The sequence below is a fragment of the Salmo salar genome, chromosome 27, assembly GCF_965601325.2.
Source record: "Salmo salar chromosome 27, fSalSal1, whole genome shotgun sequence".
Lineage (NCBI taxonomy): Eukaryota > Metazoa > Chordata > Actinopteri > Salmoniformes > Salmonidae > Salmo > Salmo salar.
Genome location: NC_138317.1, coordinates 2,411,456 through 2,483,544, shown reverse-complemented (window position 1 = coordinate 2,483,544; position 72,089 = coordinate 2,411,456). Strand labels below are relative to the sequence as shown.

The following is a 72,089-nucleotide window of genomic DNA, read 5'->3' as shown; positions in this document are numbered from 1 at the left end:
CCAAACACAAGGGACAAAACACAGCTTGCGCAAAACACACGCTCCACTGAAAATGTACAACAAACAGCGTGTCACCACGCACAGCATTAAATGAAACAATCCTGCACAAAGAGCAGGCGGGCCTACTGGCTAATAAAGCCCGCTAATCAGCCCAACTCAGAATAGGTGCACCTAATAACGAAAAGGGGAAAACAAAAAGGAATCAGTGGCAGCTAGTAGGCCGGTGACGACGACCGCCGAGCGCCACCCGAGCAGGAGGGGGGGCCACCTTCGGTAGGAGTCGTGACAGTATTCTATCGAAAATCTTTGTATTTGTTAAAGCAGCTACCGTTATAGGTCAGGTCACACAGGGACATGCAGGAAGGGTGTAGCGTAAAAAGAGATGAGGGTGAGGAGAGACTGAGAGGAGGGAACAGGGTAGGGCAAAGTGGAGGATGGAATCAAGGGGAGTGTCACAAGCCATGTGTTGTTCTATATACGCTCCTTCACTTTCCACCCCCTCTGCACCTGAACGATTCTCCGATTGTACACACAGTTAAGACATACAGGACACTCAGGAGAAGCTGAATAAATTCTTAGACTGAATCTTAAAAGATTACATTGACAATAATAGGGTAGAAAGCAGGGAACTTATGAAAGCCATTTTTAAAATGCTTTGGGGTGAAAAACCCCCCAATTTGGAACAGTAATCCACATGGGATATAGTTGTGCTACTGTTAATGATTATTTCCAAGGTTATTTCCAAGGTTATACTGTACAGTTCTTTACTACTTCCTTGTCGCCTGTGTTCCTATAAATATGTGACCAGTGACCCATGCCCTCTAGTGTACAAAGTTGAATATACGAAGACAGACTATAGACAACACAACAAGTAGGCCAAAATGGCTCTTACAAACACACATAGTCCTACAAGCCTATACTGATGGTTTGTAATATTTGTATGATTATTTCATCGTCAAATTTGGCTTGATAATGATTGACAAGAAATTGACATGTTAGCACAAATACAGTATAGCAGCAGCTGGGTTCCTCTTCTTTTTTAGTGGCAACCATCAAAACTCTACTTACATACAGGATTGCATATAGAAATGGCTGGGCTTATAAGAACACTTATTTCACTACACGCATCAACCATTGTTTGAAGAGCATGCATCCTCTTGCTGCTGTGCCACAGGTGATATTCCGACAAACTCTGTATGCCATGGGCTCTCCAACAATGTTCCTGCAGCTACCCAGTGCTTAATTTGGGGAAACAAGTGAAATCTGTTTGGGTAACATGTTTTCACAATGAAACATATTCCATAAAACTGTTGACAACCCCTCTCTCTGCGCGCACGAGAAAGTAATGAAGGAAAGGATGAGATGGAAACGCATGGTGGAGAGATACTCTGCAGCTAAAGGTAATATGTCAGCCTATTAATTATGAAAACATAAAAAATGCACTATTACTAGGCTATTCAAAACCAAATACAAACTCACTATAATTGTAGGCTAATAACTCTGCCCTGCACAATCAATGAACCAACAGCATCACCTAGGCCTACGCATTCTCTCCCACACTCGACAATTGAGGAGTGGAAAAACATTGCTTCGAACATCATAGCGAGTTCAGTTTACTTAAGTGGCCTGCGCAGTCCCAAGACCTCAGCCCAATAGAGCATCTTTGGGATGAGATGGAACGGGCTGTAAGCAGCATGAATGTACCGCTGTCCAATCTGCAGCAACTGCGTGATGTAATCGTGTCAGCATGGACCAACATCCCTGTGGATGCCCTGTTGAATGCCCTGAAGAATTCAGGATGTTCTGGAGACAAAAGGGGTACGACCCGGTACTAGATCGGCAAGACGGAGCTGCTCTTCCTCCCGGGGAAGGACTGCCCGTTCCATGATCTCGCCATCACGGTTGACAACTCCATTGTGTCCTCCTCCCAGAGTGCTAAGAACCTTGGCGTGATCCTAGACAACACCCTGTCATTCTCCACTAACATCAAGGCGGTGACCCGATCCTGTAGGTTCATGCTCTACAACATTCGCAGAGTACGACCCTGCCTCACACAGGAAGCGACGCAGGTCCTAATCCAGGCACTTGTCATCTCCCGTCTGGATTACTGCAACTCGCTGTTGGCTGGGCTCCCTGCCTGTGCCATTAAACCCCTACAACTCATCCAGAACGCCGCAGCCCGTCTGGTGTTCAACCTTCCCAAGTTCTCTCACGTCACCCCGCTCCTCCACTCTCTCCACTGGCTTCCAGTTGAAGCTCGCATCCGCTACAAGACCATGGTGATTGCCTACGGAGCTGTGAAGGGAACGGCACCTCCATACCTTCAGGCTCTGATCAGGCCCTACACCCAAACAAGGGCACTGTGTTCATCCACCTCTGGCCTGCTGGCCCCCCTACCTCTGAGGAAGCACAGTTCCCGCTCAGCCCAGTCAAAACTGTTCGCTGCTCTGGCACCCCAATGGTGGAACAAGCTCCCTCACGACGCCAGGACAGCGGAGTCAATCACCACCTTCCGGAGACACCTGAAACCCCACCTCTTTAAGGAATACCTAGGATAGGATAAAGTAATCCTTCTAACTCCCCCCCCCCCTTAAAAGATTTAGATGCACTATTGTAAAGTGGTTGTTCCACTGGATATCATAAGGTGAATGCACCAATTTGTAAGTTGCTCTGGATAAGAGCGTCTGCTAAATGACTTAAATGTAATGTAATGTAAATGTAGATGGGTGTATCTAATAGCTGAGTGTATATACAGTACAGTAGAATTCCATTTATTCCTATGGAGGACTGGTCCTTCTGTGGAGTACCAATATTCAGAGCCTATATTCAGAACCAATATTCAGGGCCACCACATAACATCAGCAATCTAGTGTTTATATACAGTGCATTCGGAAAGTATTCAGACCCTTTGACTTTTTCCACATTTTGTTATATAACAGACTTATTCTAAAAATGGATTAAAAAAAAATCTCTCATCAATTTACACACAATAACCCCATAATGACAAAGTGTAAACAGGTTTTTATAAAATGTTACACAAGTATTCAGACCCCTTTGCTATGAGACTCGAAATTGAGCTCAGGTGCATCCTGTTTCCATTGATCATCCTTGAGGTGTTTCTACAACTTAATTAAAGCCCACCTGGGGTAAATTACATTGATTGGCCATGATTTGGAAAGGCCCACACCTGTCTATATAAGATCCCATAGTTTACAGTGTATGTCAGAGCAAAGACCAAGCCATGAGGTCTAAGGGATTGTCCGTAGAGCTCCGAGACAGTATTGTGTCGAGATACAGATCTGGGGGAAGGTCCCAAACAATTTCTGCAGCATTGAAGGTCCCCAAGAACACAGTGGCCTCCGCCATTCTTAATTGGAAGAAGTTTGGAAGCACCAAGACTCTTCCTAGAGCTGGCCGCCCGGCCAAACTGAGCAATCGGGGGAGAAGGGCCTTGGTCAGGGAGGTGACCAAGAACCCAATGGTCACTCTGACAGAGCTCCAGAGTTCCTCTGTGGAGATGGGAGAACCTTCCAGATGGACAACCACCTTTGCAGCACCCCACCAATCAGGCCTTTATGGTAGAGTGGCCAGACGTCAGCCACTTATTAGTAAAAGGCACATGACAGCCCGCTTGGAGTTTGCCAAAAGGCACCTAATGGACTCTCAGACCATGAGAAACAAGATTCTCTGGTCTGATGAAACAAAGATTGGGACACTTTGGCCTGAATGCCAAGCGTCACGTCTGGAGGAAACCTGGCACCATCCCTATGGTAAAGCATGGTGGTGGCAGCATCATGCTGTGGGGATGTTTTTCAGCGGCAGTGACTGGGAGACTAGTCAGGATGGAGGGAAATATGAATGGAGCAAAGTACAGAGAGATCCTTGATGAAAACCTGCTCCAGAGCACTTAGGACCTCAGACTGGGGCGAAAGTTCACCTTCCAACAGGACAACGACCCTAAGCACACAGCCAAGACAATGCAGGCGTGGCTTCGGGACAAGTCTTTGAATGTCCGTGAAAGGCCCAGCCAGAGCCCAGACTATGCATCAAGGTTTCCCATCCAACCTGACAGAGCTTGAGAGGATCTGTAGAGGAGAATGGGAGAAACTCCCCAAGATTGTAGCTTCATACCCAAGAAGATTCAAGGCTGTAATCCCTGCAAAGGTTCAACAAAGTACTGAGTAAAGGGTCTGAATACCAATGTAAATGTGATATTTCATTTTATTTTATTTTTTGCAACCAAAAACAACAAACGTTTTTGCTTCGTCATTATGCGTATTGTGTGTAGATTGATGATGGGAACAAAACGATTTAATCAATTTTAGAATAAGGCTGTAACATAACAAAATGTCGAAAAAGTCAAGGGGTCTGAATACTCTTCGAATGCACTGTAGATCACTGGCTAGGCCTACTACAGTGTTATTTTGTATTGTGTTTCTACAGCAGTAGCAATTTGTTATGTAAAATATCTGATTCATTGAATTGCAATAAATTCTTATTGAGGCCACTCTTCACTAAGAGTTATGGTTTATTGCGCATGCTGCGACTACTGCAGTCCTTCTCACCCCCGCCCCTTTATATTATAGTAGGCTATAGCAGAGACCCCTGAATCGGCAGAATTTTCGAGGCTATTGCGATTCTGTAAAGGAAGGGTGGGAGACATCTGGGCGCTCGGGGGTCACATTAGCGCAGCATTTGGAACGGTGTGTGGAACATGGTCGTTTACATTTCATTTCCTTAAATTTCAATTTCTCTCTTCCATTTGGATTCATTTTTCTATTGTAAAACGGCTATAGCCTTACGCGCGTGCATCCAGTTTCAATAATCTTATTGCGCAAACCCGATGACACATTAGGGTTTATTCCATCTATATACGCTGATCAGCCAGGAGTTATGAATTTCTATTTTGCAGTATTTGCCTTCATGGCACCGTGCATTTTTGTTATAGTAACGGTAGGGGTATCATGTATAATTCATCGAAGGAGGCAGAGTCGGCTTTGAAAACGCTCACTTCTATGATGGACGCTCTGGGTCGTATTAGTGTAAGTAATTATATACTTTCTGTGGTCTGTGTTAACATGTTTTGTTGTTTTCCCGTTGTAGTCTATTCTAGTCTAAGACATTTTATATGCTACATTTGATGCATACAGGCAGTAACAGATTGCCACCATTTTTGTTCAGGTGTCTGATTTGCCCGCATTTTCCACCTGTCAGACCACACTTATTACATCATAATTTGGTCTATACCCTCACAACATTCAAGCACAGTAACTCATGCCATTCCAACATTTAACACGGCTCAATGTAACACATTGATATATATTTTTTTTATATGGGCTATTTCTATTTATATGGGCTATTGGCTATTTCTAGAAAATATATATGCTCTCTTCCTCCTCAACCTACCCCTCATCACCCTATTCTTCTACTTTGAATGTGGTAATTAATTCGTTATGTTAGCCTAAATAGTATTAAACCTAGACATTAAGGAAACAGATATGTATGTTTTAAATAACACTGTAGCCAATACAAAATTGGAATCAGATTGCTTGCTGTCTTGTGATGTTTGAGAACAGAATGTAGTACACCCATGTCGTATTGTGAATGCTTACGACTTCCCATTAGGCTACCATTTAAAATGTCCATTAGATTCTCCTGCATTTTTTTTTATATCAAGCTGCGTCCAAATATGTTGAAGCCTTCCAAATGTATTGAACCACTTGGGTAGGGCTATCATAGGCTTAACGAATTTTGGTGCACATTTCTGAGACAAAACTATAAGGTGCTTTATAATGGCTTGTGTAAAAACATGTAAACCCTATTGCTTTCCAACTGCAACATTATACAAACTGGAAACAAAAAGAGAAACCATGCAAATAAAATGCCACACACTTTGTGGAGCTCCTGGGATAAGCAGGGACCAGGGATGCTCATTACCATGGAGATGGGATTCAGGCCAGGCCCATGGAGGCCTTTTGCTGCAGAGGGGGAGATAAGGCCAAAAAAAGAATGGCTATGGGTACGAATTCTCTGGAACCCTGCACATGTGCGAGATTCTCTACTTTACACTAAAGGAAAGATTCACCTATTTTTAATGTTATATTTTTTTGGTGCATCTCTCTGAGCGATGTTCTATCAGTTCCCCGAGTCATTTCATGCTTTCATGTGTATCTGAGCTCTTAGACACGCTGTTCACATTTGGCAAAACGCATCATACCGACATGCAAAACATTTTGGGACTGTATCAACAGTTGATTAATGAAACAAATACCAAAATATAGTTTGAGTGGAATTGTCCTTTAAGCCTTGTGCACACCAACTGCTGTAAACTGTATGTGTTCTGGCGGAAGTCCATTCATTTCAATGGGAGGCAATCTGCACTGCTGCGACTCGTCTGCTGGACTAGGTTGCGGTGCGTGCAGTGTGTCGCATGTGTTGGATTCTTTTCAACTTGTGTGTTGCTTTGCCGTGCCGTATCAGAAACAAAAGTAGATGAACCACAGAAGGTGCTGTGTCGCGAGATTTTTCTCTGAAATTTCTGAGAACATGACTTTAAATAGAACCACGATGAAACCTCCAGGAAACATTATGCTGAAGTACTGAAATTCCCCTCTCAGAAACATACAGTATGGTTTTCTGAACATTATGTGCCAGCTGGGTATCCTGTACCCATCACAGAACATTGTGGGAAGGTTGTAAGCAAAATAACCATAGGACAACCACACACTCACCTAGGTCTAAGACATTTTCTAGCTGGGTTATATCCTTTTCTTTATGTCATAAAAATTGCCCAGGCTTTTTATTTCTGCTGTACAGAGGCTACATGATCATGTCAATACATTTGGTTGAGGGTTCAGAAGAGGGTGAGTAAAGAGAAAAATGTGAAGGGAGGGGAGAGTGAGCAGCAGTTATATATAAAAACAGAGTTGCTGCGGATCTTACTTTTCCAGACCTTCGCTCCCATCAACCAAGGCGCCAAAGCCTCTGTACATGTGCCGGACCCCTCACTCCACGCACAGTCTCAATCCACTCCACTTGTAGAGAACAGGATACCGAATGGTGCTCGCTTAATAAAGTTAGATCAAAGCTGAATCAATGGCCGTGTTCGAGAGCATATCAAAACGACTGCAGGAGACTGCCGACTGACTCATGACTCATTATTATTTGTAGATCAGTCAGTCACAATTTACCCATGATACATTGCGGTTTTGATCCTTTCGAACACGGACAATGTCTGCATGATCACATTTTGTTTGTTACGTTACAGCCTTATTCTAAAATGTATTAAGTGTTTTTGTCATGCCGTGTGTGTAGGTGGCAGGGAATTCAGGCGCAGGAGAATCAAACTTGGTATGAATGGAGTAGTTTAATAACATAAAACAAAACCTCCAAAACCAAAGTACATAATATAATAAACATGGGTACAAGAACCCGTCGCGCACCAATCGAATATCACGAGCATAACAACAAACAATCTCTGACAAGGACATGAGGGGAAACAGACATTTTTGTAAAAGTATTACAAATAAAACACTGATATCACATTTACATAAGTATTCAGACCCTTTACTCAGTACTTCGTTGAAGCACCTTTGGCAGCGATTACAGCATCAAGTCTTCTTGGGTATGATGCTACAAGCTTGGCACACCTGTATTTGAGATCCTCTCAAGCTCTGTCAGGGTGGATGGGGAGCGTTGCTGCACAGCTATTTTCAGGTCTCTCCAGAGATGTTCAATTGGGCTCTGGCTGGGCCACTCAAGGACATTCAAAGACTTGTCCCGAAGCCACTCCTGTGTTGTCTTGGCTGTGTGCTTAGGGTTGTTGCCCTGTTGGAAGGTGAACCTTCACCCCAGTCTGAGGTCCTAAGTGCTCTGGAGCAGGTTTTCATCAAGGATATTGCTGGTCTTCGCTCTGTTAATCTTTGCCTTGATCCTGACTAGTCTCCCAGTCCCTACCGCTGACAAACATCCCCAAAACATGATGCTGCCACCACCATGCTTCACCGTAGGGATGGTGCCAGGTTTCTTCCAGACGTGACGCTTGGCATTCAGGCCAAAGTGTCCCAATCTTTGTTTCATCACACCAGAGAATCTTGTTTCTCATGGTCTGAGAGTCTTCAGGTGCCTTTTGGCAAACTTCAAGAGGGCTGTCATGTGCCTTTTACTGAGGAGTGGCTTCCATCTGGACACTCTACCATAAAGGCCTGATTGGTGGGGTGCTGCAGAGGTGGTTGTCCTTTTGGAAGGTTCTCCCATCTCCACAGAGAAACTCTAGAGCTCTGTCAGATGGACCATCTGGTTCTTGGTCACCTCCCTGACCAAGGCCCTTCTTCGATTACTCAGTTTGGCCTGGCGCCCAGCTCTAGGAACAGCCTTGGTGGTTTGAATCTTCTTCCATTTAAGAATGATGGAGGCCACTGTGTTCTTGGGGACCTTCAATGCTGCATAATTGTTTTGGTTCCCTTCCCCAGATCTGTGCCTCGACACAATTCTGTCTCAGAGCTCCACGGATAATTCCTTCGACCTCATGGCTTGGTTTTTGCTCTGACATGCACTGTCGACTGTGGGACTTTATATAGACAGGTGTGTGCCTTTCCAAATCATGTCCAATCAAGTGAATTTACCACAGGTGGACTCCAATCAATTTGTAGAAACATCTCAAGGATGATCAATGGAAACAGGATGCACCTGAGATCAATTTCGAGTCTCATAGCAAGGGGTCTGAACAAGGTATTTCTGTTCATTATTTTTAATACATTCGCTAGATTTTCAAAAAAACTGTTTTTGCTTTGTCATTATGGTGTATTGTGTGTAGATTGCTGAGGGTTATAATTTAAAAGTAGCCTTCCCTGTAGCTCAGTTGGTAGAGCATGGTGTTTGCAACGCCAGGGTTGTGGGTTCGATTCCCACGGGGGGCCAGCACAGAAAAAAAAAAAATGTATGAAATGAAATGTATGCATTCACTACTGTAAGTCGCTCTGGATAAGAGCGTCTGCTAAATGACAAAAAAAATAAATATATATTTTAGAATAAAGCTGTAACGTAACAAAATGTGGAAAAGTCAAGGGGTCTGAATACTTTCTGAAGACACTGTATTCTATATAACAGAACCGGATAAAATAGCATATTATAACGTTACTGTAAGAGAAAAACACCACCTAATTTCTTTCTAATTACATTTTTAGGATGATGTTCGCATTTAGGATGATCGCATTTTTCTCTCATGTGGCCAAAACACAGCAGCGTGCAAGGTGCAACTAGGCATAATATGTTCTTTGATTGAAACTAAACACAGCCTGGATCCAGGGACCCACAGCCTGGATCCACAGCAATGTCTTAAAAATAATGTCTGCGTAAAATAACACATGCGCTGCACCGAATGTGATTAGGATCTTTAGCTCTGGGTTAAGAGGTTTCCAAGTGGGCGGAATGGGGCCTTACCTTTGGATCTGTAGCCTCAGCCAAGAAACACCAGGGTACCAGAAGATTGCACAGCGTGGTAGGCTACACTAGTAACCTAGTTATCAAAAAAGAAAACAATGACTGAATTCACTGTTTTGATGCACTAGGCTATATCAATAGGAATTAAAAGGGAGTCTTTGGGAGTGTTCGAAGGGGCACCTTTCATAGTGTGTTGCATTATAGGGCAAAACATTTCCAATTTGCGACTGCATGAACTTTTACAAAAACCATGTGATCAAAGGTCATGAAGTATTGAATGCAGTTGACTGAAAAGTTTGCAGTTGCTCATCACCAACTTCATCCTGCAGCCCTCACCTGCATTGTGGGAGGCTCTATTGTCAACCAATCATTAAGGTGTTTTTGTTTTACCAGATGTGACTGAAACAGGAACCAACATTGCCGCAATTCATGTATACATTAGATATGTACAATTGAATGTGGTATTTGAGGCTCTCTCTCACCAAATGATAGCACAATGTACTGTACACACATATATACTGCTAAAAAAAATAAAGGGAACACTTAAACAACACATCCTAGATCTGAATGAAAGAAATAATCTTATTAAATACTTTTTTCTTTACATAGTTGAATGTGCTGACAACAAAATCACACAAAAATAATCAATGGAAATCCAATTTATCAACCCATGGAGGTCTGGAGTTGGAGTCACACTCAAAATTAAACTGGAAAACCACACTACAGGCTGATCCAACTTTGATGTAATGTCCTTAAAACAAGTCAAAATTAGGCTCAGCAGTGTGTGGCCTCTACGTGCCTGTATGACCTCCCTACAACGCCTGGGCATGCTCCTGATGAGGTGGCGGATGGTCTCCTGAGGGACCTCCTCCCAGACCTGGACTAAAGCATCCGCCAACTCCTGGACAGTCTGTGGTGCAACGTGGCGTTGGTGGATGGAGCGAGACATGATGTCCCAGATGTGCTCAATTGGATTTAGGTCTGGGGAACGGGCGGGCCAGTCCATAGCATCAATGCCTTCCTCTTGCAGGAACTGCTGACATACTCCAGCCACATGAGGTCTAGCATTGTCTTGCATTAGGAGGAACCCAGGGCCAACCGCACCAGTATATGGTCCCACAAGGGGTCTGAGGATCTCATCTCGGTACCTAATGGCAGTCAGGCTACCTCTGGCGAGCACATGGAGGGCTGTGCGGCCCCCCAAAGAAATGCCACCCCACACCATGACTGACCCACCGCCAAACCGGTCATGCTGGAGGATGTTGCAGGCAGCAGAACGTTCTCCACGGCATCTCCAGACTCTGTCACGTCTGTTACGTGCTCAGTGTGAACCTGCTTTCATCTGTGAAGAGCACAGGGCGCCAGTGGCGAATTTGACAATCTTGGTGTTCTCTGGCAAATGCCAAACGTCCTGCACGGTGTTGGGCTGTAAGCAACTGAGAAGTGGTCTGTGGTTACCACCTGCAGAACCACTCCTTTATTGGGGGTGTCTTGCTAATTGCCTATAATTTCCACCTGTTGTCTATTCCATTTGCACAACAGCATGTGAAATTTATTGTCAATCAGTGTTGCTTTCTAAGTGGACAGTTTGATTTCACAGAAGTGTGATTGACTTGGAGTTACATTGTGTTGTTTAAGTGTTCCCTTTATTTTTTTGAGCAGTGTATTTAGAGTTTGTGAGTGTGTGATATGGGGGTTGGAGATATGTTTATTTTGACATTACAACGAAAAACGTTTATAAACAATGGCAACACTACCATGTTGCAGTGAGCCCTGCTGTTGGAATACCACATCAGTGTCCAACTTTCGGCTGCCGCAGATTAACCTCCCCCGACTTCACTCCTCGACTTTTGTCTACAGTTGTCACGACTTCCACTGAAGGTGGCTCCTGTCCCTGTTCGGGCGGTGCTCGGCGGTTATCGTCACCGGCCTACTAGCTGCCACCGATCCATTTTTCCTTTTCATTTGTGTCTGTCTGTTTTGTTTACACCTGTGTCCTATTAGTTAATTTCGGTGGGTTTATTTACCTCCGCTGCCTGCTATTCTTTGTGCGGGATTATTTTGCTGTGTAACGGCTGTCTATGGAAGAAGTGGACCAAAATGCGGCGGAGTTAGGGTTCGTCATATTTAATTAAACGAACACTATGCATTTCACAAAAACAACAAAAACTGACAGCCAACACAGTCCTGTCAGGTGCAACCACAATGACAAGAACAATTACCCACGAAACACAAAGGAAACGTAGGCAACTTATGTGTGACTCCCAATCAACCACAACCCTCTACAGCTGTGCCTGATTGGAAGTCACACGGCCAAAATCAATGAAACAATAAAACAAACACTCCCTTATGCCACGTCCTGACCCAACTACACCCTCTACTGGTCAGGACGTGACATGCTGTTGTTGCTCTGCTAGGGGTGCGTGTTTGCGCCACAGGGTTTTTTTTCCCTCACGGTCGTGTTGTACCGTTTTGTAGTGTATTTAGGAGCAGAGGTTTCTCCTCCGTGTGTTATATTTATTTCCCTGTGTGTGGCGACTTCGTTGGGTGTGTTTCCCCACCTGTTGTTGTCGTGTTTGGGACATTCAATAAACGATTGTGCTACTGGAATTCCTTGCTCTCCTGCTCCTGACTCCTGCACGTACCTCTTCTTAGGAGGCACCTGACAACAGTCGGTTGCTTTCACCTTACTACTGAATGTGCCATTAAAATAATTTGCATCTCACAAATCCTGAGCAGGGAGTTGAAGACCAATCAAATTAGATTCCATCACTCTAGCAAAGAGTGCGCCATCATCCCTTCATTCTACGTTCATAACAGTTTTGTTCTTTACTACACTTTTATGACTTGTATAATGTGTAAAAAAAATATCCCAATGGTTCATGCATTCAAAACAAGACTTGCAATGTCAGTTACCTGTGTGATATCATCGGTCTGACTAAACTGTTATCAATTTAAAATGTATATTCTGCGTGTGGTAAGCTCTTACTTACATACGTATGTACGTATATACAGATGTTGTATCTTAACTTGATCACTTGAATTTTCCTTCTGCATCAGGAAATTGAAATGAGCCTCCTGAGTCCCTGAAAATATGCAGCTCTCTTTCTCTCCATGCGGGAGCAGTCGAGCCATTGGGATCAGGACTTGCTGTCAAAATCATTTTCTTTCTCGCTCTCCTAAGTTCTATAATTGCAACAATCAAATGTACAACAATTTATATGAAATTCAGCCATACACATCAGCAACCGTTGTTTTATATAGTTTAATAACGCAAGATAGATATTGGTCTCCACTAGTGTACACTAAAGTCAACATTTTGTTAAATTGTTGCCTGGGGTGGTCTAGCGGTTACGGCCACTGCCTTCAGCATGCACATATAGGCCTACGTGTCAGTGTGGCACAAAACTCAATTCCCCCGATTGACTTGGTTTATTTACACATTTCAAACAGTCCAGGGATATTATACCCCCTGACCATACATACCAAACTCTGACCATACCAGACACTTTTGGATAACATAAATAGGGAACAAATAAAATAATAACAATAGGCTACATCAACATTAGTTTCCATTCATACAAAGTGTCGGGTAAATTGCCACAGTAGATTTGCCGTGGTAAATGAGGAAATTTTTGATTTATATTGTAAGCAATGCTTGTCAAATATACTGAACAAAAATATAAACGCAACATGCAACAATTTCATTGATTTTACTGAGTTACAGTTCATATGAGGAAATCAGTCAATTGAAATAAATAAATGAGGCACTTATCTATGGATTTCACATGACTGGGAATACAGATATGCATCTGTATGGTTACACATACCTTAAAAAAATGGGCCTCAGGATCTCATCCCGGTATTTTTGTGCATTCAAATTGCCATCGATAAAATGCAATTGTGTTCGTTGTCTGTAGCTTATGCCTGCCCATACCATAACCCCATGGGACACTCTGTTCACAACGTTGACATCAGCAAACCACTTGCCCACACGACGCCATACATGTGGTCTGCGGTTGTGATGCCAAATTCTCTAACATGACGTTGGAGGTGGCTTATGGTAGAAAAATGAACTTTCAATTCTCTGGTAACAGCTCTGGTAGACATTCCTGCAGTCAGCATGCCAATTGCACGCTCCCTCAAAACATGAGACATCTTAGGCATTGTGTTGTGTGACAAAACTGCACATTTTAGAGTGGCCTTTTATTGTCCCCAGCACAAGGCGCATCTGTGTAATGATCATGCTGTTTAATCAGCTTCTTGATATGCCACAGCTGTCAGGTGGATGGATTATCTTGGCAAATGAGAAATGCTCACTAACAGAGATGTGAACAAATTTGTTCACAAAATTTCATTGTAGATAAAATCACCCTTAATCTGTAAAAAAGGACTAAGTTGTTCCGAAACAATACCAACCAGAGGGCTAACATACAGTATCTTGAAAGACTTAGGTTGCAAGCAGGACTAACGTTAAGGTAACATAGTGTTAGGTTCTAATTCTCAGAGTAAAAAACTCAATGGACACTATGAAAGCTTAACCAAGTTTATTCTTCCCAGAGGGCCAATACAGCTGCAGTAGACAATGACATTTCACACAAGCACTGATATTTAACCCTTCCTTCTAGGCTGAGTCTCCTCCTACACATCTGAACAGCCAATGCATCTCTGTTGCTAGACAGAACCATAGTGATATCTGTTCTTCCTCACTTTATCTGACCTGACCTCTACCCCAAAGTGCTCACTCCTCCCCAACTCACAGCTGTCATGGAGCCTGGTACCAGACTGTGTCTCTTCTCCTCCCAGAGGATCCCTCCCATAGGATCCCTGATGGCTAACAATAGCATATCCTGAAATAATGTAAATGTGATACATTACCCTCTCTCCCTCAATGACATGAATAAGTATATTTCATATTCTCAGAATCCAACAATATAAATAATATTTTAGGGTGCGGTAATGAGGTGACCAATAATGGTTGCAACTGAGATCAGCTGTGCAGGTGAATTTAGCGTTATTCATGGTTTAATGAGACATCAGATGGCGATAATCTAGTGCCATCAATGGTTGCAAAAGGCCTGTTGTTATTTGATTATATTCCAATAGCCTACACCCATTAGCCTATGCATTGTAACATAATGAAAGGTGTGAAAACCGATAATAGGCTGTTAGTGTTTCCGTGGCTGAGTTGGTGAGCTGCTATTGGCCATCAGTTGATTGACAGATGTAGGTCTACTATAAAACGATAAACTTTCCTCCAATGTGGATGCTCGCCCACGTTTTATACTTAGGATACAGTTCCTTCAGAATGTATTCATTCCTCTGGACTTATTCCACATTCTCTTGTGTTACAGCCTGAATTCAAAATGGATTGAATGCAAAAATTAAATCTCACCAATCTACACACAATACCCCATAATGACCAAGTGAAAACAGGTTTTTTGAAAATGTTTCACATTTATTCTAAATAAAAATCAGAAATACCTTATTTACATACAGTACCAATCAAAAGTTTGGACACACTTACTCATTCCAGGGTTTTTAATTATTTTTTACTATTTTCTACATTGTAGAATAATAGTGACGACATCAAAACTACTTTAGGGCCTTATTGCAAACAGGATGCATGTTTTGGAATATGTTTATTCTGTACAGGCTTCCTTCTTTTCACTTTGTCATATAGGTTAGTATTGTGGGGTAACTACAATGTTGTTGATCCATCCTCAGTTTTCTCCTATCGCAGCCATTAAACCATTTTAAAGTCACCATTGGCCTCATGGTGAAATCCCTGAGCGGTTTCCTTCCTCTCCGGCAACTAAGTTAGGAAGGATGATTGGATCTTTGTGTGAGTTATTATGTGACTTGTTAAGCCAATTATCCTCCTGAAGTTATTTAGGCTTGCCATAACAAAGGGGTTAAATACGTATTGACTCAAGACATGTCAGCTTTTCAGTTTTAATGAATTTGTAAAAATGTGTACAAATGTAATTCCACTTTGACGTTATGGAGTATTGTGTGTAAGCCACTTGTATTTTTTCAACAACATTATAATTGATTGGTGGCGCAGTCTACTAAGACAGTTGGTAATCCTGCATGGGGCAAATATATATAAAAAAAAGTAAAATCCTTTATTTACAATGTTCATCCGTGCCCACACAAAAGTGAAAGCATATCTTTGAGAGGGGTCACCCTGGTAGTAGTTGTAGGTTTTTATACAGTACCCAAGAAGACCAATCTGTGAGTTCATTTGACCATTGGAAAAAAAGCTGCATAAATACTGAAATGCGTGTTGGATTGAACTGAGCCCCTAATCTTAATTTTCAAGGTGATGATTGCACTTTTCTTTCCTTCTTTCCAACACAATTTCGCAATAAATGTGAGTTTAGTAATAATAATAATCGCATCACGGGGGATTCGAATTTACACAGCAAGTGGCAATAGATGTGACACTCACAAATAAACCACCCACAAATAATCCCCCTCCTGAACCAACATTTGCACTTGATCTCCCCCTTCTAGCTCTGACTTTGCTGATGGCTACTTTATTGAGGAAAAGTATACTTACTATGCCTGTGATACAGTATGTGGTTGTACCAACTAGCTATCTTAAGATGAATGTACTAACTGTAAGTTGCTCTGGATAAGAGCGTCTCCTAAATTACTAAAATGTCAAACGTAAATGTGAGGGGTCTCGGCGCCTTACCACTGTGAGTTAACTGTCCAGAACTGTATTTGCTTGCGATGCACATCATTTTATTATCCAAGTGGCTCTTTTCAGCTCGTTTCATCTTGTTCTTGATACCTTAGCTGTGTTCAAATACACATACTAACATACTGTATACCACATACTTAATGAGGATATAGTACATACTATATACTATTAGTTCATTTTAGTATACTGTAAATGAACGGTATCCTTTCAGTTGAGCATACTAACGCTACGCCTGTCTGCCAGAAGTTGATGCTGTTGCTATGCAACCTCTTGCTAACTTGTTAGCATAACAAATTACTAGCTAGACATTTTACAACTTCGGTGTGTTTGTAAATTCAATCTGGAGTTCCAGAGTGCGCTCTGGGCGTTCGTAAATTTAGAGCGTTGTCAGATTGTCCGTTCGTAAATTCATAGCCTTTCCCTCTCGGAGCATTCAGAGCGCACACTGGACTCTCTGGCCGAGGAGTAGGGTTGATCCTATCGTTCTGACCATCACAACGGCAGTCAAGCACACAACAAGCTAACTGGCTAGCGACATCGAGACACAAATGAGAGACCACTTCACTCTGAACATTTTACTCGCCCTAGCAGAGCTGGTTAGGCTGTTTTCATGTTATCCAGAGCGTTGGTGACTGTGCTTCTGGCAACAATTTAATAATGATTTTTTGCCAATGTTTATTGACACCGGCCATATACAACGGGTGTTGAGCATTCGTAAATTCATCAGTTATTCTGCGCTCTGGCACAGTCAGGCAAGAGTACTCTGAAATAAGAGTAAATAGCCAGAGTGAATTTATGTCCATTGAGAACGCACCATGACTATACCACTTAGCTAAGAATGACGTGATTTATCAAGTCAATAAACATTGGGTAGTTAGTTAGATATCATATAGTTAATATACTGGCAATTAGTAGCCAACTAACATTAGGTAGCTAGCTAGCAATGCACCCCGTATTATCGGCATATTAAACAGTGTTTAAAAAATATATTATCTTCAACAGTGTTATCTTGTGATCAAGCCATCAATGTTTTGTAATTATTGGTGTCGTAAAAATGTTACCTAACGGGTTAGCAATTAGCATGTTTGACATTTCAGTGGAAATACTACTACTATCAGCGGTAAGCGGTGTAGAAAAAAAAAATCCTGTATTATCGGCATACGGTTCCCAGTTAATGGCCACCTTAATATTTTGTTTAATTGCAAGATATATCTGTTTAATTTTGTTAAAAAAGAGAGACCAACCTTGTATCCGAAGTGTTTACTAGAAGTTGACTAGTTCCCCCTCCGATGTTGGGGGAAAATGAGTTAACATACCAGTAGTTAAAGCAATGAATTTGTATCCACTCTCGTCGGACTTCGGCTGCATATTTTCCGCCATTTATTCAAACGTTGTGAAGCCACGCCCATTTTCTGAAGAATTGCATTATTGGCCCTAAAAGCACGGAAATAGTGTCCACTGCTTGTTTACCTCGTATTTTGGCGAATGTAGCACGACATCTGAGAACTTTTGGCATACTAACTATCTATACTATGACCAATTAGCATACTACATACTTAATTTACGTCACAAATAGTATGGTTAGTATGAGTATACAAACACAGCTCATGTCTTTTTGAGGTGTTTTGACTGATTTCATGTCAATGCTAATATGGCAAAAATGTTGCCCCATAGTTGCTAAAAAAAACTAACCGTCTATGCTTTAGTGAGAAAGTGTTAGGATCAGGTGCAACTACATGTACCCACCTCCAAAATGAATATTTATGAGCAATTCCCCCCATCCACAACTTCTCACCTGAATGCATTTTTTTTAACATTTGAAGCGGTTGGGCAATTGCGGTTGAGACTTACCCTTTAACCTTTGAGTTGTTTCTGTTTTAACACTGTAACCACACAGGATTAACGCGTCAAAAATGCGTGAGTCAAAGGGCAATGGGCCGGATTCGAACCCATGCTGAGTCTGGCATATGTGTGCTGGGGTCAGTGGCTATAATAATTTATTCTGCCTATTGCTTTCCTTCAACATACAGTACCAGTCAAAAGTTTGGACACAACTACTTATTCAAGGGTTTTTCCTTATTTTGACTATTTTCTACATTGTAGAATAATAGTGAAGACATCAAAACTATGAAATAACACATATGGAATCATGTAGCAACCAAAAAAGTGTTAAAATTGTAACGAGGGTCGTATAAAGGGGACCAAGGTGCGGCGTGTAGAGTGCTCATACTTTGCTTTAATGAAAAACCTTGAACAAAAAACAACAAAACGACAGCCAACAGTTTCGTCATGTATACTCACAAAATGGAAAACAACTACCCACAAAAACCCAGGAAGAAAAACCCCTACTTAAGAGGCAACGAGGACCAGCTGCCTCCAATTGGAGATCAACCCCAAACAACCCCAACATAGAAATAGAAAAACTATAACTAAACATAGAAATAGAAAACATAGAAAAACACAAAACACCCCTGTCACGCCCTGACCTACTCTACTATAGAAAATGACATCTTACTAGGGTCAGGACATGACAAAACTAATCAAAATATATTTTAGATTCTTCAAAGTACCCACCCTTTGTCTTGATGACAGCTTTGCACACTCTTGGCATTCTCTCAACCAGCTTCACTTGAAATGCTTTTCCAACAGTCTTGAAGGAGTTCCGACATATTCTGAGCACTGGCTGTTGGCTGTTTCTTCTTCACTCTGTAGTCCAATGATTGGTTCAGACGCGCGGAGGAGACCTGGGAAGCCGCCCATGGTCACCCCCAGCAGGCCGCGCTGCGCCAAAAGACCAGTGAGGCCCTGGTGTTCGCACCGGGGAACAGGGTCTGGCTCTCGATCCGAAACCTGCCCTTCCGCCTGCCCTGACGGAAGCTGGGCCCGCGGTTTGTGGGGCCATTCAAAGTCCTGAGGAGAGTGAACGAGGTATGTTACAGGTTACAGCTTCCCCCCGATTACCATATTAACCCCTCGTTCCATGTGTCTCTCCTCAGGCCGGTGGTGGCTGGTCCGCTCCAGGAGTCTGAGGTACGGGAGGTTCCTCCGCCCCCTCTGGACATCGAGGGGGCCCCGGCGTACTACGTCCGTTCCATCCTGGACTCGAGGCGTCGGGCGAGGGGCCTTTAGTACCTCATGGAGTGGGAGGGGTATGGTCCGGAGGAGAGGTGCTGGGTTCCGGTGGCTGATGTATTGGACCCTGATGCTGCGTGAGTTCCACCATCGCTGGCCGGATCGCCCTGCGCCTCGTCCTCCGGGTCGTCCCCGAGGCTGGTGTCGACGCACCGCTGGAGCCGCGCGTTGAAGTCGGCTTCTCTCCTTGTTCGGACGGCGTTTGGCGGTCGACGTCACCGGCTTTCTAGCCATCGCCGCTCCATTTTTCATGTATCCATTTGTTTTGTCTTGTTCCCTGCACACCTGGTTTTCATTCCCCAATCAATCTACATGTATTTATTCCTCTGTTCCCCATCATGTCTTTGTGTAAGATTGTTTGTGTTACGTGTTTGTTGTTGATGCGCCAGACTGGTTTGTTTTTTCCGTGGTATTTCACAAAGATGTTTATTGTTAAACATAATTCTTGTGACTGTTTTGCGCGTTTTGCACTTTTGCCTCAATAAAGTGTGCGCCTGTTCACAAATCTCTGCTCTCCTGCACCTGACTTCACTACCAGTACACACACACTTGACAATTGTGGAGGCCAGGTCATCTGATGCAGCACTCCATCACTCTCCTTCTTGGTCAAATAGCCCTTACACAACCTGGAGGTGTGTTGGGTCATTGTCCTGTTTAAAAACAAATGATAGCCCCACTAAGTGCAAACCAGATGGGATGGTGTATCACTGCAGAATGCTGTGGTAGCCATGCTGGTTAACTGTGCCTTGAATTCTAAAACAATCACAGACAGTGTCACCAAAAAAGCACCCCCACACCATCACACCTTCTCCTCCATGCTTCACGGTGGGAAGTACACATGCGGAGACTCTGCGTGAGCGGTTGAAACCAACAATCTCAAATTGGGACTCATTAGACCAAAGGACACATTTCCACCAGTCTAATGTCCACTGCTTGTGTTTCTTGGCCCAAGCATGTCTCTTCTTCTTATTGGTGTGCTTTAGTAGTGGTTTATTTGTAGCAATTCAACCATGAAGGCCTGATTCACGCAGTCTCCTCTAAACAGTTGATGTTGAGATGTGTCTGTTACTTGAACTCTGTGAAGCATTTATTTGGGCTGCAATTTCTGAGGTTGGTAACGCTAATGAACTTATCCTCTGCAGCAGAGGTAACTCTGGGTATTTCTTTCCTGTAGCGGTCCTCATGATAGCCAGTCTCATCATATCGGTTGATGGTTTTTGCAACTGCACTTGAAGAAACTTTCAAAGTTCTTGAAATTTTCCACACTGACTGACCTTCATGTCTTAAAGTAATGCTGGACTGTCGTTTCTGTTTGCATATTTGAGCTGTTCTTGCCATAATATGGACTTGGTCTTTTACCAAATAGGGCTATCTTCTGTATACCACCCCTACCTTGTCACAACACAACTAATTGGCTCAAGTGCATTAAGAAGGAAAGAAATTCCACAAATTAACTTTTAACAAGGCACACCTGTTAATTGAAATGCATTCCAGGTGACTACCTCATGAAGCAGGTTGAGAGAATGCCAAGAGTGTGCAAAGCTGTCATCAAGGCAATGGGTGGCTACTTTTTTGGTTACTACATGATTCCATATGTGTTATTTCATAGTTTTGATGTCTTCACTATTATTCTACAATATAGAAAATAGTCAATATAAAGAACAACCCTTGAATGAGTTGGTGTGCCCAAACTTTTGACTGGTCTTGGTACTGTAACAATTGATTTTCCGTAACTAAAAATACATATACCCCCTACAAATATGTAAATGTATTATAATACACATAAGAATTCACACGAGACGCGTTGTAGCCTGCACATAGCCTACATAAGGTAGCCTACAATGTTGGTACGATATTGCATCATATACAAACACTGCTTCCTGCTGCCACCTGGCGGCGATTCAAAATATTTTTTTAGATATTCAAATCCTCCTGCTGCAGGATTATTTTCATCCTTTGACCAAAGTGGTCAAATTAAGATCCGACATCTGTACGTACATACTTATTTACTCATTTCTATGCAGAACATAAGGCATTCCAAATGTAAGCTACTTGCCTAGTAGCCTACTTATAATAGTTTCCACCCCCAGGATCACCATCAGTCACAGACACCAGACCTCTGGAAGCCTCCCTGGGACCTCTGGAAGCCTCCCTGGGAGCTCTCATCATGACAATCCACAAGCACGCTGGCAGTGAAGATGCCAAGACCCTCATTAAGAAAGAGCTAACCAACCTCATCAAGGCTAAGCTGCCAAATATTGCTGGGGTGAGTCATTGCAACACCTTGGGACAGTTTCCCGGACACCGATTAAGCCTATAGTCCTGGACTAAAAAGCACTTTCAAAAATGAAGATCCATTGAGCATGCTTTTTTTTATGTCCAGGACTAGCCTTAATATGTGCCTGGGAAACCGCTCCCTTATGAGATAGAAAATGCTATTCTAATGCTATTTTTTATTGTTAAAGATGCAGTCCGGGATCTTAAGCACTTACAAATTTGTAACATATTTTACGAATTGGAATTCGCAGGACGTAACATATCATATGAAATGGATGACGTAGTACACAATTTTGCAACATTTTCAGGGACCCGTTTTTGCTCTTGAGCACCACTTTCAAAACTACTGATTGAAATTATACAAAAGCTCTGGAGCATCACTTTAAATGTGTCATGATTTTAAGAAAAAAATCCACTTGAAATGAAGTTTTATTGATCTTTGACTGATTCTATATTGCAGTCCTAGCCATTCGGTGTGAATGACAATTAAATACAGAAATCCTAATATATTGTGTCTTTCTTGTGATCCTATATTACATTGACATAAGCAGAAGGGTGGTCCTGAAGTGGGGCACCTGATGACAATGCTGGACCAGAACGCTGACGACTCCATGAACTTCAAGAAGTACATCACCTTGAATGGATCCCTTACATGTGCAACTCTGCCCTAGTGGGAAAATGCCAGCTTCCATCTGCTTTGTACAGTGTATTACATTACACTCGTGCACCCCCCTCCTGCAAATCAAAATGCGTCTGGATTTACCGGTAATATTCTCAACTCCAGAGCATAAAAAAAAACTCCCATAGGCCTATTTCCTGTGGGATCAGGCGCATGCTTTCTCTCTAAAATGCTATGTTTTAATAGGCCCACCAAGAACCCATGTTATCTATATCTATTATAAAACAGTAGGCCTGTAGGCTAGGGCTGGTCCTGCATGTCCGATGCGCAAAATGCACATCCAAATTGGGAGTGAGAATGTAATTTTCACTTCTCCAGTGTGGGCTGACTAATCTACCAGCTCACGTTTGTTGCCTATGTTGTAGGCCTAGTGCTAGTTTGACTCATTGTGTACAGTACTTTGCTTTATTTGACAGCATTATTTTAAAGGATTTGAGGGGTAGTTTAAGAGTTGGGAAAAACAGGGCAATGAGTCATTAGATCAGCCATTGAAGATTTTATGCACAGGGAATAGGCTGCTATAAGCCCATAGCACTTTTGATAGTATACCTTGGATACTGTGGATTGCTGCATGTTGCATACATGATGTGTATAAACCCTGGATGACTGACAGGGGGCACTGTATTGAAGTCACCTCACAGCCATCTTGGCATCTCTGCAATGTAAAACATATTTTTAAAGATATAGAAATGCATTTATTAATGTCTACATTCGTTTTTTGACACATTTATTATATTACAGACACAATAATGCACACTTTTAAATTATATTATGTGAGCTAAACATATATATATATATATATATATATATATTATATTATATATTATATATATATATATATATATATTTTAAAAAATCCTTGAAGTATATATTTTTGGAGAGTTGTTCCTGTTCCCAACAACAAAGATACTTAAATAGCCGTGGGAAGTAGGGGTGCTGAGGGTGCTGCAGCCACCCTTGATAGATTACAATAAAGAAAGTATTAATAAAAAATACATATATGTTTTTTTAAGAAAATAAAAAAATTGTGCACTAGGCCTTTATTACTCCTGTATGAGAGGAGCAGAGAAAAGAAGTCCTTATCAGCAGAGCCTGCCTCCGTTCTTTCACCATTCATTGTTCCCATAGGGGGATTTTACAACCACTTCAAACAAGGTCTGTGTTTCATGTAGGCTTTCCCTGGCGTGACATTTTGATAACCGTGTAAATCTCTCTCGGACAAGGTGACTTTTATCAATATATTCCGCTCTATTTACCCCCAGATTCTAAAATGCTAATTAGCCTCAAAGGCGACATATGAAAACCTACAAATCCATGCAAGCTCCTGCGCGTCATCTTTAGCTGACACCTTTGCTGTCAGCTAGCTAACTACTAGCTACTGTGTTAGAGCTAGGCCGTAACAAAACCCTTCCAACACTCCTGCTCTTCAGGACTTCCTGCAATGACTGAAACAGACCAAAGCCGGAGAATAGTATAAACAGCTTACCTAGTTGAGAGGTGATAAGACTCAGGCATACCCATTGGTTCTGGAATAGAGAAGGTTTGCAATTTGGCATCAATTACATGACAGTAATTCTACCTAAAAAACAAACGTGTGAATACCAATTACCTTTCATATTGGTAGTTACAGTCTTGTCCCATCGCTGCAACTCACGTACGGACTCGGGAGAGGCGAATGTCGAGAGCCATGCCCCCCCCCCCGCCAAGCTGCTTCTTGACACAACGCACGCATAACCCGGAAACCAGCTGCACTAATGTTTCAGAGGAAACACAGTACACCTGGCAACTGTGTCAGCGTGCATGCGCCCGGCCCACCACTGGAGTCGCTAGAGCACGATGGGACAAGGACATCCCGGATGGCCAAACCCTCCCCTAACCCAGACGATGCTGGCCCAATTGTACGTCGCCTCATGGGTCTCCCGGTCGTGGCCTGGTATCGAACCAGGATCTGTAGTAAGGCAGCTAGCACTGTGATGCAGTGCCTTAGACCGCTGCGTCACTCAGGAGGCCACAATTCCAATTAATTTAAACCCCATTATAACAAGTAGGACTAAATAAGGTTACATAACCTTATTTAGTCCTACTTGTTATACAAATTGCAGTCTAGTAGCTATACTAATAATTTGCTGTCCAGAGTGTAACAGCAAACAGATCAATGTCTTCCCGAAGTAAAGTAAGTAGAAAGTTGACTCAAGAGATGCTAATTGGTCAAAACTCTCAAAAAGCCAGACCAATATAATACAGCTAGCTAGCTAGGGTAACTACAAGTCAAGTGGTAGGTTACTGGGAATAGGCTTCCCACCCCTCACCCACAGACACAAACAAACATGATCAAGAATGCCTAGCTTCATCATCAAAGTTAGCTAGCTAGTTAACTAGCAAGCTAGACTGTTGGTTTATAAAAGCCAAAGAAAGCAAACGTTGTTTTTAGGAATTTCTCATGCATTTAAATATCAAGACAAATAGATGGCTAATGTAGCCAGTCTACATTTGGCCACCCAAGTGGCGCAGTGGTCTAAGGCATTGCATCTCAGCTATTGGCGTCACTATAGACAACCTGGTTTGAATCCAGACTGTATCACAACCGGACATGATTGGGAGTCCCATAGAACGGCGCACAATTGAACCAGCGTCGTCTGAGTTTGGCCGGTGTAGGCCATCATTGTAAATAAGAATTTGTTCTTAACTGACTTGCCTAGTTAAATAAAGGTGAAATTAAAAATGCTAACTAGCTAACCATTAGTTAGCTAACCATTAGCTAGCTAGCTAGCCTACAACTCAACATCTTACAGGAACAAGCTCACTGGCCAAGCACACGCACGTTCGTGGATGCAAGGTCCGATCACTTCTGACACCAATGAAATGAAACAGACAGGGAGCAGGTCTCGAGCCCTCAACATTCTGGCCCGAATTCCAGCACGCCATCGACTGTGCCCCAAAAGCATGCTCGAGCGGCAGAGTCGATATCTACCCTTATAAACCTAGAGTTGTTACAGTATTGATAAAAGTAGACTTGTCCGAGAGTGATTTACAGTTATCAAAAATACAGTTATCAATCAAAGTGTTTCTAAAATCCCCCATGGGAAAAAGTAATGGTGGACAAACGATTGGAACCGTTTCCATGTTTGACCACTAGGTTTTATGGGTATTATGACTCATACTGTGATACTTTATACTTTATAGCATCAGAAATCCAGGGTTTATATACATAAATGGTTGCATATTAAGGGTGTGTTCGTAAATTCCCTCTGGAGTGTCAGAGTGCGCTCGGAGTGTGCTCTGGGCGTTCATAAATTCAGAGTGTTGTCAGATTGTCCATTTGTAAATTCAGAGCTGATCCGAGTGTTCTGACCTCGCCCATTTTACTCGCCCTAGCAGAGCTGGTTAGGATGTTTTCATGTTATCTAGAGCGTTGGTGATGATAACTGTGATGCTGGCAACAATTTAATTACGTTTTTTTGCCGACGTTTACTGATATCGGTCATATTCAACGGGTGTTGCACGTTCATAAATGCATCTGTTATTGCTCTGGCACACTCAGACGAGTGCTCAGAAATCGGAGTAAATAACCAGAGTGAATTTACGAACTCACCCTAATATTACTATTGGGATGTATAATTGCTATGGTAATTTGGAATATCCAGTCAATGAGCATTATGGGTAATGTAGTCATTATACAGAATCTACATTGCAAGTGCTTACAAGTGCTTACATCATTGACATTGTAACAGCATGGTATCCCAGGGAAAAAAACTGGAAAATAAACAAAAATACAAAATACAGGAGGACATGTTTCTTTTAAGCCTAAAATTAAGAAATGAATCGTAAAATCAACTGCAGTTTAGAGGCTTAAGGTATAGATGCCACATAAATAAATGCCTGTTTAATTTGAATTTGTTTGTCTGGGTGTTTTCTTTGTGAATAAGGTTTTTGTTTTGTAGAATGAGGAATTTATAAGGAATAAACGTTTGTGTCAATAACATATGTACCAGTACGCTAAGTAATATGTAATAATAACATTATGCGGTGACACCATTTCCTTGTACTATAAGGATATTTGAGATCAAATTGTATTCACATGGTTGCACTGGTTATGCTAGTAAATTAATGAAACTGTTTCCTATAAAAGTATAGCCTAACCAGATGTGTGGCTTTCTGAAATTCAGTCAAAATCAGCAAAAGCATGGTAGGCTATCTGTCCTGTCCCAGTATGGCGTCTGTGAGCGCACAGGCAGCGCCATTGAAATACAACGTTGCAAACTCTCTAGGCCTACATCTCTATGGGGACAACGGGAAATAATGGGGAAGTGGCTAGACTCTCGTTTTATGATTATCAGTGAAATTAACGAATGTATAAAATATGAATTACTATGTATAGCTTTGTAAGACTATAAATGTCTAATCACCCAGGTTTGGAGTAGTTAGAAGGTCTGTTCCCCTGCTTTTGAGTGGAGCTGGCGACTATACCGGGAGACTTCCAGCAATTGTGCTAAAATAACGGGTTGGCTGGATAACGATATGCTAACTTCAATAATCTCCAAACTGCAGGCAGACACATAAAAATGGTAGGCCTATACATGCGTTCGTCTGACTCTGGGTAAGTAGATAAACGACTTAAACAAATATAGTAGGCGACAGTATGAAGTTTGGCATAAACTGCTTCTCCAATACAACTGATACGCGTGTACCGAACGGCGGGGAAGGGAAGAGAAAGGCAAACACCCTGGTGCATGCCTGGTTTGAGAGGCATGGTGCATGCCTGGTTTGAGAGGCAAACACCCTCGCGCTAATAGGGTTAATGCACTCGGTCGGAATTGTAACATGGCTCATATAGTGGAGGATTGCTACAAAATGTTTTATCTTTGTTGTTAATAAATTGACAAAATACCCAACAACGTTTGTAAAGCGTTTTTTGGCACGCGTTGATGAATATCTGCAATCCCACTTGACAGTGGCGAACCCACTGTTTTTTTTCTCCCATTGAACAGCAGTCATTTCTTTTGTAGCCTAAAATATCAACGTACAGTGGGGGGGGAAAGTATTTGATCCCCTGCTGATTTTGTACGTTTGCCCACTTACAAAGAAATGATCAGTCTATAATTTTAATGGTAGGTTTATTTGAACAGTGAGAGACAGAATAACAACAAAAAAATCCAGAAAAACCCATGTCAAAAATGTTATAAAATGATTTGCATTTTAATGAGGGAAATAAGTATTTGACCCCTCTGCAAAACATGACTTAGTACTTGGTGGCAAAACCCTTGTTGGCAATCACAGAGGTCAGACGTTTCTTGTAGTTGGCCACCAGGGTTGCACACATCTCAGGAGGGATTTTGTCCCACTCCTCTTTGCAGATCTTCTCCAAGTCATTAATGTTTCGAGGCTGATGTTTGGCAACTCGAACCTTCAGCTCCCTCCACAGATTTTCTATGGGATTAAGGTCTGGAGACTGGCTAGGCCACTCCAGGACCTTAATGTGCTTCTTCTTGAGCCACTCCTTTGTTTGCCTTGGCCGTGTGTTTTGGGTCATTGTCATGCTGGAATACCCATCCACGACCCATTTTCAATGCCCTGGCTGAGGGAAGGAGGTTCTCACCCGAGATTTGACAGTACATGGCCCTGTCAAATGATGCGGTGAAGTTGTCCTGTCCTTAGCAGAAAAACACCCCCAAAGCATAATGTTTCCACCTCCATGTTTGACGGTGGAGATGGTGTTCTTGGGGTCATAGGCAGCATTCCTCCTCCTCCAAACACGGCGAGTTGAGTTGATGCCAAAGAGCTCCATTTTGGTCTCATCTGACCACAAAACTTTCACCAGTTGTCCTCTGAATCATTCAGATGTTCATTGGCAAACTTTAGACGGGCATGTATATGTATTCTTGAGCAGGGGGACCTTGCGGGCGCTGCAGGATTTCAGTCCTTCACAGCGTAGTGTGTTACCAATTGTTTTCTTGGTGACTATGGTCCCAGCTGTCTTGAGATCATTGACAAGATCCTCCCGTGTAGTTCTGGGCTGATTCCTCACCGTTCTCATGATCATTGCAACCCCACGAGGTGAGGAGCCCCAGGCCGAGGGATATTGACAGTTCTTTTGTGTTTCTTCCATTTGCGAATAATCGCACCAACTGTTGTCACCTTCTCACCAAGCTGCTTGGCGATGGTCTTGTACCCCATTCCAGCCTTGTGTAGGTCTACAATCTTGTCCCTGACATCCTTGGAGCGCTCTTTGGTCTTGGCCATGGTGGAGAGTTTGGAATCTGATTGATTGATTGCTTCTGTGGACAGCTGTCTTTTTTTACAGGTAACAAGCTGCGGTTAGGAGCACTCCCTTTAAGAGTGTGCTCCTAATCTCAGCTCGTTACCTGTATAAAAGACACCTGGGAGCTTGCCTACGGAGCTGTGAGGGGAACGGCACCTCCGTACCTTCAGGCTCTGATCAGGCCCTACACCCAAACAAGGGCACTGCGTTCATCCACCTCTGGCCTGCTGGCCCCCCTACCGCTGCGGAAGCACAGTTCCCGCTCAGCCCAGTCAAAACTGTTCGCTGCTCTGGCACCCCAATGGTGGAACAAGCTCCCTCACGACGCCAGGACAGCGGAGTCAATCACCACCTTCCGGAGACACCTGAAACGCCACCTCTTTAAGGAATACCTGGGATAGGATACAGTAATCCTTCTAACCCCCCCCCCCCCCCAAAAAAGATATAGATGTACTATTGTAAAGTGGTTGTTCCACTGGATATCATAAGGTGAATGCACCAATTTGTAAGTCGCTCTGGATAAGAGCGTCTGCTAAATGACGTAAATGTAAATGTAAATGATTGAGAAGGGGTCAAATACTTATTTCCCTCATTAAAATGCAAATCAATTTATAACATTTTTGACATGCGTTTTCCTGGATATTTTTGTTGTTATTCTGTCTCTCACTGTTCAAATAAACCTACCATTAAAATTATAGACTGGTCCTTTCTTTATCAGTGGGCAAACGTACAAAATCAGCAGGGGATCAAATACTTTTTCCCCCCGCTGTAATTGAGGCCACTTTAACAGGGTTTATTAGGCTACACATGCTCCGACTATGTAGTCCGTTTTACCCCCGCCCCATCATATTACAGTGTAACCAGCCAGCAACAGCAGAGACAGAAACCCCTGAATCGTGGCAGATTTGCCAAAGTTGATGCGATTCGGTAAAGGAAGGGTGGGAGAGGTCTGGGCGGGGAGGATCCCCCCAAGCGCATAATCTGGCAGCACTTGGAACAGTGCATTTTTATGATCGGATGATCGTTATACCTACATTTAATTTCGTTACAAATTTATTTTCTCTTCCATTTGTCTTCATTTTTCTATTGGGTTGCAGGCCTATAATGTAGCCTATAGCCTTGCTTGCGTTCAGTTCCAACCTTACTGCGCAAAACAGATGCCATATTAGGACAAGGCCTACTCCAGCTAAGTAAACGGATCTTCCAGGATTTATGAATATCTATTTTGCAATATTTGCCTTCATGGCACCTGTTGTTATTGTTATGATAACGGTAGGGGTATCATGTGTAATTCACCGAAGGAGGCACAGTCGGATTGAACGCTCGCTTCAATGATGGACGCTCTGGTTCGTGAGTAGCCTGTGTCTGTGGTCGTGTCAGTGTGTGTTTTGTCTGTGTTTACATGTTTTGTTGTTTCCCGTTGTAGTTATAGCCTCTGACATTTTATAGGCTAACGATGATGCATGCAGACAAATCTCCCCCTCACCCCTCCTTATGGCGGGGCAGAAATCCCCCCCCCCCCTTTCAGTTTCTACCCTCTCCGGGAGCATCGCTCCGATAACCATGGAAGAAACCTTCCTATCATGGCGGCTAGATTCCAGGTGAAGGTAAGAAAGGCGCTGTTCTGGAAAACAAGCTGGTGAGAGACAGACGTCGCATTGCACAGCAATTTGCGCTGTAATAGGCTATTTGGACAAATTGCTGGTCTACATCAGTGTATTTCAGCGTAGCATGCACTGTAAAAAAAATATATATTGTTGTTTTTAAGGTAACTTACTGTCTGCCATTTACCTGTACTGTTAAAGCAAAGTTTAGACCTATTTAGAATTTATGGTATGCTAACATACTGTACTTATTTTTTTCCCCCAGTAACTTACAGGTGACAGTAAGATAGGGGAGACCGGGGTAACTGGCTGACAGTAAGTTAGGGGAGACCGGGGTAACTGGCTGACAGTAAGTTAGGGGAGACCGGGGTAACTGGCTGACAGTAAGTTAGGGGAGACCGGGGTAACTGGCTGACAGTAAGTTAGGGGAGACCGGGGTAACTGGCTGACAGTAAGTTAGGGGAGACCGGGGTAACTGGCTGCCAGTAAGTTAGGGGTGACCGGGGTAACTGGCTGACAGTAAGTTAGGGGTGACCGGGGATGGATGTAACATGGGTTGATTGTAACACTCAATATCTTCAATCAGGAACAAACTAGAATCACGACTCACTGTGCACATGCTGTTTATTCCTCAACCCTCATGTGAAGAAGTAAGACCCTGTGATAGATTTTATTATCACAAATCTGTTTTGAGGTAAGAAAGTACTTTTTTTGACCAATTATTTTTTGCAGATGGTATCACCTGCTTTGTAATTCGATTCATATATTTTTTATGTAAGTCAGCAATGCTAGAGTTTTAATATGTAGCTAAAATTGAAGATAGCTAAAGATTGCAAGGGTCATGGTTAGTTGTAACAAGCCTAAGGAGGCCTGGGTGCAGTCGGAGGAATATAAATGATGGGCCCACCAAGCCTGTACCCCAAGACTACCATACCACTGTCCCAACTGTGACTCTGATTGAATGAACATGTACAACATTCACTCACACACACACACACACACACACACACACACACACACACACACACACACACACACACACACACACACGCGCTCTGTCTTTCTCAAACTCACTCATTCACTCACCCTCACACATACGCACACACACACACACATTTTTTTGTTAAAAAGGGCCAGTTAATGGAGCATAAAAATAATACACATTTTATGATTTGTATTATTATTTTATTATTTCTGCCACACAAAATGTTAAACATGGCAATGTGGTTCTCATGTTCTCAAAAAAGGCCTTCAATATTTCTTAGCATGTCATGATTTATGCAATTTTTCAAACTGTTACATTTTACCCTAAGCCCTGTTACCACTGTCCTGGGAGGTGGGGTAAATTGTAACACTTCACTCCTTGCATTTGAGACAAAGTCACACCTTGTCTGTTTGATTTAGAGAGATATTACCTACACTAATTTGTAGCAGACAGATGTAAGTTGTTCGTATCTCATTTTGAATATAGTAGCTCAAACAATCTCAGAAAAATTAACAAAATGCAAAAAGTGTTATAACCATCCCTTGTCTACCCTACCTAAAAATAACATGATTTTTTTTACAGTGTGGATATTCCTTGTTTAATCGGCCGCTTAGACTGAAGCGTAGAATATTACATTGATCAATAGGGAAGAATGCAGGAATTTATAAAATAAATAATTAAAAAATACTTTTGAAAACAGCACATTATTCTTCATGCATGTGTCATTTTGAACACTCATCTACATAGGGTACAGCTGTGTGACTGTTAATGATTCTTTCCTAAAGATGTACTGTTCATAATTATTTGGTTCTTTACTAGACCAACACTACTTTTTCAGAAAAATATTTGAAATAGCGCCAACATTAATTTACATGCATTGAAAACACGAGTTGAAATGTCAGTTACCTGTGTGATATCATAGGTCTGAGTAAACTGTTATCAATTTAGCATGTATATTCTGCATGTAGTAAGCGCTTACTTACATGATGTACTTTACTTACTTACTTTCCTATGCAGAACATAAGGCATTCCAAATGTAAGCTGCTTGCCTAGTAGCCTACTTATAATAGTTTCCACCCCCAGGATCACCATCAGTCACAGACACCATGGCACAGCCCACACCCCTGGAAGCATCCCTGGGAGCCCTCATCATGGCATTCCACAAGCACGCTGGCAGTGAAGATGCCAAGACCCTCAGCAAGAAAGAGCTAATCAACCTCATCAAGGAGGAGCTGCCCAACATAACTGGGGTGAGTCAATGCAACAACTCGGGCCAGTTTCCTGGACCCCCATTAAGCTTATCATCCTGGACTAAAAAGCACTTTCAATTAAGATTGTCCATTGAGCATGCTTTAAAAAAAATATGTAATCTGCAGTGAGGAAACAGCAATGTGGTATAAAAAAATTCAAATACAGTACATATTCTGTTCTATCGTGCCGACCTGGTCTCAGAGCATTTCGTAATATACTGTACGTAAGACCGATAAGCTCCATTTAGTATGATATGTTACATTTGGTATGGTTACATAAGACAGATGGTTACTTAAGGCAAAAATCAAAGGAGGGTGCATTGGTGGGCGTATAACGCAAATGTCTAGCAACCCAAAGGTTGCGAGTTTGAGTCTCATCACAGACAACTTTAGCATTTTAGATAATTACATTTACATTTAAGTCATTTAGCAGACGCTCTTATCCAGAGCGACTTACAAATTGGTGCATTCACCCTATGATATCCAGTGGAACAACCACTTTACAATAGTGCATCTAAATCTTTTAAGGGGGGGGGGGGTTAGAAGGATTACTTTATGCTATCCTAGGTATTCCTTGAAGAGGTGGCGTTTCAGGTGTCTCCGGAAGGTGGTGATTGACTCCACTGTCCTGGCGTCGTGAGGGAGCTTGTTCCACCATTGGGGTGCCAGAGCAGCGAACAGTTTTGACTGGGCTGAGCGGGAACTGTGCTTCCTCAGAGGTAGGGAGGCGAGCAGGCCAGAGGTGGATGAACACAGTGCCCTTGTTTGGGTGTAGGGCCTGATCACAGCCTGAAGGTACGGAGGTGCCGTTCCCCTCACAGCTCCGTAGGCAAGCACCATGGTCTTGTAGCGGATGCGAGCTTCAACTGGAAGCCAGTGGAGAGAGCGGAGGAGCGGGTTGACGTGAGAGAACTTGAACACCAGACGGGCTGCGGCATTCTGGATGAGTTGTAGGGGTTTAATGGCACAGGCAGGGAGCCCAGCCAACAGCGAGTTGCAGTAATCCAGACGGGAGATGACAAGTGCCTGGATTAGGACCTGCGCCGCTTCCTGTGTGAGGCAGGGTCGTACTCTGCGAATGTTGTAGAGCATGAACCTACAGGATCGGGTCACCACCTTGATGTTAGTGGAGAACGACAGGGTGTTGTTCAGGGTCACGCCAAGGTTCTTAGCACTCTGGGAGGAGGACACAATGGAGTTGTCAACCGTGATGGCGAGATCATGGAACTGGCAGTCCTTCCCCGGGAGGAAGAGCAGCTCCGTCTTGCTGAGGTTCAGCTTGAGGTGGTGATCCGTCATCCACACTGATATGTCTGCCAGACATGCAGAGATGCGATTCGCCACCTGGTTATCAGAAGGGGGAAAGGAGAAGATGAATTGTGTGTCGTCTGCATAGCAATGATAGGAGAGACCATGTGAGGATATGACAGAGCCAAGTGACTTGGTGTATAGCGAGAATAGGAGAGGGCCTAGAACAGAGCCCTGGGGGACACCAGTGGTGAGAGCACGTGGTGCGGAGACAGATTCTCGCCACGCCACCTGGTAGGAGCGACCTGTCAGGTAGGACGCAATCCAAGCGTGGGCCGCGCCGGAGATGCCCAACTCGGAGAGGGTGGAGAGGAGGATCTGATGGTTCACAGTATCAAAGGCAGCAGATAGGTCTAGAAGGATGAGAGCAGAGGAGAGAGAGTTAGCTTTAGCAGTGCGGAGAGCCTCCGTGACGCAGAGAAGAGCAGTCTCAGTTGAATGACCAGTCTTGAAACCTGACTGATTTGGATCAAGAAGGTCATTCTGAGAAAGATAGCAGGAGAGCTGGCCAAGGACGGCACGTTCAAGAGTTTTGGAGAGAAAATAAAGAAGGGATACTGGTCTGTAGTTGTTGACATCGGAGGGATCGAGTGTAGGTTTTTTCAGAAGGGGTGCAACTCTCGCTCTCTTGAAGACGTAGCCAGCGGTCAAGGATGAGTTGATGAGCGAGGTGAGGTTAGGGAGAAGGTCTCCGGAAATGGTCTGGAGAAGACAGGAGGGGATAGGGTCAAGCGGGCAGGTTGTTGGGCGGCCGGCCGTCACAAGACGTGAGATTTCATCTGGGGAGAGAGGGGAGAAAGAGGTCAAAGCACAGGGTAGGGCAGTGTGAGCAGGACCAGCGGTGTCGTTTGACTTAGCAAACGAGGATCGGATGTCGTCGACCTTCTTTTCAAAATGGTTGACGAAGTCATCCGCAGAGAGGGAGGAGGGGGGGGGGGGGAGGAGGATTCAGGAGGGAGGAGAAGGTGGCAAAGAGCTTCCTAGGGTTAGAGGCAGATGCTTGGAATTTAGAGTGGTAGAATGTGGCTTTAGCAGCAGAGACAGAAGAGGAAAATGTAGAGAGGAGGGAGTGAAAGGATGCCAGGTCCGCAGGGAGGCGAGTTTTCCTCCATTTCCGCTCGGCTGCCCGGAGCCCTGTTCTGTGAGCTCGCAATGAGTCGTCGAGCCACGGAGCAGGAGGGGAGGACCGAGCCGGCCTGGAGGATAGGGGACATAGAGAGTCAAAGGATGCAGAAAGGGAGGAGAGGAGTGTTGAGGAGGCAGAATCAGGAGATAGGTTGGAGAAGGTTTGAGCAGAGGGAAGAGATGATAGGATGGAAGAGGAGAGAGTAGCGGGAGAGAGAGCGAAGGTTGGGACGGCGCAATACCATCCGAGTAGGGGCAGAGTGAGAAGTGTTGGATGAGAGCGAGACATCCAGCGAAAAATCATATCGCCATTAGCATAACAAAATTTACAAAAGAAAAATCGTAAAAAAAAATTCTTCAAATTATATCGTTTTATAGATACACCTCTCCTGAATCGAACCACGTTGTCCGATTTCAAAAAGGCTTTACAGCAAAAGCAAAACATTAGATGATGTTAGAGGAGTATATCGTAAAAGTAGCCACATAGCCATTTTCCGACCAACCACATGCATCACAAATAACCAAAAAACAGCTAAATGCAGCACTAACCTTTTACAAACTTCATCAGATGACACTCCTAGGACATCATGTTACACAATACATGCATTCTTTTGTTCGATAAAGTTCATATTTATATATTAAAACAGCATTTTACATCGGCGCGTAACGTTGACTAACTATTTTCCCTCAAATGCATCCGGTGAAACAGTGCTACAATTTACTAAATTACTATTCGAAAACATTTTTAAAATGTAATATTGTCATTCTAAGATTTATAGATGAATATCTCTTGAAAGCACCTGTAATGCCAGATTTAAAAATAACTTTACTGGGTAATCACACTTTGCGATAAAAGGGGATGCGATACTCAGAACAATAGGCTAGCAATAGCAATAGGCTAGCCATCTTGGAACAATCGCATATCACATCTAGTCTTGTATATGTAACAGATGTATAGCGTACTCTCCTTGCGTTGTGTTTTTTTTTCCTAATAAATCACATCAGCCAGCGGTCCCAGTTGAGCATCATTTATTCCTGCTGTTGTTAAATGAGAAACAGCACGGTAGTTGTGCAGGGCTTAATGGTACTGATGGCTGTCGATGACAAAAGCCCTTGCATCACATTTTCATACTGGGTCACAAAATACAAAAATACAATACAAAATATAACATGTGTAAATACCTGTTGTTAAATGAGAAACAGCACGGTAGTTGTGCAGGGCTTAATGGTACTGATGGCTGTCGATGACAAAAGCTGTAGCATGAAGACAACTGTGTTAGCAGTGGGCTTATGTGACCATTACAACGATGTATGCTAGCTAACACTTATCTACAGCAATCATATGCCAAAGCACATCCCAGAAAGCCCCTCAATCCCTAACAGGTACCATATACTCACACATGTATAAATCCGTAACGTACAGCAAACTTGAACACATTGTAAAATATAAAATATAAAACAGTATTCAGAACGTGACCTACCCCTTGCATCACATTTTCATACTGGGAAGACCTGACGTTCGCGATCTCCCCCTATCTGCAAGCGGGGCCAATCACAACACACCTTAGTGTCATCAGTTGAACCAACCAATACGAATGCTTGAACATTAAGTACACATTTCTTTAGAGGCAAGTGGAAACATAACCAACCCTGTTACATATACTATTGTCAATAATCCCTTACCTTTGATTATCTTCATCCTTAGGCACTTCCAGGAATCCCAGGTCCACAACAAATGTATTTTAGTTCGAAAAAGTTAATCCTTTACGTCCCAATAGTTTGTTCTTGTTAGCGCGTTCTGAAGGCTTCACCAAAAGTTCCGACGTGCGCGGGGCTACTCTTTCAACAAAATGCTTTTTTTTCTTATTTAGGTTCGTTCAAACATGTCAAACGTTGTATAACATAAATCTGTAGGGCCTTTTTCAACGAGAGCTCCAATAAGATTCGAGGGGGACGATTGCATTGTGTTTCAAAACGTTTCGAAAGGGGAGGGTAACCAGGGGCGCCGGCGTCATAATGGTGATGGCCCTCTCCGTATGACCACGTTCCACAGCGTGTCATTCTGTCAGTTTTCACAGTAGGAGACTCAAATCACTTTGTAAAGACTGGGGACATCTAGTGGAAGCAATAGGAAGTGCTCAAAGAACCATAGCTCACGGTGTGATTAATAGGCAACGTGATGAAGTTGAGTTCGCAATTCAGAATTCCACTTCCTGTTTCGATCTGTCTCGGGGTTTTGACTGCCATATGAGTTCTGTTATACTCACAGACACCATTCAAACAGTTTTAGAAACTTTAGGGTGTTTTCTATCCACAAGTATTAATTATATGCATATCCTAGCTTCTGAGTTTGAGTAGTAGGCCGTTTAAAATGGGCACGGATTTTTTTCAAAATGCGCTGTGGCGCCCCCTATCCTAGGCGACCGTCAAGAGGTTAACCCTATAACTTAATTCCTAAACTTAACCCCAACCTTAGCCCTAACCCCTAACCTTAACCCCTAGCCTAGCTAACGTTAGTGAGCTAGCTGAATTTAGACACATAGCCACCTAGCTGAAATTCGTAACATATCGTACATTTGCAAATTCGTAACATATTGTAAGTTTTGAAAATTCATAACATATTGTATGTTTTGCAATTTGTAACATATAATACGAATTGTAATTCGTAACATATCATACAAAATGAGTGATGACATCCACAAATGAATACATACCATATGAAACGAAAATGAAGTATTCCAGTTTTAAAGTCCAGGACTAGGCTTAATCTGTGTTTGTGAAACTGGTCCCTCATGAGACAGCAAATGCTATTCTAATGCTACTTTTATTGTCAAGTGTTGTGATTTTAATAAAAAATGCACTTGAAATAAAGTTTCATTGTGATTGACTGATTCTATATTGCATGGAGTCTCATTCATTTAGGACTAATGACAGCAAAGTAAAGAAATCGTCATGGATTGTGTCTTCCTTGTGTTCTAATCCCCTGTTCTCTTGACATGAGTGAAGTGTCAGCAATTCAGTGTGAATGACAACAAAATACAGACATACAGACATCCTAATGAATTGTGTCTTCCTTGTGATCCTATATTACATTGACATGAGCAGAAGGGTGGTCCTGACGTGGGTGAGCTGATGACAATGCTAGACCACGACGGTGATGGCGCTGTGGACTTCAAGGAGTACATCACCCTGATTGAATCCCTTGCCTGCATGTGCAACTGCTTCCTGGAAGGGAAACTGTATCTTCTATCTGCTTTCTACAGTGTATTGCATTAGGCCTACATGTCACATTAATAATGTCTCATATCTCATTGAGTAAATTGGATACACGCCTTCCTCGGTGTCCACACGCATGCCCCTATGCACACATAGACGCAAAGAGTTGCATACCTCTGCAACAATTATAAGACTGATCCTCAAATACATGCACCCAGATGGATTCTCTTGTCAGAAATTGGCTCAATTGGTAGTGCATGGCGCTTGCTACGCCAGGGTAGTGGGATTGATTCCTGGTACCATCCATACGTAAAATATATGCATGACTAAGTCGCTTTGGATAAAAGCATCTGCTAATTACATATATTATTATATGATAGGCTGTTAAGATCTAAGGAATGCTGCTAAACAGAGCATGTGAGATAGTTAACAGGGTGTGTAGGCTATATGTAGGCTTATGTATTTACTGTGTTATGCATGTACAGTAATTCAATCAGTCTGTTTGGAATTATTGATATGTTTTGTCTTTGTTGCTAATAAATGGGCAAAAGACCCAACCAAAGATCCACGTTTGTGAAGCGATTTGTTTTGCATGCGTTTATGAACATTTGCAATCTCAGCTGTGCTATAGATGTCCCAGCTGTGCTAACTCATGTTCTCACAAAAGGCCTTCAATATTGCTTTAGACACTAGTGTTCTTTTTTATTATGTTTATAAAGCAGTAGCATTTGTTTTAATGTAAAGTAGGCCTATTCATTCATTCTCACATTTTTTGGGGTGGTGACTTTTTGGTAACGGTTTATTACGCATGCTCCGACTGTAGTCCTTTTCACCCGCCCCTTTATTACAGTGCCTAGCAGAGACAGAAACCCCAGGATCGTGGCAGAATATCCGAGGCTGATGCGATTCGATAAAGGAAGGTTGAGAGATGTCTGGGCTGGGAGTAGTTTACGAAGCGAATAATCTTGCAGCATTTGGGATGGTGTGTGCATTTTCATGATCGTTTACATTTATTTCGTTTAAATAAAATGCCTCTCTCCCATTTGGCTTAATTTTTCTATTGTTAACGTTTTTTATGGGTTGTAGCTTCACGCGCCTGCGCCCAGTTCTTATAATCTTATTGTGGAAATGGTGAACCAGGAGTTATGAATATCTATTTTGCAATTTTCGCCTTCATGGCACCTGTTGTTATTGTTATGATAACGGTAGGGGTATCATGTGTAATTCACCGAAGGAGGCACAGTCGGATTGAACGCTCACTTCTTCAATGATGGACGCTCTGGTTCGTATTAGTATGACTAGCCTGTGTATGGTTGTGTCAGTGTATTGTTTGTGTTACATGTTTTGTTGTTTCCCCGTTGTAGTCTACTAATAGCCTAGGACATTTTATAGGCTAATGATGCAGACAGTAACCTAATGCCTAAACTACCAGAACCAGATTGCCACTATTTCTTTTCAGGTGTCTGATTCGCCCCAATTTGCACCTGTCGGACCACTCTTATTTCATAATAATTCCCAACATTTAACACGGCTCAATGTCACACATTAATATGTTAAAAAAGGTGATATAGGCCTATCTATAGCATACGAAAAAATATATATATTCCTATTCCACCCCATCCCTCTACCTGGTCATTAATTCGTTATGTTGGCTAATAGTCTTCAACCTAGACCAAAAGGAAACAGAAAGGCCTATTTGTGTTTTAAATAACATTGTAGCCTTTACCATACTTTCCCATTCAATTCACCTGTAAATATGTGGATGCCTACCAAATGTATTGAACCACTCATAGGCCAATTATAGGCGTTACCCATTTTGGTGCAATTTTTTTTTACAACTAGTCTATAAGGTGCGCTATAATGACCTGGTGATTTTTTTTTGTGGACAACAAAAATGCGTTAAGGATGTAGACCCTATGCTTATTCGAATGCAACACTTGACACGCTGGAAACAAACAAAGAAGCCGTGCAAATAAAATGCCACACGTTTTGTGCGAGCTTGTAGGATGTGCAGGTACCAGGGATGCTTGTTACCATGGAGACGGGATGCAGGCACGCGGTGCAGTCTTGTGGTGCATAGGGGGAGATTAAAAAAAACTAGGGTACCGAAGATCGCACAGCGCATAGGCTATTGTAGTTTTCAACAAAGAGAACAATGAAAGACTGACAATCACTATTTTTAAGCACTATATCAACAGGAATTAAAGGTACTCTTTAAAATAATTAGCATCTCACAAATCTCCCATGTCACACCTCCTTGTAGTTGGGCAGAAATCCCCCCCCTTTCAGTTTCTAGTATCACCTCTCCGGGAGCACCGCTCTGATTACCGCGGAAGAAACATTCCTATCATGGCGCCTAGATTCCAGCTGAAGGTAAGAATTGCGCTGTATCACAACGCGTGTTCTGGAAACCAAGCCGGTGACAGATATTGCATTGCGAAGCAATTTGGGCTTTTAAAATGGAATGCAGGTCCTATGTGGACAAATCATTTGTGGGCGTCAGTGGATTGTAGCCAGTGTAGCATAACCTGGCTAGCATATTGCTCGTATACTCGGCCGCTGTTTGAATAGAACAAGAAAGGTCAGGACGGAGTTGACATTGGTGAATGACATAGGGACAGTGTGACTCAAACCATATCGTGCTCGTAAATTATAAATTATCTTTCTTTGACCTTCAGATCTGCGTGTTTATTGAGGTGTGATGTGATGTGTGTGAAGGGCTTGGCTTCATATACATTATATAAAAAAGATAACTTTGGTGCATATTCACAACTCTGAGCACAAAAATCTAAACAGATCATCAAAATAGCTCATGTTTCAAAACTCGAATCAACATTTCTTATTGACCAATTACAACAAACGAATTCACAGTCACTTGTTCACTGCAACAAATCACTCTTTCAATTTGGATGCATATTCAATTTAATTATCTGCTTTTGAAAATGCAATATTCACTTTAAGCCTACATTTGATATGATATTCTTATCATTTGTTAACACTACAATTCATTATCACTCAATCAAACTGCTCAAAACTGTTAATTACTGAGCTAAACTGATGTAGTGCCTAGTTAACATATATAGTTCGATAACTGTACATTTCTATATTTTTACCTCATAAATGTATCCATTTGACATCAATTTATGTTGGAAGGGAAAACGAAATCATACTGTATATGGATGTGACTGTAAATACTACATCATCATTTTCCAGAAGCCAGTGTGCTTCAATAGGACAACGTGGAAAGAGTCACTCTTATGTGCTACCATTTGGAATTATAGTGTAGAGTACAATGCACTGTTGAAATACCTGGGTTGTATATAACAATATATTCCACTCATTTGAATTTCATCGATACACTCACTGTAAGCTGATTCATTTTGTTGAGCAGAGAGATAGGAGATACTGTATAGAAACACATAGAAAAGGTGATCTTGTAAAATGTTGCAAGGGGCAGAAATGACATACAACACCATGGTAAGTGACAATAAAACATATATTTAAAAAAAATATATATATATACCCCATATTTCTGATGATTTGTCCTACGTTTGTACTGTATAAGGATAATGAAACCATAAGACTGACCTATTTCCCAACATGCTCACAATGTGTATATTGTATTGTTTTGCTATTGGATTAAATAGTAGTTTAAATAACTAAATGGTGAACCTGTCATTATCTGATGCTTTGGTGATTTTGCATGAATGACTCGGGGGTGAAAGACATGTGCAACCCCAATGAATGCACAATCAAAAGTTATTTAAAAAGATAGGGGCCATTACAAGTGTTATCAGTTTAGAGTTTTGTACTTAGAGTTTTGAAAATATACCACTTACAATACATTCGGAAAGTATTCAGACCCCTTGACTTTTTCCACATTTTGTTACGTTACAGGCTTTTTCTAAAATAGATGAAATAAAAATGTTTTTCCTCATCAATCTACACACAATACCCTATAATGACAAAGAGACAACAGGTTTTTAGAATTTTTTGCAAATGTATTAAAAACAAACAGCAATACCTTATTTACATAAATATTCAGACCCTTTGCTATGAGACTCGAAATTGAGCTCAGGTGCATCCTGTTTCCATTGATCACCCTTGAAATGTTTCTGCAACTTGATTGGAGTCCATCTGTGGTAAATTCAATTGATTGGACATGATTTGGAAAGGCACACACCTGTCTAAATAAGGTCCCACAGTTGACAGTGCATGTTAGAGAAAAAAACCAAGCCATGAGGTCGAAGGAATTGTCCGTAGAGCTCCGAGACAGGCACAGATCTGGGGAATGGTACCAAAAAATCTCAGCAGCATTGAAGGTCCCCAAGAACACAGTGGCCTCCATCATTCTTAAATGGAAGAAGTTTGGAACCACCAAGAACCTGATGGTCCCTCTGACAGAGCTCCAGAGTTCCTCTGTGGAGATGGGGGAACCTCCCAGAAAGACAATAATCTCTGCAGCACACCACTAATCAAGCCTTTATGGTAGAGTGGCCAGACAGAAGCCACTCCTCAGTAAAAGCCACGACAGCCCCGTTGGAGTTTGCCAGAGGCACCTAAAGGACTCTCAAACCATAAGAAACAAGATTCTCTGGTGTGATGAAACCAAGATTGAACTCTTTGGCCTGAATGCCAAGCGTCACGTCTGGAGGAAACTGGCACCATCCCTATGGTGAAGCATGGTGATGGCAGCATCATGCTGTGGGGATGTTTTTCAGCGGCAGGGACTGGGAGACTAGTCCGGATTGAGGGAAAGATGAACGGAGCAAAGTACAGAGAGATCCTTGATGAAACCTGCTCCAGAGCACTCATGACCTCAGACTGGGGCGAAGGTTCACCTTCCAACAGGACAATGACCCTAAGCACACAGCCAAGACAACACGTGAGTGGATTCAGGACAAGTCTCTAAATGTCCTTGAGTGGCCCAGTCAGAGCCCAGACTTGAACCCGATCTAACATCTCTGGAGAGACCTGAAAATAGCTGTGCAGCGACGCTCCCCATCCAGCCTGACAGAGCTTGAGAGGATCTGCAGAGAAGAATGGGTGAAACTCCCCAAATGCAGGTGTGCAAAGCTTGTAGTGTCATACCCAAAAATACTTGAGTCTTTAATTGCTGCAAAAGGTGCTTTTAACAAAGTACTGATAAAGGATAGGAATACTTATGTAAATGTAATATTTGTAATACGTTTTTATTTTTAATAAATATGACAAAATGTCTAAAAACCTGTTTTGCTTTGTCATTATGGGGTATTGTGTGTAGATTGATGAGGGGGAAAAAAACGATTATTCAATTTTAGAATAAGGCTGTAACGTAACAAAACGCGGAAAAAGTCAAGGGGTCTGAATACTTTCTGAATGTACTGTATATCTGAAGAATGTGCCAAAGTGATTGAATAAAACTGTAATGTGGGAAAAGTATCACTTGATTTAGGCTGTGCTATAGTGTTGCTTAAAGCAGGAAGGTTGTCATCCTCCTCTCCCCCTGCATCAGGGCAATCAATAGAATGGATATTAGAATGGTTAGTTTAAGTGTTTTTCAATGTACTGATTAACTTGTGTGTGTGTGTGTGAGTGTGTCACTGTTAGTGTCAATGTGTGTGTGTGAGTCAGTTCCTGGAGCCTCAGGTTCAGAAAGCCACAAAGCTGAGTTTTGGATAGTCATAGAACCCTTTCCTGGAATGATGTCATTGTGCCACTGAAAAATCCCCTTAGTGAAAGACAGCTGGAGTAGAGTTTGCACTGTTTCCCCCCCACCCTCATTTTTATACCACGTCATAGGCTATTACCAGAGCTGCTATCAGTATTGTTGCATCCTGCAACAGTTAGGCTACTGATTCTGCTACAGTTAACAGGGTGATTTTATAAATTAATTAATTAATTCATTAATTCATTCATTTTCTTCACTTAGAGTAGGAATGCTGATCTAGGATCAGGTCCCCCCTGTCCATGTAATCTTACTCATTATGATCTGTTTTAGCCAGAGCGGGACAACTTCCGGTGAAACTGGAGGGCGCGCAATTCAAATAAATCATCATAAAAATTATGGATATTAAACATTTAGGTACATATCAGTGTCTTATATCGGTTGAAAGCCTAAATTCTTGTTAATCTAACTGCACTGTCCGACTTACAGTAGCTATTACAGCGAAAACATGCCATGCTATTGTTTGAGGACGGCGCCCCACATCAAAATATTTTTCCACCGGCACAGGTTTCATAAATTCACAAATAGCGATCAAATATTCACTTAATTTTTGAAAATCTTCCTCTGATTTGTCATCCAAAGGGTCCCAGCTATAACATGTAGTGTCATTTTGTTAGATAAAATCCTTCTTTATATCCCAAAAAGTCAGTTTAGTTGGCGCCATCGATTTGAGTAATCCACTCATTCAACATGCAGATAAAGGAATCCGAAAATCTACCCATAAACTTTGTTTCAACAAGTCAAAATACGTTTCTATTTACTCCTCAGATACCCAAAAATGTAATCAAACTATAATATTTCTTACGGAAAGAAGTATGTTCAATATGAAACCGATTTTAGCAGGTGCGTCCTGTCTTCATGGCGCTCGCAAACATGAATTTCCAAGACTGTGTCCCTGTACTAAAACTGATATTTCTTATTCGTTTTTGAAGTTACAAGCCTGAAACCTTGAACATAGACTGCTGACACCCTGTGGATGCCATAGGAATTGGCTTGGCTAATTTTGGCTTATTTCCAAAATGACCTTACACTTGCCATTCTAAGAGGACGGTCTCTCTCTCGAAAAAAGTTCTGGTTGGTTTTTCTTTGGATTTACTCCTACCATATCTATTGTGTTATATTGTCCTACATTATTTTAACATTTATACAAACTTCAACGTGTTTTCTTTCCAATGGTACCAATTATATGCATATCCTGGCTTCAGGACCTGAGCAACAGGCTTTGGGCACATCATTCAGGCGGAAATTGAGAAAAAAGGGGCCTAGCCCTAAGAAGTTTTTAACCCTAAACCTAACCCTAGCTCCTAACCCTAACCCTAAAATTAGACCTAGCTCCTAACCCTAACCCTTAACGTAATTCTAACCCTAACAATCATTTTAACATTAACCCTAAACCCCCTAGAAATAGCATTTGACCTCGTGGGGACTAATAAAATGTCCCCAGTTGGTCAAATTTTTGTTTGCTTACCATTCTTGTGGGGACTTCTGGTTAAACACGTCCACACACACACACACACACTCCGGACCAGGCATGTGCAGGAATTAAATAATTAATGTCTGGTCATCCTTCCTTATTGATATTTAACGAGTCTCCCACTGCTCTGACAGCCCATTGAGGACAGCTATTTATAAAGACCACTGTCATACTGTCACGTGTTAACACGTAGCTCGAGAAATCTCTGCCATCTCGCACACTACGCTGCATCCCAAATAGTGCACTATTTTTGAGCAGAGCCCATAGCATCTTGAGCACTGCAGTTTATTGTAGTTGGTGGTACAACTGTTTTATATGTTTCATTTCAATACCTCTTCTTCATGTCATTCCTCTATTTTGGTCCCGTGCTGTGTACTTACTTCGTTCTCTTTTCAAACACTATAAATTCAGCCCTCTACCCCCTCTTTTTTGTCTTGGTGGGTTCGTTTTAATTCAATTAATTAATTCCCTTGAATATCAAAGGAAAAGTGACCCATTTACATTCCATTTTAGTCATTTACCAGAGGCGATTTACAGCAGTGAGTGCACATATTCTCATCGGTTTTTTGTATTGGTCCCCAATGGGAATCAAACCCACAACCCTGGCATTGCAAGCACCATGCTCTACCAACCAAGCCACACAGGACCCCTACCTGTGTGATTCATTGACTCTCCACCTCTCCCTCCTCCCCAGTCTAACGTGAAGAGCATGGAGTGCGAGCTGCATTGCCCAGTGTGTAAGGAGATCGTCAAGCAGCCCGTGGTCCTGCCATGTCAGCACAGCGTCTGCCTGATGTGTGCCTCAGAGGTCCTGGTTCAAAATGGCTACCCTGCTCCGGAGCTGCCACCCGAGCCCAACTCTCCTGCCTCCACCCCCAACACCCGCTCTCCCCGCCAGGCACGCAGGCCCATGTCCAGCAAGGCTGACCATCGACCCATTGACCGCGTGCTACGTTCAGGTAATGTGTGTGTGTTTGTGTAAATGTGTGTTTGCACATGAGAGAGAGTGTGTGTATATGTGTGTGTATGTCTTTAGATTCAATGTCAAGTGACGATCAATAAGACTAGTCTGGGGATGCGATGGGAATACACACGTCCTTCTCTCTTTCTCTCTATTTCCTCCACTCTTTACCCATCCCTCTCTCCTCATCCCACTGACTGACTTCTCCCCCTCTGTCACCCTTTGTCCAGGATTTGGGACGTATCCGTCGCCGGGGCGACGGCGTAAGGAACCGCCCCCTGCGATGTTGTTTCCGTGCCCGCCCTGTGGGAGAGAGGTAGAGCTGGGAGAGAAGGGCCTGACTGACTGCCTGCGTAACCTCACCTTGGAGCGCATTGTAGAGAGGTAACACACACACACACACACACACACACTTATACACACTTACATTTATACACGCAAGTACACACACATGCACTATGCACAGGTCTTGGTCTTGTGAGCTGTTACGGAAAAGACATACATTTTATGTGATCCCATGTGAACTTATGTGAAGTTAAGGTAATAACATGTAAAGCAACATGTGATAACATGAAACTACACATGTGAAAACACGTGATCACATGTGAAGTGAACACAATTTCACATGATTTTCATGTGAAATTTCACATGAAATAATGTGATTTGCCACTTGTGAAATCGTGTTTTTTCTGTAAGGGAGGATGTAGGCCTGCCTTAGGGCTCGGCGGTGTAACGTATTTTGATGCACAGACTGGTTTTGGTTTTTACTTTACCTTCTATAATGGATATTGAATGTTTGGTTTGTTAAATGTGATACACCATGTGTAACATCCATTTTTATGGTCATCTCTCTCCATGCCGCTTTCCACACAGACCTAGCCCTGCCCCCTGTCATTCAAGGAGCGCATTTGTTGTTCCACGACCACGAGACACTTGCGTTCAGTGGTCAATGCAGCACATGCAACAATGATGACAACGATGCTGTTTTCACTTTGATTCTTAAAATAAATCCACAAGCGTTCTATAATTACACTATTTGTTTGTGTTTCTTATATCTGCAAATTTGTAGTTCGTCTTTCCTTAGCAAGTTGGGCCTAAATCGCGTTAGCCACTAATGCTAATTGCTAGTTAGCTGGCTAGCTAATACATGTACTGAGTCAGAACAAACGTAACTAGCTATACAGCCTGATAATACCAGGGAGGGTGCGATCTAAATCAGCATGTCGTTTGTGCAACAGCATCTTCTAAATCCAAGAGGAATATGCGAAGCATGAACATGTTAGCTACATAAAGTATCTAAGAGAAAACATTCAATGTAACCAAAGGTTATAGGGTCCCCTATGAAACACTGACCATCACTTTGGTTCCTACCCTGTCACAATAACTCCTCCCTTGTATTTTCATACATTGTCATGTCAAACAACACTGTATTCAAAGTGCCCACTATTATAGTCTAACTATAGAATTAGAATAATCATTCTATTTCCATTATTCCAACAGTTCACCCAAATGGTTTGCTCTAAATCGCAACTGCAACATTTTATTTAAAATTGTTTGCCTATATCGTGCAGCCCTACGTGGCAGTGTGGAAATGATGTCAAATGAGTGCAGGAAATGCAGAAATTGATGAAAATTATGAAAATGATTTTTGTTTCAAGTTTAATTGAACAGTATAAAACAATCAGAAGGGAGAAAGACCCATTGAAATCGCTTAGAATGTATGTGTTGCCATCTTATGGTCACACACCTCTCATAAAGCAAATGTAGAACTTTTATTATTCAAAAACATAAAATATCTTGATACTGTAGGATATTTTGGCCATATTGCCCAGCCTTACCCTGCCTGCAAAATCAGTGTCACCGTCGGCAAGGAATTTCCTCTTGGTCTGTTGAAGACGTTGGTTTCCCAGTCTCACCCGTGACACACACACACACACACACACACACACACAAATGTGTAGCATTTCAATTAGTTGCATCTTTAGCCCCTTGAACAGTGAGTGAGAGAATGTGTCCAAGTACGGCTTTCCAAATGGCACCCTGGTCAAAAATAGTATGGGTCCAGGTCAGAAGTAGTGCACTATATAGGGAATAGGGTGCCACTCTTGTTAATCAGCATGGAGCTGACCTAGAGAGGAAATTAGCAGAGCTCCCAGACTGCAACACACTGCAGCAACCTACTGTAGCAGAAAGACACTGCACTTCCACTGGACTACTGCAGTGTAACTGCTAAAAGCTTATTTTCCCCATGTAGAGTAACCTCTTTTATGTTATTTATCACCCGGTCTACCCATCCCCTCTCTCTCTGTCTTGGCCCTGTTCTCTCCTTCCATCATTCTTATTTTTGTCTCTCTTTCTTTCGCCTTTTCCAACCTCATCCACCCCCTTTCTACTACTATCTTGCCCTAATTCGCCCATGCTCTCTCTCGCTCTCGCTCTCTCTCTCCCCTACCCTCCTCCCTTTAATCATTCCCCTCTATCTTCCTCTCCCCCTCTCTTAGGTACAGACACACAGTGAGCCTAGGCAGTGTGGCTGTGATGTGTCAGTTTTGCAAGCCTCCCCAGTCCCTGGAGGCCACTAAGGGCTGCGCCGACTGCCAAGCCAGCTTCTGTAACGAGTGTTTCAAGCTCTACCACCCCTGGGGGACGCCACGTGCCCAGCACGAACATGTCCAGCCCACCCTCAACTTCAGGCCCAAGGTGAGGCCTGCCTCTCTCTCATCCCTCTCTCATCCCTATCTTCTCTCCTCTCTCACCCCTCTTGTCTCTCCTCCTCCAGGTTCTGTCGTGTCCTGAGCATGACCAGGAGCGTCTGCACTTCTACTGTAGGACGTGCCAGCGGTTGCTGTGCCCGCTCTGCAAGCTGCGCCGCGTCCACGCCGGGCACAAGGTGGCGCCAGTCACCCAGGCCTACCAGACACTCAAGGCAGGCATCTGGTTGTAGCATGGTTCCTGCATTGGCCTTATACTGTACAATATACTGAATAATGTATGTAATACCCTTTAGCTGCTTTGAATAAAAGTACCTAAATGGCAATATTGTTATAATCAGTGGCATTAGTGGATATCACACGCAATGGAGATTGGCCCTCAATGGTTGGTGGTTAGTCTAGTAGTACAGTGCATGACAGAAAAGGGGTAAGTCGCCATTGAACTGTGGGTTTAGATCATCCAGTGTGTAAGAGATGAACACAGTTAAAATGGAGGGTAATACAGAGCTACTGATGTGCATTAGGATTAAGTCTGGTCAGGGCATTAACTCTTTGTTTATTTGCGGTCACTGATTATTTGACAGGACAAGATTACCAAGGAGATGAACTACATTCTGTCCAACCAGGAGACAGTGCTGGGCCAGATCTCACAGCTGGAGAGTGCCACCACTCAGACAGAGGTGACTAAATAATACTGTAGTCTGCAGGGCTCCAGAAATGACCCACCAGAGGGGTATACCACAAAGCAGGATCAATGAGTTAGCCAGCTAACTTTGATAAACAACCAGAAATAACTTTTGATGAATTAAAAAAGTTTACCTTATATATGTGTTTTTGGATGTTGAGTCAATTAGACCAAGTTTTCTTTTGTAAATAACTTGCAAATTCATCATATGAGCTCCACTGTGCGGGCAATAATATATAATAATACTTAAGCAAGTTAGCTGGCTAATTTATTGATCCTACTGACCACACCACCATAGACAGCATTGTTTACAACAGTAGACATCATATGCTCATGTATACTGTATTCATAATACATAGCGCTATGGTCCTAATCTGTGCATTGCTGTCTGATACATAATCTCTGTGGTCCTCCTAACCTCCCTGTGTGTTGCTGTCTGACTGTTGAACAGCATAGCCAGAACACGATTCTAGAATAATATTGATTGAAGTACATTATATCTCTACGGTCCTACTCCTCCCTGTGTGTTGCTGTCTGTCCACAGGCGAATAGCGTAGCGGCACGGGAGCAGCTGTCTCAGAGCGTGAGAGACCTGACCGCCCTCCTCGCTGAGCGCCACGCCTCATTGTCTCAGGCCCTGGAGGGGGCACGGCAGAGGCGGGGCGAGGCGTTGGCGGGCCAGGTGGCGGAGAGGCGGAGCCTGCTAGAACATGCAGGCCTCATGGTGTTCTCCCAAGAGCTGCTGAAGGAGACGGACCCGCCCTGCTTCGTCCAGGCAGCGCGCCAGACACACAGCAGGTACTTTACACACAACAGGTCTGACTGGCTGGGCAGCAGACAGTGTGGAAGCTTATACAAATAGCACCCTATTCCCCATAGAGCTCTGATCCAAAGTAGTGCACTGTAGGGAATAGGGTTCTATTTTGGACGAATACCCAGGGCTCTTTAGCGCCCTAGTTTTGTTGATTTTTCTGTTCCTTTGTTTGTTTTGTTTGTTTGTTTCTCTGTTCGTATTGTTCTATTTCCTCTCACCCAGTCCTTCAATCAATGTCTATTGTCTATTCTTCTTTCCCTCTTGTGTATGCTTTCACTGCTCATCCCACGGCATCAGCAAAATGACAAATGGCCACAAGAGGGAGCCAGTAGACCTGTTTGATAAAGAGAACTGCGTGGCTTTAGTGATGGTGTTCTATGTAGTTGTGCTCCAAACAGTGTTCACTGTTTCCAGTGATGGTTTGTTAGACTGACACTGGACTAGTGGCATGAAACATGTAGTTATACAGGTAGACAGTAGACTGCTACAGTATGTAGTCACATTAATCTACAGTATCTGTAATCTCTCGTGGACAGGTCTATGGAAACATAACTGGTACCGTAAAATCTGTAGGGAATGGAATGGGTTGTGTGGGATAACAATCAGCAGCAGTGCCGGTGTTTGGGTTTTTTGTAACTGGTTATTTGGTCAAATCACAATTTTGCAGGTATTAGCATCTTTCGGATTTCGGAAGGGGAGGGGGCATTCGGCCTGTAACTTGCAAAGAGAGAAGTTGGAGCTCCTCGTTCCAGTTCTGCTCCTCATTCTAGCGTCTCTTAGTCCCTTTTCTTAACATGCATGGACCCAAAAGTTAATCGAGCAGCTGACCAATTACGTGAGACTTTAGTTCTGGATTAACCAAGATTAATCTATCTGCTATCAATTAAAGTTACTCTAATTGCGTATTATCCTAATAATACAGTTGTTAAGTCTGCGTAGTGCATACCTCCCTCCTCGGACTTGTCATCTACTCCCAAACAATTATTCTAAAAGTCTCTCTCTCTCTCTCTCTCTCTCTCCCTCTCTCTCTCTCTCTCTCTCTCTCTCTCTCTCTCTCCCTCTCTCTCTCTCCCTCTCTCCCTCTCCCTCTCTCTCTCTCCCTCTCTCCCTCTCCCTCTCTCTCTCCCTCTCTCCCTCTCCTCACTCTCCTCACTCTCCAAGGTTATCCACGTCCATTGAAGGGCTGCAGTGTTTCTCTCTGGCCGCTGATCCCTCCTTCAGACACTTCCAGCTGGATGTCTCCAAAGAACTCAAACTCCTCACAGACCTGCAGTTCATCCAGGGTGAGACAGAGGAGAGGATGAAGGAGGGGATAGGGGGCTAGGGAGGGGTAGAGGGATAGAGCCAGCCAGAGAGAGAGAGGAGGATAAATGAGGAGGCTAGGGAGACATAGAGGGTAGAGTCAGTCAGAAAGAGAGTAGGAGAGGAGGATAAATGAGGAGGCTAGGGAGACGTTGAGGGGTAGAGTCAGTCAGAGAGAGAATAGGAGAGGAGGATAAAGGAGGAGGCTAGGGAGACGTAGAGAGATAGAGTCAGTCAGAGAGAGAGGAGGATGGAGGAGGGGGCTATGGAGACATAGAGGGATAATCAACCAGAGAGTAGGGTTAGAGCCAGAGTACTGAAAAAGGGATTTAGGAGAGGAAAGAGAGGATGTAAGAGAAATGACATACTACAGAATACAATCATGTAACATTTTGGTGGTAATTCAATTTAAAGGTGAAATGCACAAGAAAAACAGCAGTAGTGGGTCAATTTCCGCAACAACTAAGAGCGTTGAAGCGCAAGGTTAAACTTCTCCTGTAGCTATCACGTTGTAGAAGCGTGAAGCGCACCCGTGCACATGTGCAGATACTCTGTGTGGCTGTGTGAGAGCAGTGTTGTATCGCGCTCATCTGAATATCTGCGCTGCTGCTGCTCGTGGCAACATCATCACGCTGAGTCTACCATTAATTAAGTCATTTTACTGAATCATACTGTATCTTCAACTATGCATTAGCAAATTGTAGTGAACATCTGGTAGTATTGCATATGTAATCAAGCCAGCGAGTGAGTATGTTTTTGTATCCAACATCTGACTGACAGCTGTAATGTTTCTCCCATCAGCCCCTCTGGCCCCTGTTATCGACACTCAAAAGACCCTGGCCTATGACCAGCTCTTCCTGTGTTGGCGGCTGCCTCAGGAATCCGCCCCCGCCTGGCACTTCTCTGTGGAGTTTCGTCGCCGGGGGGTGGTGCCAGGAGGCGGGGCCAGGGGTGGTATCCAAGGGCGATTGGCTGCGGCCCGCTGGGGCTGGCAGCGGCTGGAGGAGGTGGGCGGAACCAGTGCTGTGATTGACAGGTTGGAGATGGACAGTGTGTATGTGTTGAGGGTGAGAGGCTGCAACAAGGCGGGCTTCGGGGAGTACAGTGAGGAGGTGTACCTACACACCCCGCCAGCACCAGGTGAGGTCTATACATTGCTCTATAGGAACACACACTACATGCACACTACACACACACACACACACACACACACACACACACACACACACACACACACACACACACACACACACACACACACACACACACACACACAATCTCATCAGTATTGGTATAACTGATATGCATCAGAACAGTATCCATAGAGATCATCTTAATGACTAATTTCTCTATTTTTCTGCCCATTCCCATCCTTCTCTCTACCCATACCATCCAACTCTCCTCCCATCCCATCTCTCTATCCAACCCATCCTCTTAACACTGTCTTCACATGTCTCTCCTCATCTCACTCATTCCACTCCTAGGTCCACTCTCTCAATCCGCATCTCCCCCTCTGCCTGTTAATGTGAGCATCGACACTCTTTTCTCATTTTTCCTCGTGTTGCTTCGCACATATATCTACCTCTTTTTACATTTATACCATGCATCTCTTGTCCTCCCAGCCACCCTCGTTCTCCCTCCATAATGAGATCTCAGAGTGTGTTGATGAGGTTTGCTATTTGTTAAAACCTGAGGCTTAACAAATGGATTTGGTTGATTGAGATCTATGCTAATGAGTCTGGGAAGTCTGGAGTGGTCAATGTATTCCTTGTCTCCCTTGGTAAATGATCCTATTCTGCTATGTTTCCCTCAGGAATATTAATAATCCCAATTTAGGAAAGATGCACCTCCTCCTTTGATTGACCTTCTGCTTTGACTGTTTTGTATCAGTTTCTAGTTTGTTGATGAAAGACAGTTTGACTCCCTCTCTCCTAGTCCATGTTTCCTCTTTTCATTCCAGAGGAGTTGCATGACAGTTCTTTATCCCTCTTCTATGTTAACCCTCTCAGTTCTTTCTTTGTAGCCCTGATTCTATACAGTGCATTCAGGAAGTATTCAGACCCCTTTTCCACATTTTGTAACGTTACAGCCTTATTCTAAAATGCATAAAATTATTTTTTCCCACTCATCAATCTACACACAATACCCCATAATGACAAAGCGAAAACAGTATTTTAGTAATTAAAAAACAGAAATACCTTATTTACATGAGTATTCAGACCCTTTGATATGAGACTTGAAATTGAGCTCAGGTACATCCTGTTTCCATTGATCATCGTTGAGATGTTTCTTCAACTTGATTGGGGTACAGCTGTGGTAAATTCAATTAATTGGACATGATTTGGAAAGGCACACACCTGTCTATATAAGGTCCCAAAGTTGACGCTGCATGTCAAAGAAAAAAACACGTCATGAGGTCAAAGGAATTGTCCGTTGAGCTCCGAGACAGGATTGTGTCGAGGCACAGATCTGGGGAAGGGTTCCAAAACATTTCTGCAGCATTGAAGGTCTCCAAGAACACGGTGGCCTCCATCATTCATAAATGGAAGAAGTTTGGAACCACCAAGACTCTTCCTAGAGCTAGCCGCTCAGCCAAACTGAGCAATTAGGGGAGAAGGGCCTTGGTCAGGGAGGTGACCAAGAACCCAATGGTCACTGACAGAGCTCCTCTGTGGAGATGGGAGAACCTTCCAGAAGGACAACCATCTTTGCAGCACTCCACCAATCAGGCCTTTATGGAACCAGATGGAACCACTCCTCAGTAAAAGGCACATGACAGCCCGCTTCGAGTTTAAGGACTCTCAGACCATGAGAAACAAGAATCTCTGGTCTGATGAAACTAAGATTGAACTCTTTGGCCTGAATGCCAAGCGTCACATCTGGAGGAAACCTGACACCATCCCTACAATGATGCATGGTGGTGGCAGCATACTGTGGGGATGTTTTTCAGCAGCAGGGACTGGGAGACTAGTCAGGATCGAGGGAAAGATGAACGGAGTAAAGTACAGAGAGATCCTTGATGAAAACCTGTTCCAAAGTGCTCAGGACCTCAGACTGGGGCAAAGGTTCACCTTCCAACAGGACAATGACCCTAAGCACACAGCCAAGACAACACAGGAGTGGATTCGGGACAAGTCTATGAATGTCCTTGAGTGGCCCAGCCAGAGCCTGGACTTGAACCACATCTCTGGTGAGACCTGAAAATAGCTGTGCAGCAACGCTCCCCATCCAACCCGACAGAGCTTGAGAGGATCTGCAGAGAAGAATGGGAGAAACTCCTCAAATACAGGTGTGCCAAGCTTGTAGCGTCATACCCAAGAAGACGAGGCTGTAATCGCTGCCAAAGGTGCTTTAACAAAGTACTTAGTAAAGAGTCTGAATACTTATGGAAATGTGATATTTTTTGTTTTGTTTTTAATGGAAATTATCAAAGAATTCTGAAAACCTGTTTTTGCTTTGTCATTATGGGGTATTGTATGTAGATTGATGAGGGGAAAAAAATGTAAACAATTTTTAGAATAAGGCTGTAATATAACAAATGTGGAAAAAGTCAAGGGGTCTGAATACTTTCTGAATATACTGCATCTTACTACTCCTCTATCCCTGTATTAGTGCTGATCGATTAACAGAAATATCGGTTATTTTTGGTTTTTTAAATAACTAATTGACCGACGTCGGTTCAATTATTTTGAATTCCACTTTGTTCTGTTTTGTTCTGTGAGCTCAATGTGCGGTTTCTGTATAGATAACTCAGATCAAGCCTGAACTGTGCAATGTATTAGGGAGTTTTAGTTTTCAACAGGCCAATATTCTACATAGTTTAGCGCAGAAAACTTGATAATATACTACGTACAATGACCATAATCCATTGCGTGCCCGCTTGAACTTGTCTGGTCTGCAGAGCAGACACAGAGACTGCGACAAGAGAGAATGTGCGATGAAGAGGGACAGAAAGCAGTTGCTTCACGAGCCTGTAAATACATGATCTAAGTGATTGATAGTTGGTATTCAGCAGTCAAAAGTATGCCTTATTTACTTTGAAAAACGACTAAAATAGTGATTCTGTCAGACAGCATAGGCAGCAGCTCTATAGAGATGAGATGACTTGGAATTAAATCTAAAGTTATCAAATAAAACAAATATTTTATTAAAGTAATTTGAATAAATTATGGTTAAGTGATAAGCAGTCACTACCATCATTGTTTTATTCTGTGTTTTTACTGCATTCAACCCACATAATGCACATTGCATTTAATGTCAATTTCTTTTATCAAAATAAAAATAAAAAAGTGATTATTTTTGAATAATCGAACCAACCTCAAAAGGCACTAATTGCTCAGCACTACCCTGTATTTACCTCCTCTGTGCCATTATTGTCTTCCCTCTCTCCTACTTCACTTCTCTACTCTATCTCATCAAAACCCACCTCTTCCCTCTTCTCTCCTTCCTACTTATGCACTCCTCCTTCCACCCTCCCTCTTTCTTTCCCCCTCTCCATCTCCCTATCCTCCCCTGGCCTCCTCTCTCTCAGTGTTAAACTTCTACCTGGACTCTCGCTGGGGTCTCCATGCCGACCGGCTGGTGGTGAGTAAGGAGCAGCGCTGCGCCCGGAGCGTCCCCGGCCTGTCCCTGATGCAGGCCGCCGACCGAGCGCTCACTTCCTGTCACCTGACTGCAGACCTCCTGGTGGGCGACGTGGCCATCACCCAGGGCAGGCACTACTGGGCATGCTCAGTGGAGCCCGGCTCCTATCTGGTCAAAGTAAGTGGAATGGCTGGGAGGAGAGTTTGTCCCAATCCCAAATCGTCCCGTAAGGCCAGTGCCGTATTCACCTGTGGAGAGCTGAGAGGATTTGCCCTCTGCTAGGTGGAAGTTAACCCATATTGCTTATACCAATCAAATCCTTTTCAATCTCCACAGGTGCATAGGGCAGGGATTAGCAACTAGATTCAGCCGTAGGCAGATACAATTTTTTCTTGTGTGGATGGTTGGGGGGCCGGAACATAATTACAAATAATTTGACTGCACATTGACCGCAATAAGCCCAAACAGATACTAAAACATAATCATTTCAAACCTTGCTTACATTTGTATATTGACTCCACATTGACTCTGTACCAGTACCCTCTGTATATAGCCCCACTATTGTTATTTACTGCTGCTCTTTAATTATTTGTTATTCTTATCGCTTACTTTTTGGGGGATATTTTCTTAAACTGCATTGTTGGTTAATTAAGGGCTTGTAAGTAAGCATTTCAATGTAAGGTCTACACCTGTTGTATTCGGCGCATGTGACAAATAACATTTGATTTGATTTTGATATGATCACGTCTCTCTGTTATGAGAGACGTGATCATATCGACGTGATCGACGTTATCATACCCCCCCCCCCACACAGACACAAAAAAAAATATATATATAATATATATAAATAGATATCTCAAAACGTATAAATAAATAAAACCAAATAAAACCAAAACCATTTTTTCTGAGGTCTTGGCTGATTTCTTTTGATTTTCCCTTGATGTCAAGCAAAGAGGCACTGAGTTTGAAGGTAGGCCTTGAAATACATCCACAGGTACACCTCCAATTGACTCAAATTATGTCAATTAGCCTATCAGAAGCTTCTAAAGCCATGACATCATTTTTCTGGAACTTTCCAAGCTGTTTAAAGGCACAGTCAACTTAGTGTATGTAAACTTCTGACCCACTGGAATTGTGATTAAATGAAATAATCTGTCTGTAAACAATTGTTGGAAAATTTACTTGTGTCATGCACAAAGTAGATGTCCTAACCGACTTGCCAAAACTATAGTTTGTTAACAAGAAATTTGTGGAGTGGTTGAAAAACGAGTTTTAATGACTCCAACCTAAGTGTATGTAAACTTCCGACTTCAACTGTATATGTTGCATTCGGAAAGTATTCAGACCCCTTCACTTTTTCCACATTTTGTTAAGTTACAGCTGTTTTCTAAAATTGATTTAAAAAAATCCTTCAATCTACACACAAAACCCTATAATGACAAAGCGAAAACAGGTTTTAGAAATGTTTGCAAATTTATTAGAACTAAACACATTTACATAAGTATTCAGACCCTCAAAATTGAACTCAGTTGCATCCTGTTTCCATTGATCATCTTTGAGATGTTTCTACAACTTTTTTGGAGTCAATTCAATTGATTGGACATGATTTTGAAAGGCACACACCTGTCTATATAAGGTCCCACAGTTGACGGTGCATGTCAGAGCAAAAACCGTGAGGTCGAAGGAATTGTCCGTTGAGCTCCGAGACAGGATTGTGTCAAGGCCGATCTGGGGAAGGGTTCCAAAACATTTCTGCAGATTTGAAGGTCCCCAAGAACATCATTCTTAAATGGAAGAAGTTTGGAACCACCAAGGCTAGAGCTGGCCGACCAGCCAAACTGAGCTATCGGGGGAGATTGGCCTTGGTCAGGGAGGTGACCAAGCACCCGATGGTCACTGTGACCAGAGTTCCGGAGATCCTCTGTGGAGATGGGAGAACCTTCCAGAAGGACAAGCATCTCTGCAGCACTCCACCAATCAGGCCTTTATGGAACCACTCCTCAGTAAAAGGCACATGACAGCCCGCTTGGAGTTTGCCAAAAGGCACCTAAAGGACTCTCAGACCATGAGAAACAAGATTCTCTGGTCTGATGAAACCGATATTGAACTCTTTGGCCTGAATGCCAAGCGTCAGGTCTGGAGGAAACCAGGCACTGCTTATCACCTGGCCAATACCATCCCTACGGTGAAGCATGGTGGTGGCAGCATCATGCTGTGGGGATGTTTTTCAGCCTCAGCGACTGGAAGAATAGTCAGGATCAAGTGAAAGATGAATGGAACAAAGTACAGAGAGTAGGAGAGATAGGAGAAACTCCCCAAATACAGGTGTGCCAAGCTTGTAGCGTCATACCCAAGATTTGAAGCTGTAATCACTGCTAAAGGTGCTTCAACAAAGTACTGAGTAAATTGTCTGAATACTTATGTAAATCTGATATCAGTTTTTTGTTTTGAATACATTTGTAAAAATAAATCAAAACCTGTTTTTGCTTACTCATTATGGGGTAATTTGTGTAGATTGATGAGGGGAAAAAAACAATGGAATGCATTTTAGAATAAGACTGTAACGTAACAAAATGTGAAAAAAAGTCAATGGTTCTGAATACTTTCCAAATGCACATGTAGATAGCTTTTTTTATGTAGTATTACTTGTTAAATAGAATCTCTTTCTCTGAGTAATTGTATTAGTATAAAATAATATAATAAAAAAAATAGCATACAATATAGTATTTGTATTATTTATTTTATACATTATGTTTTGTTCATATTTTCAAGGGTGCCAATAAATTTGGACCCCACTATGTTGCTGCCTCCTTTCTTTGCCTCTCTCTATCTGTTCCACAGGTGGGAGTGGGCCTAGAGGCCAAACTACAGGAGTGGTTTCACCTTCCGCAAGACATGGCCAGTCCCCGGTGAGTGGTGCTGGAGGTTGAGGCTATAAAGTGCAGGGAGGACAGGAAGTAGTCAATGGAAAATTGGTTGAGGAGAGACTGACTATCAGGGCTTGTATAAAAAAAAAACATCTCAGAGTAGGAGTGCTGGTCTAGGATCAGTTTAGCCTTTTACATCATAATGAATAAGATTACATGGACAGGGGGAACAGATCAGCCCACCTACTCTGAGACGCTTTATGTATACGGGCCCTAGTTGTGTGTGTGTGTGTGGGTATGACTCCGCACTCTCTATTTCCTTCTCTCTCTCTTCCTCTCTCTCTCTCTCTGCCTCCCCCTGTAGTTATGACCCAGACAGTGGCCATGACAGTGGGGCAGAGGATTCCCTGGAATCCCCTCCCCCCTTCTCTTTCCTCACCATGGGCATGGGCAAGATCTTCCTGCCCCAGGCTCCCAACCATCAGAACAACCACGGTTGCAACGGCACCAACCCCCGCCGCAGCCCCACCGTCGCCAACGGCAACAGCCCTGCCTCCTCGCCTACGGGCCTCACCTACCCCCTGCCTCCCAGGCTTGGGGTGTGCCTTGACTTTGAGAAGGGTCGCGTCACTTTCTACGATGCCCACTCGCTCCGTCCTCTGTGGGAGGGGCCTGTCGATTGCTCCGGCCCCGTTTGCCCGGCTTTCTTTTTTATTGGCGGAGGGGCACTTCAGTTACAGGAGTTGGTGGCCAATCGGATGGCAGACCAGACTCCAGTCAGGAGGGTCACCATCCAATCACGTGTCACTAATCTGAATAACTAGGCTGCGATTCAATTTGAAACCATGGTGTAGGTAATTTAAAGGTAATTTCCAATTGAGCCGACCTCTACAGCATTTACCTTGAATGTGATCTCTGCAAACGCAGTAACATTGCCTTTCAACGGCGCATTGAATCTTGGCCTTAATCTGAGGTGAGTGATTGGACATAGAATGTAAAGTTAATTGTAAGCTATTTACTTGGCCAGAGCAAAAAGTTAGTAACCTCATTTTGTTGTTTTGTATCTCTAGTTTTTATTGCAACCGATATGCAAATGTATTTAACTTTATTACATACTTTTTTGGTTTACACATTTTATTTTGCCAGAAATGCTAAATTGCTTAAGTAGGGGCTGGCAAATTACACACACAGCAATTATGTAATGTCTCCTATCTTTGACGCTTGCTCTATTAACCACGCTATACTGTATATATTTACGGTATATATGCAAGAACATATATTTATTTTAGAAAAACTGTTTCTCAGTCATGTCCTGTCTGGGTGTTCATCTATGTCAGGGGTATTCAAATCTTACCCTACGAGGTCCGGACTGCTGCTGTTTTTCCGTTTTACCTGATAATTAATTGCACCTACCTGGTGTCCCATGTGGAAATTACTTCGAGGTCCAGAAATTAATTGGAGGTTCTATGTTTTCTGATCATGTAACAGTTCCCCCCTTCACTGTACTAAAACTATTTACACATCTACTGTACGTATGTGTATCTCCAATGGAAAAAAAAGTCCTGACTGTTAGTGAAATCTTCCCACTCACTCCATCACAACCCCAACTAAAGATTTGAATCTGGTCTAAATAATGCTGTCATTGAGTAGACAGTAGATTGAGTTAGGAGGATAACATGTCACGAGGAAATACTGAAATTAGGAACTGAATGATACCGCTTCAGCTTCAGCCACCTTTATCGCTTGCTCCTTGATTAATGTGTTTGTGCATTGGTTGTTTTTCCAACGTTTAACTGTGTGTTTGTGTGTGTGTGTGTGTGTGTGTGTGTGTGTGTGTGTGTGTGTGTGTGTGTGTGTGTGTGTGTGTGTGTGTGTGTGTGTGTGTGTGTGTGTGTGTGTGTGTGTGTGTGTGTGTGTGTGTAGGAGTGAGACTGCAGTTAAAATACAGTGAGGGAAAAAAGTATTTGATCCCCTGCTGATTTTGTACGTTTGCCCACTGACAAAGAAATGATCAGTCTATCATTTTAATGGTAGGTTTATTTGAACAGTGAGAGACAGAATAACAACAAAAACATCCAGAAAAACGCATGTCAAAAATGTTATAAATTGATTTGCATTTTAATGAGGGAAATAAGTATTTGACCCCTCTGCAAAACATGACTTAGTACTTGGTGGCAAAACCCTTGTTGGCAGTCACAGAGGTCAGACAGTTCTTGTAGTTGGCCACCAGGTTTGCACACATCTCAGGAGGGATTTTGTCCCACTCCTTTTTGCAGATCTTCTCCAAGTCATGAAGGTTTCGAGGCTGACGTTTGGCAACTCGAACCTTCAGCTCCCTCCACAGATTTTCTATGGGATTAAGGTCTGGAGACTGGCTAGGCCACTCCAGGACCTTAATGTGTTTCTTCTTGAGCCACTCCTTTGTTGCCTTGGCTGTGTGTTTTGGGTCATTGTCATGCTGGAATACCCATCCACGACCCATTTTCAATGCCCTGGCTGAGGGAAGGAGGTTCTCACCCAAGATTTGACGGTACATGGCCCCGTCCATTGCCCCTTTGATGTGGTGAAGTTGTCCTGTCCCCTTAGCAGAAAAACACCCCCAAAGCATAATGTTTCCACCTCCATGTTTGACGGTGGGGATGGTGTTCTTGGGGTCATAGGCAGCATTCCTCCTCCTCCAAACACGGCGAGTTGAGTTAATGCCAAAGAGCTCCATTTTGGTCTCATCTGACCACAACACTTTCACCCAGTTGTCCTCTGAATCATTCCGATGTTCATTGGCAAACTTCAGACGAGCATGTATATGTGCTTTCTTGAGCAGGGGGACCTTGTGGGCGCTGCAGGATTTCTGTCCTTCACGGCGTCGTGTGTTACCAATTGTTTTCTTTGTGACTATGGTCCCAGCTACCTTGAGATCATTGACAAGATCCTCCCGTGTAGTTCTGGGCTGATTCCTCACCGTTCTCATGATCATTGCAACTCCACGAGGTGAGATCTTGCATGGAGCCCCAGACCGAGAGAGATTGACAGTTCTTTTGTGTTTCATCCATTTGCGAATAATCGCACCAACTGTTGTCACCTTCTCACCAAGCTGCTTGGCGATGGTCTTGTAGCCCATTCCAGCCTTGTGTAGGTCTACAATCTTGTCCCTGACATCCTTGGAGAGCGCTTTGGTCTTGGCCATGGTGGAGAGTTTGGAATCTGATTGATTGATTGCTTCTGTGGACAGGTGTCTTTTATACAGTTAACAAGCTGAGATTAGGAGCACTCCCTTTAAGACTGTGCTCCTAATCTCAGCTCGTTACCTGTATAAAAGACACCTGGGAGCCAGAAATCTTTCTGATTGAGAGGGGGTCAAATACTTATTTCCCTCATTAAAATGCAAATCAATTTATAACATTTTTGACATGCGTTTTTCTGGATATTTTTTCAAATAAACCTACCATTAAAATTATAGAATGATCATTTCTTTGTCAGTGGGCAAACGTACAAAATCAGCAGGGGATCAAATACTTTTTTCCCCTCACTGTAATTCACATGTATGATAATCATATTGACCACCATTTGCTGATTATAATTGTCTTTTAGGGAATATTTTGTATTATTTCAAAGTGTGCTTGATTGTAAATTATGAGCAGTACATCTTATGAATGATATGCTTTCTAGAAATGTAGGTTGTTTCCAAAATGACACCCTATTCCATATATAGTGCACTACTTTTGAAAAAAGCCCGAAGCTTGGTAAAAACTAGTGCACTATTTAGGGAATAGGGTGCCATTTGGGACGCAGACAAAATGTAGACTACACCTGCTGGCAGAATGTTTGTAAAAAAAAACAGACCAACAATTTACGCTAAATAAAGACAAATTTTGAAAATGAGAAAAACCTGACCTTATTGTTATGTGTGGTAGTAGAAGTAGTAGTCAAACCAGCTTCCGTTAATTTGCTTCAGCATGTGTCACATTTTCCAACTCTAAATTCATATTGAAAGTACTATCATGTCAAAACAGACCCTTGATATTTATGATAATAGTACAGTAATATATATATATATATATACACTAATAGTACAGTTAAATATATATGTACGGTGCATTTGGAAAGTATTCAGACCCCTACCCTTTTTCCACATTTTGTAATGTTACAGCCTTATTCTAAAATTGATTAAATCCTTTTTTCCCCCTCAATCTATACACAATACCCCATAATGACGAAGCAAAAACAAGTTTCGAAATGTTTGCACTTTTATTAAAAAACAAAAACACCTTGACATAAGTATTCAGACCCTTTGCTATGAGACTCAAAATTGAGCTCAGGTGCATCCTGTTTCCATTGATCATCCTTGAGATGTTTCTACAACTTGATTGGCGTCCTGTGGTAAATTACCTGTGGTAAATTCAATTGATTGGACATGATTTAGAAAGGTACACACATGTCTATATAAGGTGCCACAGTTGGCAGTGCATGTCAGAGCAAAAACCAAGCCATGAGGTCAAAGGAATTGTCTGCAGAGCTCTGAGACAGGATTGTGTTGAGGCACAGATCTGGGGAAGGGTACTAAAAAAATTATGCAGCATTGAAGGTCCCAAGAACACAGTGGCCTCCATTCTTAAATGGAAGAAGTTTGGAAGCACCAAGACTCTTCCTAGAGCTGGCCATCTGGCCAAACTGAGCAAACGAGGGAGAAGGGCCTTGGCCAGGGAGTTGACCAAGAATTCGATGGTCCCTCTGACAGAGCTGCAGAGTTCCTCTGTGGAGATGGGATAACCTTCCAGAAGGACAACCATCTCTGCAGCACTCCACTAATCAAGCCTTTATGGTAGAGTGGCCAGACGGAAGCCACTCCTCAGTAAAAGGCACTGAGAGCCTGCTTGGAGTTTGCCAAAAGGCACCTAAAGGACTCTCAGACCATGAGAAACAAGAATCTCTGGTCTGATGAAACCAAGATTGAACTTTTTGGCTTGCATGCCAAGCGTCACGTCTGGAGGAAACCTGGCACCATCCCTACAAACATTTCGCTACACCTGCAATAACATCTGCTAAACACGTGTATGTGATTTAAAAAAAAAAATGATTTGATGGTGAAGCATGGTGATGGCAGGATCATGCTGTGGGGACTGAGAGACTCGTCGGGAAAGATGAACTGAGCAATGTACAGAGAGATCCTTGATGAAAACCTCTTCTAGAGTGCTCAGGACCTCAGATTGGGACGAAGGTTCACCTTCCAACAGGACAACGACCATAAGCACACATCCAAGACAATGCAGGAGTGGCTTCGGGACAAGTCTCTGAATGCCCTCGAGTGGCACAGCCAGAGCACGACCTTGAACCCGATCTGACATCTCTGGAGAGACCTGAAAATATCTGTGCAGCGACGCTCCCCATCCAACCTGACAGAGCTTGAGAGGATCTACAGAGAAGAATTGAAGAAATTCCCCAAATCCAGGTGTGCCAAGCTTGTAATCGCAACCAACGGTCTTTCAACAAAGTACTGAGTAAGGGTCTGAATAGTTATGTAAATGTGATATTGAATTTATTTATATTATACATTTACAACCATTTCTAAAAAACTGTTTTTGCTTTGTCATTATAAGGGGAAAAAACTATTTAATCCATTTTAGAATAAGGCTGTAACGTAACAAAATGTGGAAAAAGTCAAGAGGTCGGAATACTTTTCGAATGCACTAATATATATATACAATTTACTACCTTTACTACCTTATTTACATAAGTATACAGCCCTTTCCCATGAGACTCAAAATGTAGTTTCATAGTGTATCTATAAAAAATGTTTTTATATTTATTTAACCAGGTAAAGACCCTTGAGGTTAGAAACCTATTTTGTGAGGGGGACCTAATAACTGCAGAGGGGTGACTACTGCACTTGTTTTGTCTAATGCTGTATGTAAAACACTAGATGTGTTTGTATGTATTTGCCAATGAAAGGCTTTGAAGCCACCAGACTGTCATATTGGTACTCCTCAGAAGGAGCAGTCCTCAATAGGAATTAATGGAATTCTACAGTATTTCAATTAAATGTTTCAAGGGCAAAATTACATGTATTTAAGTATTTTTTTGTTGAAGTGGGGACAGTAATATTAGTATTTTATAAAAATATTACTTTAAGGAAATATTTATATATTTTTTATGTTTAGCTCACATAATGTAAACGTATGCATTAAGGTGTCTGTAATAGAATAAACGTGGCAAAAACGAATGTAGATATTAATACATTTCTATAGCTTTCTAAATCTACCAACATGGAGGTGTGGTGGCTTCAAAACAGCATCCTTTGTCATCTAGTGTAAATACATATAATTTCATTTGACTAGTATCTGTGCAGTGCTTCTCCTTGACCACTGGGTGGCAGTAGAACATGAAATACTCTAACAGTAAACCTAATTCATACCTTGGGAGAATCTTAATTGATTTGCCTTGATTCCTTGCATTCTCTCTCCTGGCCCCCTTCTCAAAACCCATTGGATGAGAAAGTTAGAGGGGCGGGACCAAGTGGTATTAACAAGAAGGCAAGGAGAGAGAGGATGCGAGGAATCAAGGAAATGCAATTAATATTCTCTCCCTGTCCGATATTCAGTATGTACTGTGGACAGACAGCAGTAATGAAGGAATGTACTTCACTTTATCAAACATGCATAAAAACCCTGATACATAAAAATCAGCACAGCCTAACAAACAGTCTTAAAAAAAGAAAAAAGAAAATATTATATGGTGAATTATATAAAGGACCATTGTCAGATACTTTAGTGTTGTGGAGGAGCCACCTGTTGGGAGATGATGACAATAGAGTCACTAGCCTTGTTCCTGATCACTTGGATTTAGAAGTGGGGGATAGATATAGATATATATATATTTTTTTATCCAGCCGGAAAAACGCTCCAAACAGCCTACCCTAAAGCTCAGATGCATCTGCATGGTCCTAAAGCACACCGTTGCCTCGTTTTGTATCACATTCCAATGATAAAACTGTGTGTGTGTGTGTGTGTGTGTGTGTGTGTGTGTGGGAGGGGGGGGGGGGGGCAATGACTGATGGTCAGAAGACTTGACTAAAGCACACAAACAGACCTGGAACCAGGCTATGCTGCTATCCCAGCCTTTATAAACAATATAGTTTATGTCTATGACACTTTATTGTAGTTTAATGGAATGAAAAATACAGGTCTGCTTCCAAGTTGCCTAAATGCCAAAGATGGATGACAAATTTAGACTACACATAAATGTTAAATTCCACATGTTTAATGAAAACACAATTCTGACTGTAAAATGCCATATTTATAGAAATATAAACACTTGGCTGCAGTGAGAAATGACATGTTTTTATGAATCATAAATACAATGAACATCTGCTAAACCATAGGGCAGCAACAGCAAGAGCTGTCATCTATCTACCTGGGCAGAGCCCTCCAGAAGGCTAATAAAATAGCGGTTGACTCTTCCCATCCACTCCATTCAAAATTCCAGCTCCTTCCTCTCTGGCCACAGGTACAGACTACCTACACTCTAAAAATGAGGGGTTCAACAAGGGTTCTTCTAATCTTCTAAGATCCTTAAAGTTCTTCGAAGAACCTTAGGGTTCTTGGCACCGAAAAGGCCCCCCCCCCCCCCCAAAGGTTCTTCCAAGAACCCCATTGAGGAACCGCCTTAGTTGGTGGGGGTTCTTGCAGGAACCTAACTGCCCAACTGAAACACTTGGATTTGGAAGGACAGCAGGTGCAGGCACTTAAGTTACAAATGTAAAGATCTCAATTTAAGGTAAGGTTTGTCACTTGTATGATCTAAATTGATATTGTTTTATGATTATACCATCTATCTTTTCATATTTGTGCAAATCTTTCTAAAACAGAAAATGGACACAATTCAACAGATATCAATCAATAAAAAGGTGAGAATATGTAGACTATAAGAATATGTTGATGGTTAGCTGTATTGGGGGCAGATGGCTGAACTCCTCACTTTTGTGTCTGTGTCTGCAGGTGTACAGACAAAGAGGCATACAAAGGTATTTCAATGTGTATGTTGTGCAGATCTCATTTACCATCCTCCTTCCTTACCTCATAAATGAATATCCCATAGGCCTCTACATTATGGACAAGGTATGTGTATGAAAACCATTATCAAAACAGTTTTTTTTCATTCACATTCACCACAAAAACCAAGGTATGAATACTGTTGTGTGCATGTTTTGTTAATCTGTAGAATTAAAATGTTTGGTAATAACAGACTTCAACCTCCCTACACCTCTGATGAATATAACAGGAAATCTGTTCGATCACCATGCACGGCAAAATCATTAGAGCGTTGGGCCAGTAACCGGAAGGTTGCTGGATCGAATCCCCGAACTGACAAGTTAAAAATCTATCGTTCTGCCCCTGAGCAAGGCAGTTAACCCACTGTTCCCTGGGTGCCGAAGACGTGGATGTCGATTAAGGCAGCCCCCCGCGCCTCTCTGATTCAGTGGGGTTGGGTTAAATGCGGAAGACACATTTCAGTTGAATACATTCAGTTGGACAACTGACTAGGTATCCCCTTTTCCCGATGGATACGGAGAACGTCAACATCAACACGCCAGAGGATATACCCATTGGACTTGGGGCTCTGCTGGGAGTTTACCTCATATTTGGATTTTTTTATTCTGCTTTGCCACTAAAATCATGATAAACACTGAGAACTAAAATATTGTGTTATACATATTATTATTAATTAACCCCAAAAGGTTCTTTAAAAGATTGTTTGAGGATCCATTAAAAGGGGTTCTTCGAAGAACTTAAAGGGGTTGCACCTCTGTTAGATTCCATCTAAATCTGTAACAGATTGTTTAAGGCTGGCTGGAGGTATGCTGCCACAACACCAAATGCAGCGGGACCACATTATCCTCCCACTGAGTATTAATCCCAGCATGAGCCTTGTTTTAAATACCTCAGAGGAATTACCACCGAGATTTAATCTCAATGAACATCATGTAACATTCTGGTTGTTGAGGCTGGTAATGACACTATCCGTACAAGATCTGTTTTTAACTATACACTCTAAGCCAATATCATTCTAAGGCCTAGTGTACTAAATACTGTCTGTATAGCATGAGTTCCAGTCTGTTTGTGCTATTATGACAACTCCCAGTCAGCAGCGATGGAATAGACACGCGCACAAACAGATATGTGACAAGGCTACTGTCTGTATACATGGCCTATTTTTCATTGTTTGTTGAGAACCTGTCCTATACCGTACAGTTAAAGTCATCATTACCATGTTTTGCTGTAATGGAGGTTCTCAGTGATACATATAGACAATGCCCTTTATTATCTAGTATAAACAGTAGCTTTCCATTCCACTGTCCCACTTTGATTGCAATATAAGTGCTTTGAATTAATTGATACCCAACATGTTCACACGTTACATACACTAGTGGTTCTGGGGGGGGGGGGGGGGGACAGTGCCCCTGTGACAACAATTTTGGAACCCCTTGTGGCCCCCCTAAATGTGGAGAATGAACTAATTTTTACATAACTAATTTTTGCTATCGTTCTTTTTTTACATCCGTTATTAGACAGTGGCAACGATGATGATTATGAGCATGGTCTTTTGCCTGCTAATGCCTGCAATGCAGTGAAGAAAACGATATGACAACAATAACGTCTAATGTAACTGGCCCCTCTAACAGTGCAACTGGCCCCAGCTTGGCCACCCCAGTTGAAATGGTCTAGAACCGCCACTAGTTACATAGTAACACAATTCTATTTGTTCTCCTTTTCACCTTTGGCATGCTGTAACATTCACATTATCCATTGTTCCAAATGATAATTTTTCATAAATATAAAACAATTTCACACTAAAAATAGGCCTTTGTCTAGAAATACAGTTTAAACATTCAGTGCTTCTTTCATCCATCAGCAGCATGAATATATTCCTGTCTGGCTACCTAATTAAAAATGAGAAGCTGAACCGAAGTGTAGAAAGAAATTGGATTTGAGAAGCCATTGTGAGGCCATCTTCACTCACTATAATAAATGAGGGGTGACACAGTCCATATGGCCACTTAGTGTAGGCTAGTTCACTACAATCATGGGTGGAGGGACATGGCTAATTCAATGACCATTTACACTCCCAAAGCCATATCCATTTGGATTGTTTTTCCATATTTCTGTTTTCTCCAGACAAACTGCTTTTATTGTTTCACAATAAAGATGTACTTGTAGTGTAAATGTGAATGTAGGCAGGCATAAAAATGTCGTCATTGGCCTTGCTGCAGTAGCTATATCCCTAAACTAGTTAGGGTACAACAGCTAAAGCTATTCCACCACCCACTTTGAAGTGTGATGTTACAATATTGCTGACTTAAAATGTGGCATCAACCTCAAAGACTTAGGCTTTTCATTCATATCCCTTAACTTCTCTAGGGTAGGGGGCAGTATTTTGACGTCCGGATGAAAGGCGTGCCCAAATTAAACTGCCTGCTACTCAGGCTCAGAAGGTAGGATATGCATATTATTAGTAGATTTGGATAGAAAACACTCTGAAGTTTCTAAAACTGTTTGAATGATGTCTGTGAGTATAACAGAACTCATATGGCAGGCAGAAAACGGAGAAAAATCCAACCAAGAAGTGTGGAAATCTGAGGCTTGTAGTTTTTCAAGTGATTCCCTATCCAGTACACAGTGACTTAGGGTTAATTTTGCACTTCCTAAGGCTTCCACTAGATGTCAACAGTCGTTAGAACGTTGTTTCATGCTTCTACTGTGAATATGGAGCGAACAAGAGGGCCTGGAGTCAGATGAGTGAGAAAATGACATGAGCTCAGAGGCGCGCACTCACGTGAGTGTGAGCTGTGTTCCTTTTCTTTTCTGAAGACATTGGAATTGTCCGGTTGGAATATTACTGAAGATTTATGTTAAAAACATCCTAAAGATTGATGCTATACATCGTTTGACATATTTCTACGAACGTAAATATAACTTTTTTTACATTTCGTCGTGACATTTTCGCACGCTTCCTGCATTTGGAGTAGTGGACTGAATGCGCGAACAAAAAGGAGGTATTTGGACATAAATTATGGACTTTATCGAACAAAACAAACATTTATTGTGGACCTGGGATTCGTGGGAGTGCATTCTGATGAAGATCATCAAAGGTAAGTGAATATTTATAATATTATTTCTGAGTTTTATTGACTCCACAAAATGGTGGGTTTGGTTTCGTGTCTGAACGCTCTACTCAGATTATTGCAAAGTGTGCTTTCGCTGTACATTTTTTTTTAAATCTGACACAGCGGTTGCATTAACTTCTCTAGGGCCGGCGGGACGAAATCGTCCCACCTATGTAACAGCCAGTGGAATCCTGTGGCGCGTTATTCAAATACCTTAGAAATGCTATTACTTCAATTTCTCAAACATATGACTATTTTACACCATTTTAAAGACAAGACTCTCGTTAATCTAACCACACTGTCCGATTTCAAAAAGGCTTTACAACGAAATCAAAACATTAGATTATGTCAGCAGAGTACCCAGCCAGAAATAATCAGACACCCATTTTTCAAGCTAGCATATAATGTCACAAAAACCCAGAAGACAGCTAAATGCAGCACTAACCTTTGATGATCTTCATCAGATGACACACCTAGGACATTATGTTATACAATACATGCATGTTTTGTTCAATCAAGTTCATATTTATATCAAAAAACAGCTTTTTACATTAGCATGTGACGTTCAGAACTAGCATACCCCCCACAGACTTCCGGGGAATTTACTAAATTACTCACGATAAACGTTCACAAAAAGCATAACAATTATTTTAAGAATTATAGATACAGAACTCCTCTATGCGCTCGATATGTCCGATTTTAAAATAGCTTTTCGGTGAAAGCACATTTTGCAATATTCTCAGTAGATAGCCCGGCATCACAGGGCTAGCTATTTAGACACCCAGCAAGTTTAGCACTCACCAAAGTCAGATTTACTATAAGAAAAATGTTATTACCTTTGGTGTTCTTCGTCAGAATGCACTCCCAGGACTTCTACTTCAATAACAAATGTTGGTTTGGTCCCAAATAATCCATAGTTATATCCAAATAGCGGCGTTTTGTTCGTGCGTTCAAGACACTATCCGAAAGGGTAAATAAGGGTTACGAGCATGGCGCATTTCGTGACAAAAAAATTCTAAATATTCCGTTACCGTACTTCGAAGCATGTCAACCGCTGTTTAAAATCCATTTTTATGCCATTTTTCTCATAAAAAAAGCGATAATATTCCGACCGGGAATCTGCATTTAGGTAAACAGACGAAAAAAAATAAAGCATGGGGTCGACTCGGGCACGCGCCTAAGCCCATAGTACTCTGATCGGCCACTTGCCAAAAGCGATAATGTGTTTCAGCCAGAGGCTGCCTCGATATCGTTCAGCTTTTCCCCGGGCTCTGAGAGCCTATGGGAGCCGTAGGAAGTGTCACGTTAGAGCAAAGATCCTCAGTCTTCAATAAAAAGAGCCCAGATGAACAACAACTTGTTAGACAGGCCACTTCCCATATAGAATCCTCTCAGGTTTTTGCCTGCCATATGAGTTCTGTTATACTCACAGACACCATTCAAACAGTTTTAGAAACTTTAGGGTGTTTTCTATCCAAAGCCAATAATTATATGCATATTCTAGTTACTGGGCAGGAGTAGTAACCAGATTAAATCGAGTATGTTTTTTATCCGGCCGTGTCAATACTGCCCCCTACCCCCAACAGGTTAAGGAGAAGTGTATCTATAATTCTTTGAATTACAGTTTAATATTTTATCAACGTTTATGATGAGTATTTCTGTAAATTGATGTGCTCATTCAGCGGAAGTTTTGGGAGGCAAAACATTTCTGAACATTACACGCCAATGTAAAACGGGGTTTTTGGATATAAATATGAACTTTATCGAGCAAAACATACATGTATTGTGTAACATGAAGTCCTATGAGTACCATCTGATGAAGATCATCAAAGGTTAGT

At 42.4% G+C, this 72,089-nt stretch overlaps 2 protein-coding genes and 1 long non-coding RNA gene across 8 annotated transcripts; all 3 read left to right on the top strand.

Moving 5' to 3' along the window:
* The first annotated feature begins 4,601 nt into the window (after nt 1–4,601).
* On the top strand, nt 4,602–23,026 carry LOC106588174 (uncharacterized). The gene is made up of 3 exons (XR_001324599.3): nt 4,602–5,042; nt 21,376–21,551; nt 22,114–23,026. It is a non-coding gene; the product is annotated as an uncharacterized LOC106588174 (long non-coding RNA).
* A 6,331-nt stretch (nt 23,027–29,357) lies between these two features.
* s10a4 (S100-A4) lies at nt 29,358–38,550 on the top strand. Of its 5 annotated transcripts, XM_045709181.2 has the most exons (5): nt 29,358–29,846; nt 29,950–30,107; nt 30,691–30,798; nt 32,173–32,339; nt 37,878–38,550. In XM_045709181.2, exons 4-5 carry the CDS (start codon nt 32,196–32,198, stop codon nt 38,046–38,048), a joined length of 315 nt encoding a protein of 104 aa, XP_045565137.1. In that variant the 5' UTR covers nt 29,358–29,846; nt 29,950–30,107; nt 30,691–30,798; nt 32,173–32,195; the 3' UTR covers nt 38,049–38,550.
* Nucleotides 38,551–38,850: 300 nt separating this feature from the next.
* On the top strand, nt 38,851–61,063 carry LOC106588173 (tripartite motif-containing protein 46). Of its 2 annotated transcripts, none has more exons than XM_014176898.3 (12): nt 38,851–39,270; nt 45,864–46,128; nt 46,361–46,514; nt 48,632–48,830; nt 48,910–49,056; nt 49,426–49,521; nt 50,071–50,324; nt 51,502–51,623; nt 52,444–52,782; nt 56,174–56,403; nt 59,068–59,135; nt 59,458–61,063. In XM_014176898.3, exons 1-12 carry the CDS (start codon nt 39,256–39,258, stop codon nt 59,915–59,917), a joined length of 2,349 nt encoding a protein of 782 aa, XP_014032373.1. In that variant the 5' UTR covers nt 38,851–39,255; the 3' UTR covers nt 59,918–61,063. The 2 variants fall into 2 exon arrangements, with proteins under 2 accessions (XP_014032373.1, XP_014032370.1); XM_014176895.3 differs by lacking the exon at nt 38,851–39,270 and adding an exon at nt 39,988–40,361.
* Nucleotides 61,064–72,089: the final 11,026 nt, after the last annotated feature.

Excerpts from the sequence above, each read along its gene's own strand:
- s10a4 (XM_014176822.3), top strand. The coding sequence starts at position 32,196 with ATGGCACAGCCCACACCCCTGGAAGCATCCCTGGGAGCCCTCATCATG. Across the intron at positions 32,340-37,877 it reads AGCTGCCCAACATAACTGGG|AAGGGTGGTCCTGACGTGGG; the intron begins GTGAGTCAATGC and ends TGACATGAGCAG.
- LOC106588173 (XM_014176895.3), top strand. The coding sequence starts at position 40,233 with ATGTCACACCTCCTTGTAGTTGGGCAGAAATCCCCCCCCTTTCAGTTT. Across the intron at positions 46,515-48,631 it reads TTGGAGCGCATTGTAGAGAG|GTACAGACACACAGTGAGCC; the intron begins GTAACACACACA and ends CCCCTCTCTTAG. Across the intron at positions 51,624-52,443 it reads AGACCTGCAGTTCATCCAGG|CCCCTCTGGCCCCTGTTATC; the intron begins GTGAGACAGAGG and ends TTCTCCCATCAG.